Below are 60948 nucleotides of genomic sequence, written 5' to 3'. Positions count from 1 at the left end.
GAAATAAATATAAAATACACTCACCTTAAGGACATCACCAACAGCAAGGACTCCGTACTATGGCTGACGCAGGTTCTAGTGAATGTGCCCTGGGATGATATATATATATATCATCATTATGCTAATGCCAGCATACAGACAGAGAGTGAAGGTCATCAAACCTGTTATGAAAGAGGTAAGAGTGTGGCCACAGGAGGCCACCTCTGCTCTTCAAGACTGCTTTGGGTCAACTGATTGGGACATATTCAAGGAAGCAGCCACCTACAATAACATCATAGACATCGAGGAGTACACAGACACGGTGAGCTCATACATCACCAAATGCATTGATGATGTAACACAGGTGAAAAGTATCACAACTCGAGCCAACCGGAAGCCATGGCTAACAGGAGATGTCCACAGGCTGCTGAAGGCCAGAGACAAGGCCTTCAGAGCTGGGGATGAAATAGGCCTGAGAACAGCGAGAGCCAACCTGTCCCGTGGCATCAGGAAAGCGAAACAGGACTACACACACAAGATAACCTCCCACTTCAATGATAGCAAGGATGCAAGAAGCCTATGGCAAGGCATCCAGGCTATTACAGACTACAAGCCTGTAGCGCGTAGCTGTGAGAGCGACACCACTCTGCTCAACAACCTGAACAGCTTCTTTGCACGATTTGAAGCACAGAACAACACACGCCCACAGAAAACACCACCACCTCCACACGACCAGCCTCTGTGCCTGTCTGCTGCCAGCGTGAAGAGGACACTCATCACCATCAACGCCCGGAAAGCAGCGGGTCCAGATAACATCCCTGGTAGTGTGCTGAAAGACTGCGCAGAGGAGCTGAAGAATGTCTTCACAGACATCTTTAACACCTCCCTGAGGCAAGCCACTGTCCCATCATGCTTCAAGACTGCCACCATCATACCTGTGCCAAAGAAACCATCCCCAGCCTGTTTCAATGACTACCGCCCCGTGGCACTGACACCCATTATTATGAAGTGCTTTGAACGACTAGTCATGTCACACATCAAATCCACCCTACCTCCCACCCTGGACCCACACCAGTTCGCATACAGAGCGAAACGATCCACAGAGGATGCAATCTGCTCTGCCCTCCACCCAGCCCTAACTCATCTGGACAAGAAAGACTCATATGTGAGAATGCTGTTCATAGACTTTAGCTCAGCATTCAACACCATAATACCACAACAACTCATCTGTAAACTGGACAGACTGGGCCTCAGCACCTCCCTCTGCAACTGGCTGCTGGATTTCCTCAGCCAGAGGCCTCAAGCGGTGCGTGTGGGCAACAAGGTCTCAAACAGCATCACCCTGAGCACGGGGGCTCCACAAGGCTGTGTGCTCAGTCCTCTGCTCTTCACCCTGTTGACACATGACTGCACACCAACCTACAGCTCCAACCACCTTGTGAAGTTTGCGGACGACACAACGCTGGTGGGGCTCATCACCAAGGGCGATGAGACCCACTACAGGAAAGAGGTTGAGCTCCTGACCACGTGGTGCAGAGACAACAACCTCCTGCTAAATGTCAGTAAGACCAAGGAGATTATTGTCAACTTCCAGAGAGGCCACACCTGTCACCCCCCATTGACCATCGACGGCGCTGCGGTGGAGAGGGTGAGCAGCACCAAGTTCCTGGGGGTGCACATCAGTGAGGACCTCTCTTGGACCACCAGCACAGCATCACTGGCCAAGAAAGCACAACAGCGCCTCTACTTCCTGCGCAAACTCAAGCGGGCAAGTGCTCCACCACCCATCCTGACTACATTCTACAGAGGCACTATTGAAAGTATCCTCTCCAGCTGCATCACTGTGTGGGGCGGTAGCTGCACTGACTATAACAGAAAAGCTCTACAACGCATTGTGAGAACAGCTGAGAGGATAGTTGGTGTACCACTCCCCTCCCTGCAAGACATTTACACCACTCGCCTCACCCGCAAAGCCATCACAATTGTCAACGATGCAACCCACCCCGCGCACTGTCTGTTCAGCCTCCTGCCCTCTGGAAAGAGATACAGAAGTCTCCACTCCCGCACTACCAGGCTCACCAACAGCTTCATCCACCAGGCTGTGAGACTGCTGAACTCTCTTCCCTCCCGACTCCCAGCCAGCAGAATCACCAGATTGGCAGAAGTATAGGAAGACAGATTGGACTCTACTCCCCCTCACCCACGCACACTCTCCAGCAAGGAAACACTCTCTGAACCGGGAACTGAAAACATTCCTGACTTGCATTGCAATTGCACACACCTGCAGCTATATATATATTTTTGGTATTTCTTTTGGCACTGTTTATATTATTTATATTATTATATTACTATTTATTACTTTATTGTTAGGGCTGTTTTTGTTTTTTTTTTGTTGTGCATCTGCACCTTATTGTTGTCAATGTCTACGCATGGGACAGTGTGAAACGTAATTTCAATTCCTTTGTATGGCAAGTACATTTGAAGAAATTGACAAATAAAAGTATTCTATTCTATTCTATTCTATTCTATAAGTGTTTCGTGGCCACAAATAAGTATTTTGTGGGCACATTATACCTATTTCGTGGCCACAAATGAGTATTTCGTGGGCACGTTATACCTATTTCACTGGTTGGCAGAGAGTTGGTGTCGTAAACCACCGCCTCTGTTCAAAGATGGTCGCTCACAGTGGACATAGATGGCTTCTTTCACTCCTCTTTCAAACCATCTGTCCTCTCTGTCCAAAATGTGAACATTGGCATCCTCGAAAGAGTGTCCTTTATCATTAAGATGCAGATGGACAGCTGAGTCTTGTCCTGTGGAGGTGGCTCTTCTATGTTGTGCCATGCGCTTGTGAAGTGTCTGTTTGGTCTCTCCAATGTAGAGGTCTGGGCATTCCTCGCTGCACTGTACTGGCTGCACTGGCTTCTTTAAGAGGAGTGAAAGGAGCCATCTATGTCCACTGTGAGCGACCATCTTTGAACAGAGGCGGTGGTTTACGACACCAACTCTCTGCCATCTATAATCCAGTTTTGAGATCCCTTCCCAGACGCCTTAACGCCCACTCACATCCTGGGCCATCTGATCTCAGGAATTCGCATGATAAGGTGGGGCCAGGTTTCATAATGAACTCACCCGAAACTCTGGCTGATTGGGACCCACACCCAGTTTCACACCTTGGCTCAGGCGATTAGAGGATCATCAGGGGGTCCTTTTGTCCATCTGTGGGGGGATACTCCCACTAGGTTTATATCTGGGACTCTCCACCATTTGATCTTAGAACTGAAGAAGCTTCTCGGATGAGAGGTGAAACGTCTTCAAGTAACTTAAAGAAGTCCAGACGCTTTTCTTTCCAATCTCCTTTGACTACGATGACCTGGATGACTGAGAACCTTCACAGACAACCAGCCTATTGCATTTTTTTCAGTGTAGAACCACCGACCTTCTGGTTAGTGGCTGACCTGCTCTGCCACCTGAGCTACAGCCACCCCATTCACGCCAATGGACATTTCTTTTTCTTTCTTTTTTTTTTTTATAGAGATGGGGGATGACATAGCCTGGCAATACTTCCAGGAAGTTAGCAGCAGACTCTAGCCATGAAGGTATAGCAGCACAAAAGTATGAGATGCACTTTTAAATGGAAAGTTTTTAAAGAACTATATGTTATCAACACAGAGAAATCAGAATGAGATTCTGATTCTCTAAATAGATTATAGAGTTATTCACCCATCAGTAGAATTTTGACATGCTAAAAGAAAACAATCTTAACCAGGAACAACAATATAAATTACTTTATATTTCTTATTTCATGTGACATTATGAAATCAGAAGAAAATATATGTTTTACTGGACTGAGTGAAATATTATGAACATTATGAAGTTGTCTGCTCTGCGTAAACGTATTTATCCAGTGATATATATGACCTGCTGTGTTATAGGATGTAGGATTATAACGGCACAAAAATTAAAGATAAAGCTTCTACTTATGTAAAACATGGCTATAAATAAATATTCAAGCATAGCTGATAAGTTTCATTAACAGTTTTGAGTCTTTGTGCCATGCTGACAGTTAACATCTGTGTTACATCACAGCTCAGCTGATGGCAGAGGACTCAAAGTGAGACTAAAAACATAGGGTCAATTTAAAATTAGACACCATCTTTGAATATATAATCACCCAAGATTAAATGGGGAACTATACTAAATACTTTTTATGCTTTATTTAGCTGTGTTAACAAAACTAATCCTGTTTCTTTATTACACACACTGATAGGAACCAATGACAGACTTTATATAACATCAATTAATTGATTTAAGAAGGCTAATAAAAACATAAAAATCAGTTTAATGTCTCGATACATTTACCTGTCTAGTTTAAGATGACTTTTGGTCTGAATTATTGTCATATTATTGTTTGACAACTTAAGGAAGAAGAATTGACAACACTGTTCCTTGAATATTTTACTTATATTTACACAAAAGATTATGCTACATGCACTGAGGTAAAAACTATTGCAGATCAATACATTTATTAACTAGTAATGACTAAAAAACACAGCTCTGTCTCCCTATGCTCACATATTCCAGATGTCCTTGATGTCTACATAAACCACATGACTATCCCGCTTTCTGGTGTTTACTACTCTAAACACAGCGTTTTAATCTGCCATTGAATTCATGTTTGAATTTAATTATAACCCCACTGTACTGCTGAGTTCAGCCACTTTCAGTAATCTGAAAGACAGAGTGTTTTCCTTCGTAAGGACCACATTATATTATTATTGTATTACTCTCTTTTAGTTTTAACATAATTTTATCTGTAATTTTTTTTTAAAAATGTGGACCATTTATTTATTTGCAGATGGTGGCCTGTGTATTTCTTTCATAGCGGAGGATTTGTGGGCTGAGAGTGTTAATCTGAGGCCTGTGCATCCTATTAATAAACAACCACCGGATTTGTTTCCAGCTCAGACTGTTTCTGGCATAGAGACAGTCTGAGCCTGCACAAACCACCTGTTCAGACTCATCTGAACATTTTATAGCAGCTGGAGAGTTTTCATAGAGGGATAAGTCTAATTGTCCTATAAAGTTCAATTGTTTAAAGGATTTTGGAGACGTTCAACTTATAGATGCGTGCTTGTTTAAATGTCCACCAAATAACCTGCCGGATTCAGCTCGAGGAGCCCACAAACAATGGAACTGGTTCACTATTACTCAAACTTTTAATTGTTGTTGTTTCAACACTATAAGGTTAATCTTGTGGTTTTACTTGGAGCATGATTATGGACACACTGTGACCAAGTTGGAGTCCACTTCCATGGCAAAATGGATCCAAAACAGATAAGGATCACAGAAAACAAATTTTTAAAAAACCCCAAAACTGACATCCTGTAGTTCATCTTCTCACCAGCAGAGGGTGATAAAACATCTGAAGACTTGGTGATATCAGAACTGTACATATTGATCTGATCAGTATGGAAGTTAATGCTTCTTTGACTGGATCAGTTTTTAAAGGAGCTATTTTTATAGTACAACAGAAACATGAGAGATGCTGAATGTCTTTAATGATTTATACACTGAGTAATGGTGGATGTCCACTTATTCAGTCATGGAGCATCCAAACAGCCTGTCTGTTCTCAGGCTTTGACAACAAATTAAAGCAAAAAACATTAAAATGTGCTCTTAATATGAAAATCTGCTTCTGTTGAGAGCTTCCTTTGTGTCCTGCTTCCATCACAGTTTCCAAAAATGAGTGGAACAGTAAAAGCAGTAAAAGGTTGGAAAAATCACATTAAGAGAAATCAAACATTTGGATTCATTTTAAAAAGCTCAGACTTGTTGAAAATACAGAGGAGCTGGTTGTGAACTGAGCTTCAAAGAAACACAACATACTGGTTGTGGTGGAGGTGTGGTTCCTGGCTCAGCTGCAGGGGAGGAGTGGTGCAGTGAGCTGAACAGGGCGGTGCCGCGGAGGCAGGTGAGAACACAGCGTGTGGCATTTGGACTGATGACGGTCTTTTCCCTTCTTAGTGAGGCAGGAGACGAGAGAAGAGAGATAAAAAAAAAAGCTGGCCAGAGTGTGTGGTAAATAAACTTGATATGTGTGAGCACAACCATTGTGTGTGGGGAGTCCATTCAACACTGTGATACTCACTGTGAAGCTTTAAGGGGAAAAAATACAGGGAAAAAAACACGTGGATCCTGGAATAATCGTAGCTTCCATCGTTAAAAGACTGAAGAAGAAGTTTGCAAGGAATCATTTAGAACAGTTTAAAACATCAACTGATTGAACCCATGAATCTGAAAATGTGTTCCTGAGTGAGAGAGACAGACATGTACAGACTGAACTATCTGTTCAACAGTCAGAGTGTTTCTCTAACAGGAGGACACTCTTTACATTCAACTCAGCACAAAGACACTGAGGAACCACGGTAGTAGGAAAATCCCAACAAATCATCCATGAGCCCTGCGCCAAACCCAGGATAAAGAGTTTCAGTGAATGTGGTGTTGAAGGTGTGGAGGTGGATCAGAGTGTCAGAGGAGACTCTGTAAAAGGACAGAGTGCCAGCAGGACAGTCCACATACACTGCTACTCTGTTAGAGGGGGAGGAAGAGGAGGAGGAGGAAGAGGAGGAGATGGCTGGTATTTGGCTTTTATTGTGCCAGAAAGAAAGAGGACCATCATCTGTGCACTTCAGACTCCAGGACTGATCATTCCATCCAAACACACAATCATTAACCTTTCCTTTCTTTCTGATTCCTCTGTAACTCACTGATATCCAAACCTTTCCACTCCACTCAACCTCCCAGTAACAGCGACCAGTCAGACCATCTCTACAAAGCAGCTGAGGACACCGGTCAATAAATCTGTCCATATGATTAGGATATGATTGAACCTTTTCCAACACATATGTCACCTTCCTGTTGTCGTCAGACAGTCTGAGGTTTTTATTTACTGTGTTTGTGTCAACTGTGAGTTGACAGGAATCTGATGGAGAGAACAAACACAATCCAGCTGCAGTTATTGATCCATCATCTGTTTATTGATTGACACTTTGATGATGACTCCTGACATCAGAGATGTGAATCAGTGATGTGACAGTTTGAAGATGGTTGAATGTGTGCTGCTTTGTTTTCATGAATGACATTAAAAGCACACTTACACTTCCTCAGACCTGGTGTCAACCATCGGACTCCAGCAGGCTCCACCCTGAAAGAAGGAGGGGAGTCAGACCAGCACAGTCTCTTTCAGCATGCACACATGGAGATTACATGTTATCATGTTATCGCTATGGCTGAAACTGCTGATCATTTGGACTGATCCTGGCTCTGTCAGTTTTTTGAATCAGTTGTTGGATTGGTTGTCACAGCAATACATTTATATACTGTAGTGAAATCATGGCTCCACCATTTTACTAATTGGTGTATTGATAATAAGAAGAGTGCTTCAAGTGAAGAGAATATCAATGATTCTCTTCATGAGCCCTTGTTTTATATTAGGAGGTTTTCTTTGGGAGAGAGAGTGGTTTCTTTCTGATATATATTCTATGAAATTATTGTAAAACAGCTGTCTGACATCATTTTAAAAAACTTCTAAATTCTACCGTAAACCCATCAATTTCTGCTGTTTTCACTTTAGACACAGAGAGCTGTGTCATTGTTCATCTCAGAGTCACACAAACAGTCAAGAAACAAAGTGTTTTCAGCTCTTCCTCCTCTATCAGGCATTCTTTACATACCTGAGAGTGCCCAGTCTCCATTGTGGATGCTTCAGTCCAGCTGAAAGCATCTTCATTCCTGAGTCTCCTGGATGATTGTAGCTCAGATCCAACTCCTTCAAATGAGAGGGGTTAGAGCTCAGAGCTGAAGCCAGAGAAGTACAGCCTTCCTCTGTGATCAAACAGCCTGACAGCCTGTGAACACACAAAACAGCAATCAATCTATGAACTGCTCCCTGAATGTTTTATTTTTAAATATTGAGATACAATGTCATCCATAAGCCACAAACCACAAGAGATGAAAACAGCAGCCTAAAATTGATTTATAAAGCAAAATCCTACAATATTAACCCTCCTGCCATCCTTTAAAAAACTCACACCCATCACCCTAGGGACCATTCTCAGCCACGCCATAAAAAGACCATATATCCATATTTTATTCCACTTTAAATTAGCCAACCTTGTAAAACTACTTCTCCCTGAAATATTCATGTAAAGTTTTAATTATATTTTCGTTGTTTTAACCCTTCAAATCCCAGTGTTATTACATGAGCGCCCTGTGTTATAAGCCCCAAAAACCAAAAAACGAAACTAAATATTTCCACAAAAAACCAGTTGAAGTAATATGTGATTGTCATTATAAGTAGGCCTTTAGATGGACCAAAGATTGGCACCAACATACATTTTGACCTGCCATTATTTTTTTTGCATTTTTTTTGCAATTTAAAAATTAAAACTTCAAGGCCCTGAGTCTTCATTGACATCCAAGAAAAGAAGAAAAAATAAAATCATATGATGATAATTTGGGGTTGAAAAATAGCGTTTATAATGGAAGTCAATGGGCAGAAAATGGTCCCCAGGGTGATGGGTGTGGGGATTTCTGCTGCTCAGCCATTTTAGGCTGATTTAAGGAATTCACACTGGAATATTAACATTGACAGGTAAAAACTATCCTGTGGCAAGTTTGGTTATATTCCACTGAACACAGTGGAAATGGCAGCCATTTAACACATAGCAGTGGCACAAAAAGGTCCCAAGAAGGCAGGAAGGTTAAGCATTGAATTTCAACATTTACTTAGTCCCCTGTGAGCAGCACTTGATGACAGTGAAGAACACCCTTTAGGACGTGACTTTCAACAGAACCAGACTGAGGGACGGGCAGCTATCTGCTTTGACCAGTTGTAGAGTAATTAGAAAGGAGAAAAGAAAGAAAAAAGTCTTGAGAGATCAAAAATAACAAACAGGACAAAACACAAGCTACAGGAGAGGACAAAGTTATTTCTAGTTTAGTATCAACAATTTCAAGATTCACAGTGTTACTGTAATGTTGATTTAATGTCATCCAAAGGAAGTATCTGGTGAGACGCCATGTTTCTAAGATTTTCATCGCTGAGGACAATAATCTCTGTTATATATGCTATATTTAGAACCAGCACATTAGAGGTCATCAAGGTGTTTATGTCCTTAAGACATCCCTGCAGTTTAATTAACTGGTGTGTGGCATTTGGCTCAGTGGATATAAAAAGTTGGGTATCATCCCCAAAGCAATGAAAATGTATGCTATAAATTAAAACGAACTGGCTCCAGTATGCAACCCTGTGGAACGACATACTTTCACAGGGTTCAAACCATTTCTGTTAATACCAATGATGTATTCTATGTGTCTGTAGTAAAATGTAATGATCAAGGGCACTTAATGCTGCACTTTGGTATAGCAAGACAAACACAGTAAAGGGGCGATCGTGGCTCAAGAGTTGGGAGTTCGCCTTGTAATCGGAAGGTTGCCGGTTTGAGCCCCGGCTTGGACAGTCTCTGTCGTTGTGTCCTTGGGCAAGACACTTCACCCATTGCCTACTGGTGGTGGTCAGAGGGCCCGGTGGCGCCAGTGTCCGGCAGCCTCGCCTCTGTCAGTGCGCCCCAGGGTGGCTGTGGCTACAATGTAGCTTGCCATCACCAGTGTGTGAATGTGTGCGTGAATGGGTGGATGACTGGATATGTAAAGCGCTTTGGGGTCCTTAGGGACTAGTAAAGCGCTATATAAATACAGGCCATTTACCATTTACCATTATTATCTGAGGCCATAAGAAGATGTCATGTGCTGTGGGAGTGTCTGGTCAGGTGTCGTCCAGGTTCCTGTTGTCCGTCCCCTGGGGTGGAGTTGGCAAGCTCATCACCTGCTTCCAATTTCCAGGGCTCCACCTAGAGGGTTTTTAAGCTAGCACTGCCTGCCACTCCTCGCCAGTTCGTCCTGGTAAACTTGGCCTCCTCTGTGCTTGGACTCTGTGTGCCTGGATCATGGGTTAATGTGTTCTCCGTCTCCTGTGTTCTCCAGATTCATCACCCGTCGTACTCATCAGCAGCGCTGGTTCTGTTTCGATCCCGTTCTCCAGTCTGCCTAGAACCCTAGGACCACACACTCACCTTCTCCTCAGCCTGCCCTCCAGCCCGTACTTTAACTTCCCTGGACACCTTGGAACCTGGACCAGCTTCCCCACACTCTCAACCATCCCTGGGACGCTCCCACGGCAACCCCTTCCCCGCCTAATAGCCGGTGTTTTCAAGTAAGCACAAGACTCTCCACTAGTACCACTCACTTCTGCCCTTTAATTGAATCCCATTCAGTAAAACCCTTCTCCTGTGTTTGCAGAAGTTCCCGCCCGTGTTCTCCTTGTGTTCAACATCCGTTTCTCCGCCCTCGGGCCTCCCTCAGTTCCTGCGAATGATTTCTGTTAGACCCAGTCTTGTTTAAGTTCCTTTTCCTTTCAATAAATTGTACATAGTTCGAGCAATTGAGTCTGCTCTTGAGTCCACTGCATCCTTATTTGTGACAGAACGAACTGGCCAATAATGGACTCAGCGGACCCAATTCGCGCCGTCATAAATAACAGGGCGCGGTGTTAGGACGGCATGAACAGACATTGACGTCCCTAGTGGACCAGTGTAACACTATTAGTGAAAAGCAAGAGGAAATACTCACCAGGCTTTCAGAAATCAGTCAGCCGAATCCGCCCGTTCCCCCCCAGTCAGCCGGGACTGTCGCCTGCACCCACTATGATAGAATCAGTTTATCGGGGCATTTCCTCCCCTCCACCTGAGCCTTTCCACGGAGAGTTGGGTCAGTGTGGGGGCTTCCTTTTTCAGTGTTTGTTGTTCTTCAGTCGCATGCCACACGCTTTCCCAAATGATGCTGCCAAGATTTCCCATTTTGTAGGGTTGCTAAGGGGTAAGGCGCCCGCGTGGGCTGAGGCGTTTTTGTCTTCTCACCCGATTGCCTCATGCTCCTATGAGGAATTCCTCGAGGAATTTAAGGCTACATTCGCTCACCCGATTTCTGAGGGTACTGCAGCTAAGAGGCTGTTGGGACTCTGTCAGGGGAAACGCAGTGTTGCGGAATATTCGATTGAGTTCCGCACCGCCGCTGTAGAAACAGAGTTGGCCAGACGCCGCGCTGCAGGGTATTTTTCTAGTGTCCCTTAGCGAACAGATGAAAGATCAGCTAGCTGTACACGACGAGCCGGCCACGTTCAAAGCACTCGCCTCTCTCGCTCTCAGGATTGATAATCGACTGAGGGAAAGAGACGCTGAGAGACGTTCCAAGCCCTCTCCGTCTCTGTTTCGGCCCGCGACCATTTCCACGTTACCCCCGCCACTTCTGGTAACAACATCCGCCCGTCCTCGCGCTCCTTCCCCAGAGCCTATGCAGATCGGCCGCTCACGGCTCACTCCTGAGGAGCAGGAACGGCGTTTCCGAGCCGCAGAGTGTTTTCTACTGCGGAGGAAGCGGCCATCGCATCGCATCTGCCTGGTCCGGCCAAAAGGCGTGGCCCGCCGGTAAGTCCGGGGTTAAGGGTGGGCAGTGTTTTCAAAGGAGATAATGTCACGGCTGGGGGCAGTCGTGTGGTGTATTTAAAAAAGGATCCAAAATGCAGGTACTGGCTGGGGTGCGAGTGAGTGTTTATTTACAGCGGTGAGAAGGTGACAAAACAGGAAGAGCAGAGCGGGGAGTAAAGAAACCTAAACTGGGAAAACTAACGAACAAAACTTAAACCAGACACTCACGGGAGGAGGAGCAAAATGCACAAAGAGAGATGGCAGAGAGACGCAGAACGAGTACCGGGTAACATAGAATAATGCAGACTGACATGGAATTAAACAGACGACGCAACAGAGAGCACAGGAAAACACAGGGCTTAAATACACGGGGAGTAATCAGGGAATGGGCCACAGAAGGGAGACACAGCTGGGCACAATTAGGCTAACGAGACAGGGGAGAGGTAAAACTGAACACACTGACATGAGACATGAACTTTCAGAATAAAACAGGAAACTAACAGACACAGAGAACCAGACAGGACACTGAACTTGACAGGCAGACTCATGAGCAGACACAATAACACCATGGACAGACAGAGAGAACACAGGCAGGCATGAAACAAAAACACTAACACATAGCAAACCTAAACAAAAGACAAAACAGAATAACCGAGAACAAAGAATAATATAAAGAAACACAAAACACCGAGTCCTCAGACTCAGGACCATGACAGATAAACCCCGTTTTTTGCTGTCAGTTTCTTTGATAGCTAGTACTAAGGCTCATTCTTTTCATGCTCTCGTGGACTCTGGGTCAGAGCAAAATTTAATAGACACTGAGGTGGCTAAATCTTTGAACTTGCCCATCACTCTGCTCGAGCCTCCAATTCCAGCCTCTGCTGGCAGGCAATCATCAGGAAAATATAACCCTCTTTACCACTTCTTCCCTTGACGTGCCAGTAATCCTCGGTTTTCCGTGGATGCAGAAGCATAATCCACACATCGACTGGACAGGGAAAAGAGTACCAAGTTGGAGTTTGTTTTGACTTGCCAACTTGCCCTCGGAGGCTTCTAATTCTCCTCCATTGGTTGTTTCCACTCCTGACCTTACCGCTGTCCCTCCTGAATATCATGATCTACAAGAGGTGTTTAGTAAAGACAGAGCTCAGTCGCTGCACCCTCATCGACCTTATGATTGCGCCATTGACCTCCTTCCTGGTGCTCCTTTGCCCTCCAACCGCCTTTATAACCTGTCCTGTCCTGAGAGGGGGGCTATGGAGAAGTACATCCGGGAATCGCTAGCAGCCGGTCTCATTCGTCCTTCCTCCTCGCCAGTGGCCGCGGGTTTCTTTTTCGTTTCTAAGAAAGATAAGTCGCTCCAGCCGTGCATAGATTACAGAGGACTTAATGCGATCACAATAAAGAACAAATACCCCCTGCCTTTGATTAATTCAGCTTTCGAACCCCTTCATGGTGCTACTATCTTCTCCAAACTGGACTTGAGAAATGCATAACACCTCATCCGCATAAGGGAGGGAGACGAATGGAAGACTGCTTTCAACACTCCCCTGGGGCATTTTGAATATCTGGTAATGCCATTTGGCCTCTCTAAAGCCCCTGCAGTCTTTCAAGCACTTGTGAATGACGTGCTCAGAGATTTCCTGAATGTTTTTGTTTTTGTTTACCTGGATGACATTTTGATTTTTTTCAAAGTCTCTCGAAGAACATCAGGTCCATGTCCGAAGCGTACTGCAGCGACTATTGGAGAACCGTCTCTATGTAAAGGCCAAGAAATGCGAATTCCACACCTCGTCTGTCTCATTTCTGGGCTACCTACTGGCGGGAGGGCAGGTGAAGACGGACCCTGTAAAGATCAAGGCAGTGGTGGAGTGGCCCATCCTTGATTCACGCAGACAGCTACAACAGTTCCTTAGTTTCGCAAATTTTTACAGGCGCTTTGTCAGAAACTACAGCCAGGTAGCTGCACCTCTCACTCGCCTCACTTCCTCAAAGATTCCCTTCATTTGGTCCCCCGAGACTCACTCAGCCTTCACCACGCTCAAACAGCTCTTCAAATCAGCTCCCATTCTAATCCATCCTGACACAAGTAAGTAGTTCATAGTGGAGGTTGACGCTTCAAATGTGGGGTGGGGGCTGTGCTGTCACAAAGGTCTGGTCCACATGGTAAGCTCCAGCCCTGTGCCTATTTTTCTCGATGCCTTTCTCCTGCCGAACAGAATTATGACGTGGGGGATAGAGAGCTTCTAGCCATTAAATTATCTTTAGAGGAGTGGTGCCACTGGCTGGAGGGAACTAAACATCCGTTTATAATTTGGACAGATCACAAGAATCTAACTTATCTCAAATACGCAAAAAGACTGAACTCTCGCCAGGCTCGGTGGTCTCTCGTCTTTACCCGATTTAACTTTGACATTTCCTATCGCCCAGGTTCCAGGAATCTCAAACCTGATGCTCTGTCCCGCCAGTACTCCTCGGACTCAGAACCCCGGGGCCCTGAGCTCATTTTCCCTTCCACCTGCAGAATTGGCTCCCTCGCCTGGGATGTGGAGGAGGCCATACGCCAGGGTCTACGAGGTGAACCCGATCCAGGAATTGGCCCACCCGGTCGGCGTTTTGTTCCTCCTGCCGCCCGGTCAGCTGTGATCCACTGGATCCACACAGCAAGGTTCACTTGCCACCCGGGAGTGAGTAGAACTACAGCACTATTGAAGAGGTATTTCTGGTGGCATTCCATGGACAAGGATGTAAAGGATTATGTGGCAGCCTGTTCCGTTTGTGCCCGTAGTAAGACCTCCAATCGGCACCCGTCTAGCTTACTCGAACCACTGAGTACCCCACATAGTCCCTGGTCTTATATTGCATTGGATTTTGTTGCCGGCCTCCCAGCTTCCTCAGGGAAGACGGTGATCCTGTCCATAGTCGATCGGTTCTCCAAAGCGGCCCATTTCATAGCCCTAGAAAAGTTATCAACAGCTACTGAGACCACCCAGATTCTTACAGACCATGTGTTCCGACTTCATGGCATACCCTCGGAAATTGTTTCTGACAGGGGGCCCCAGTTTATCTCCCAAGTGTGGAGAACCTTTTGTTCGGCCCTAGGTGCCAAGGTTACCTTGGGTGGAATACGCCCATAATTCTCTCACATCCTCGGCGACAGGTTTGTCACCCTTTGAAGCCTCACTAGGTTATCAGCCACCGTTGTTCCCAGAGAATGAGACAGAACTGGCCGTTCCTTCTGTCCAGCACCACCTTCGACGCTGCCGGCCGGTGTGGCAGAAGGTTCGACAGGCTGACTGTCGACTGTCAACGGGACTATGCGGATCGCCACCGCTCTGTTGCCCCAGCTTATCAACCTGGACAAAGGGTTTGGCTCTGTGCTAAGGACATTCCCTTAAGGTCGCTTTCTCGGAAATTGGCACCCCGTTACATTGGCCCCTACGAGATTGCTGCTGTCATCAGTCCCTCGGCAGTCCGACTCAGGCTTCCGGCTTCCTGGCGCATCCACCCGATGTTTCATGTCTCTCAGGTCAAACCGGTCCGTAGCAGTCCTCTGTGCCCACCGTCCGTTCCCCCGCCCCCCGCCCAGCTCATTGACGGTCACCCGGCCTACTCGGTCAGGAGGATCGTTGACGTGCGCCGCCGCGGTCGTGGTGCCCAATACCTGGTGGACTGGGAGGGTTACGGCCCTGAAGAGCATTCTTGGGTTCCCCGGTCACTCATCCTGGACCCGTCCCTGATTTCTGACTTTCACACCTCCCTTCGCAGGGCCCAGTCTGGATGGTCGCCGGGAGGCAACCCTTGAGGAGGGGATACTGTCATATGCAGTGGGAGTGTCTGGTCAGGTGTGGTCCAGGTTCCTGTTGTCCGTCCCCTGGGGTGGAGTTGGCCAGCTCATCACCTGCTTCCAATTTCTGGGGCTCCATCTAGAGGGTTTTTAAGCCAGCACTGCCTGCCACTCCTCGCCAGTTCGTCCTGCTACCACCCGTGGTAAACTTGGCCTCCTCTGTGCTCGGACTCTGTGTGCCTGGATCGTGGGTTAATGTGTTCTCCGTCTCCTGTGTTCTCCAGATTCATCACCCGTCGTACTCATCAGCAGCGCTGGTTCTGTTTCGATCCCGTTCTCCAGTCTGCCTAGAACCCTAGGACCACACACTCACCCTTCTCCTCAGCCTGCCCTCCAGCCCGTACTTTAACTTCCCTGGACACCTTGGAACCTGGACCAGCTTCCCCACACTCTCAACCATCCCTGGGACGCTCCCACGGCAACCCCTTCCCCGCCTAATAGCCGGTGTTTTCAAGTAAGCACAAGACTCTCCACTAGTACCACTCACTTCTGCCCTTTAATTGAATCCCATTCAGTAAAACCCTTCTCCTGTGTTTGCAGAAGTTCCCGCCCGTGTTCTCCTTGTGTTCAACATCCGTTTCTCCGCCCTCGGGCCTCCCTCAGTTCCTGCGAATGATTTCTGTTAGACCCAGTCTTGTTTAAGTTCCTTTTCCTTTCAATAAATTGTACATAGTTCGAGCAATTGAGTCTGCTCTTGAGTCCACTGCATCCTTGTTTGTGACAGAAGATCAATAGTAACCTTCAATAGTGTTGTTTCTGTGCTATTATGAACTATAAATCCACACCCATCTTACAGCATCTCTTATAGTCATAGAAAACAAGTTGTGGTTTGTTGCAAATATTGCAAATTATCTAACTTAATTATAACAAAATAATTGTTTACAACTGGGAATAGGTGTCATTTGAATTTTTATAATATTGAAATTCTAAGAAATGGATTCTGTAAGGTGAAATTGATTAATATTTTTCCAGCTATACCAAAGTCATTAATTCTCTATTACACACACAATCAAGAAGTTGCACAAAGGTTGTTCATATTCTTAAATGGCCCTATTTGTTGTTATTTAATCCAATAATTTTACAAGTATAATTGTATTGTTTAGTGGCGTGTAGAATGTGGAAAAGGCAGACACTAAACCAGACATTCACAGTAGTGAAGTGCCAGTGAGTAGTGAGGCCATTTTCTAGGGCTCTGGTGGTGTTTGTTACGAAATAAATATATTCTTAGTGCTTATTTTCTGATTGTATTGTTTTATGTATTTTAATAATAGAGGCCTTTATAGACCAAGGCCAGATGTGAGAAAGAACTAGGTCAGAGGGTGACAGGTCACCTAGCAACAGAGGCTTTTGTAAGGGGAAGTTAAGAAACAGGAAGTTTAGTGCAGAGCTGCAGAGGCATATTAATAAAGTACAGGAAACCAGACAGAAAAAGCGGAACGAAGTAACACACACACACACACATTAGTCAGACCAGAAGGAGTTGTTTTGATCGAAACTGTGTGTCTGTGTGTGACGTATAGCAGAACTATATGTGTATTTTAGCTTGCAATGTTTTCAGAACCGTGGGTGCGTGCCGGGACAGGAAAAGAAAAAAAAAACTCAAGTTTCCTGTCTGACTGCATGAGTGAAGCTAGGTATAGGACAATTAAATAAAGTCTATGACTAAGTGCAGTAGTGCAGATCTGGAGAAGAAATTTAGTTATTTATTTATAATTTAGTAATGATACATTGTTATAAAGTGTTTAGAAAGTGCTTAATGGGCAATAGTACTGTTGTGCTCTTAACAAGATTTTCTGTGTATTTAGCAGGAGAAACTATGTCAGTTGACCTCAGACTTGTCCAGGACACTGAAGCACCTGAGGGCAACCACCAATAAAATATAATGTGGGGAAAATGAACAGAGGAAGTGATTTTTAAGTCTGATTTCAGACCATGTAAGTATTAGTTAAGGAGTAGGGTAAAACTTTTATGGCCCGGAAAGTTCTAGTTCCCACAACTTATTGTTAGATTAGTAAACAAAATTTTTCTGTGATTAAGATTTTTGGGGTTTTTGTTTTAGTGATGGGTTAATTCTGTCAGTTAGGTTAGGGTTGTTTTCTTAGTTCAATAGAGGGAGTTTTAAACATGGACATGTCTAGGAGGGGCCCATTATTTTTGTCACAGTGCACTTAGAGAAAACCTGTCAGGTGTCACCCTTATGGTGATGTTTTGTGCTTTGAGTTAATAATCAGCTCTCTTTTTCTAATTCTTTGTTGTAAGCAGGCCTGGTGGATCGAATTAACAGCGCTGTAAAACATTTCTGTGAGAGCAAATATAAGGTGAGCTTTTCCAGATTACAATGGGCTGAGGAAAAGGCTACCTGTGGGAACCGTGTGAGTTCCTGTCTAAAAGGATTGCAGCGAGTCAATCCAGTCCAAAATCATAAACAATGGTTTTTTCTTTTAAAAATGATGACATGACTTTGCGGGTGATGGAGACTGGAATGGGTTGCGCGTAAGTCTCCACTATCCGCAATATCTCGTGTGAATGCGTGTGCATGAATGTGTGTGACTGGACTGTGACTGGACTGATGATGTGGACTAAAGTGTTGACTGACTTGACAATGAGACAAAGACTGGACCAAGGTTAGGATGAATAAATGTTGACAAACAATTCACCATGCCGGTAAGAGAAAGGTGGATGCTTTGCTTTGCTTTGTTTTGCTTTTGGCAGAAGCAGGAGAATAGAGACTGGAGGTTCACATGAGAGTGTGGAGCTGCAGACTTAACCTTTCGGCTGCTAATTTTGGGTTGGTGATGTTTGCTTTAAGAAAATTTTGTTTTATTGGCTGGGTTTAGATAAGGGTAACACATTATATTGTTGGGAAAATGCCAAATGCTAAAGGGAAGAACATTTTTGATATCATTGATGTTACCATTAACCATAACAGGCCACTGTAGAAATCAATTAAATTTTATAGAGGAAAATAGTCAGGACCAAAGCAATATTTAGGAATTATATAGGGGAATGGTAGACTTGTCACATTCAAAGTACAGTGATAGAATAACAAACACTGGTCCAAGTAGAAGGGCGTGTGATACGAGGTGGTACTGGAGGAAAATGAGCAAAGTAAAGAAAGCAAACCTATTTTGGTTAGCTTTGATAAAGTCAAGTTAAGAAGCACCATGACACTCAGAAGATCAACGTGAAAGTAAAACATACACAAATTTTGTATGAAGCGCATGACTGATAACTGTTCTGTTTTAAGTTCCATCCATCCATCTTCAACCGCTTATCCGAGGCCGGGTCGCGGGGGCAGCAGCCTAAGCAAAGAGGCCCAGACCTCCCTCTCCCCAGCCACCTCCTCCAGCTTATCCGGGGGAATACCAAGGCGTTCCCAGGCCAGCCGAGAGATATAATCTCTCCAGCGTGTCCTGGGTCTTCCCCGGGGCCTCCTCCCGGTGGGACATGCCTGGAACACCTCACCCAGGAGGCGCCCAGGGGGCATCCTTGTCAGATGCCCGAACCACCTCAGCTGACTCCTTTCGATGTGGAGCAGCAGCGGCTCTACTCTGAGCCCCTCCCGGATGGCCGAACTTCTCACCCTATCTCTAAGGGAGAGGCCAGCCACCCTTTGGAGGAAGCTCATTTCCGCCGCTTGTATCCGCGATCTCGTTCTTTCGGTCACTACCCACAGCTCGTGGCCATAGGTGAGGGTAGGGACGTAGATCGACCGGTAAATTGAGAGCTTCGCTTTTACACTCAGCTCCCTCTTCACCACGACGGACCGGTGCAGCGTCCGCATTACAGCAGCTGCAGCCCCAATCCGTCTGTCAATCTCCGGCTCCCTTCTCCCATCACTTGGGCGATCGTGGCTCAAGAGTTGGGAGTTCGCCTTGTAATCGGAAGGTTGCCGGTTCGAGCCCCGGCTTGAACAGTCTCGGTCGTTGTGTCCTTGGGCAAGACACTTCACCCGTTGCCTACTGGTGGTGGTCAGAGGGCCCGGTGGCGCCAGTGTCCGGCAGCCTCGCCTCTGTCAGTGCGCCCCAGGGTGGCTGTGACTACAATGTAGCTTGCCATCACCAGTGTGTGAATGTGTGTGTGAATGGGTGGATGACTGGATATGTAAAGCGCTTTGGGGTCCTTAGGGACTAGTAAAGCGCTATATAAATACAGGCCAGTTACCATTTACCATCACTCGCGAACAAGACCCCGAGATACTTGAACTCCTCCACTTGGGGCAGGAACTCATCCCCGACCCGGAGAGGGCACTCCACCCTTTTCCGGCTGAGAACCATGGCCTCAGATTTGGAGGTGCTGATCCTCATTCCCGCTGCTTCACACTCGGCTGCGAACCGCTCCAGTGCGAGCTGGAGGCCCTCACCTGATGAAGCCAACAGAACCACATCATCCGCAAAAATCAGAGATGAGATTCTGAGGCCACCAAAGCGAAAGCCCTCCGCCACTTGGCTGCGCCTAGAAATCCTGTCCATAAAAATTATGAACAGAACCGGAGACAAAGGGCAGCCCTGGCGGAGCCCATCACCCACCGGGAATGAGTCCGACTTATTGCCGGCAATGCGAACCAAGCTCCTGCAACGGTTGTATAGGGATCGAATGGCCCGTAGCAATGGGCCAGACACCCCATACTCCCGCAGCACCTCCCACAGGACACCCCGAGGGACACGGTCGAATGCCTTCTCCAAGTCCACAAAACACATGTAGACTGGTTGGGCAAACTCCCATGCGCCCTCAAGTACCCTCGAGAGGATAAAGAGCTGGTCCAGTGTTCCGCGACCAGGACGAAAACCGCATTGTTCCTCCTGTATCCGAGGTTCGACTAGCGGACGAACTCTCCTTTCCAGCACCCTGGCATAGACTTTCCCAGGGAGGCTGAGGAGTGTGATCCCCCTGTAGTTGGAACACACCCTCCGGTCCCCCTTCTTAAAGATGGGGACCACCACCCCGGTCTGCCAGTCCACAGGTACTGCCCCCGATCTCCACGCAACATTGCAAAGGCGTGTCAACCAGGACAGCCCTACAACGTCCAGAGCCTTCAGGAACTCGGGGCGGACCTCGTCAACACCAGGGGCTCTGCCACCAAGGAGTTGTTTAACTGCCTCAGTGACCTCGCCCCCGGAAATTGGCGGGTCATTCCCCTCATCCCCAGACTCTGCTTCCTCCTCGGAAGACGTGTCAGTGGGATTAAGGAGGTCCTCGAAGTATTCCTTCCACCGCCTGACAATTTTCTCAGTCGACGTCAACAGCGCTCCACCAGCACTATACACAGTGCAGGTAGAGCACCGCTTTCCCCTCCTGAGACGCCTGACGGTTTGCCAGAACCTCTTCGAGGCAGTCCGAAAGTCTTTTTCCATGGCCTCTCCGAACTCCTCCCACACCCGAGTTTTTGCTTCAGCCACTGCCCGAGCCGCATTCCGCTTGGCCTGTCGATACCTGTCAGCTGCCTCCGGAGTCCCACAGGCTAACCAAGCCAGATAGGACTCCTTCTTCAGCCTGGTGGCTCCCTTCACCTCTGGTGTCTGTTTTAAGTGTTTTTTTTGTTTTTGTTTTTTTTTGTTAAAAAACAAAACTGTTTTAAGTTTTGTTTTTTATAGCACAGATTGGATCATAATGAGGGAAGGACAGCGGGAAAAACTGAGTTTCAAATGTGAACTTAATGTTAACACACAGGTTTTGTTTCTAGGTAGTTCGGAGGATGCAGGCTCTGGATGGAACCAGGAGTTCAAAAGATTTAACTGATTTTATTCCTTAAACACAGGTTTGCAGGCCCGGAGCAAATATAGTCGAAAGGGTGTTTGATAATTTAGGTACGGTAAAACCTATGCATAAGTAATTGCCTTTATGCTTAAGCTTAACTGATTGAAAATGTCTGATAGAATAAGCAGTTATAATCATTTTCTTACACATACTGCAAAATGTGCTCATAAAGACCTAAGCACTCAGTCTTTTGAGGGTCATAAGCTTCATCTGGCGGGACTGTCCAGGTGATACATGGTGAGAGGTGACAGAAGTAAAACTAAAAGGTTAATGCATAACATGCTTACAAACACAGACATCACGTAGATTTATTTCTAGGGTAGAGCTTTGTGCTTGCATAGCAACAGTTGATGCAGGAGGTGTTAAAGATAAGCATGAAATGAATAAGTCAACAGGAAACATCTGGAGGGTGAGACGGGTGAAATAATAGCTTGCAATGTTTTCAGAACTGTGGGTGTGTGCTCGTGTCTGCAGTTCTCCGTTTCTGGAAATGTACAATAAAGATTATTTTTTGAGCTTTGACCACACTGAGTCCAGTCTTTCTCTGTCGCCAAAAGAATTCAGAAAAGAACCGGATTTGATATGTTCATCTTGATCTTCCTTGCACAAAGAAAAGTTCCTAGTCCTGGTGGAATTAGGCTTCTCTTTGGTTAATCAAAAAAAAAGAAAAAGCCGTCACTTGATTGGAAATGTCTGAGTGAGAGAAATGATAGGGAATAGAAGGAAAAGACCATATTTCACCCATATTGTCTCCCTGTGAAATCCATAAGTGATTTTAAAATCCTTCTCTTTACACATAACACTGCCCACTTCTCCCTTTGACAGCAGACTTATTTTCTAGAGTTTCTGAAAGTAGAAGAGGAGGCAGACCCTCTCTCAGTTTTGCTGTAATAGGGTTAGGATCCTAGGAGTTTTTCATGATGTACTAATCCTCTTCTTTACTCAATCCATTTTACGCTCTGTGAACAGCTCTATAGCATTTAATTATTAGTAAGCATTTAAAATATGATTTTCTCTTGCCAAGTGTGTCTTTGTCTGCACTCTCTCTGCTCTCTTTTTCTTTCCCCCTTTCATATGTGAAATGATCATCAGTTGAAAAGTCTGAATCCTGACCTGAGAGTTTCCATAGTACAATCTGGACTCTCCAGTCCAGCAGATAGAAGCTTCAGTCCTGAATCCTGCAGGTCATTGTTACTTAGGTCCAGTTGTCTCAGTCTAGAGAACTGGGAACTGCGTAATAAGGACAGCACTTCACAGGTTCTCTCAGACAGATTACATACATTCAGTCTGAAAAATTATGAAGAAGAACATAATAGCACTGGTGTTAAAGCGTATTCAAGGTACGACAAGAAAACAATAGATTTGGCAATATTTCAGGACCAACTGGAATCTTCATTGCCTTATGTTAAAATAAACAAAAATGTGGCAGTTTTCTGTGATTTTAAAATAATACTAAAACTGCAAAGTCATGAGAGAAGATAATAATATTGGCAATTTTGGTCTGTTGATGAAAAACAAAATGTCTCTTGATGTGACCTGAGAGTTTCCAGCATACAGTGTGGACTCTTTAGTCCAGTGGACAGAAGCTTCACTCCGGAATCCTGCAGGTCATTGTTACTCAAGTCCAACTCTCTCAGGCTAGAGGACTGTGAGTTGAAAACTGAGGAGAGAGCTTCACAGCTTTTCTCTGTGAGGTTACAGCCTCTCAATCTGAAAAAATATACAAAAGAAGGCTTTAATTAAAGTGTGTCTATGGTGGCCAAAATAGTTATTAGATTTAGCAATATTTATTCTGTTTTGTTTTGTCAGTGGGGTTAGGTTAATTGGTAATTCTACATTGTGAATGTGAGTGTGAATGGGTGTTTGTCTATATGTGTTTGCCCTGTGACAGACTGGTGACCAATATAGGGTGTATTCTGCCTCTTGCCCTATGGTAGCTGGGATAGGCTCCAGCACCCCCTGACAAGTATAATCAGAAGAGAATGAATGGATGGATGGATGGATGGATGGATGGATATTTTGTTTTAGGACTAAGTGAAATCCTTATTGTCTCTTGGCCTTATGTCAAATAAGTTAGAAATTTTAATTGTGAAATTTATCCTGACCTAGACTGAAATGCTAAAAATATAAAGATGCAAAAATATGTAAGTTAAACTTAATTACTAGGGGTGCAACGATACACAAAATTCACGGTTCGGTTCGGTTCGATACTTTGGTGTCACGGTTCGATATTTTTTCGATACAAAAAAAATGTTCATGCCTTTTTAATTTGTCATTTATTAAAATTATAAATATATATTTTAACTCAAAAGTACAATTTTTAAATTTAACCCTAACCCTTGTGCGTGTTTTTTATTTTGACAGTGAATGCGCACCTGCGGACCACTTATGTGCACCCCTGGTTATTTAGCTCGTCATATTGCAGCCACAGAAATTCTTTTGTCCATGAAACCATAAAGCTGCACTTTCTTTTTGCCTTATAGTCTGATTTGTCATAACTTCTCCGTTTTGTGGAAAGCTTTTCTTTGGCTGTCACTTCTTCACCCTGACCTGTCTTATTTGGCTCAGCAGAACTAAAATATATATCCTGCTGCTTTTACACACGCACTCACATAAGCTCAGCGATTCTCTGCGCGATCAACCTCTCACATGTTTAAGCTTGCTGCGGGAGATTTCACTTGTCATGTTTGCATAGTAAGCTAACGATTGATAAGACGATGTCAGAGGAATTGGTGCACAAATTATCATCACTCACAGATCAGTGCTGTCGCTCTCTATACACAGTTCGCACGATTGCAAAGTGAAAGCAAATTCAAACGCGATTTCAATATGTCACATATTGACAGTGGCTCACCGATGCCAATGACATAATTACCCAGCTACATTTCTGAAAGAATGCAAAAGCATTGACATATATTTTTCCTTCCTACAATAGCCGGACGGGCAGGGCAGAGATAGATTTTGGTAGCCCGACTGGAAAAATCGCTAGCCCCAGGACGTCGGGCTAGCGATTTTGCGAGCCCTGTATCTGATTGAGGAATCACTCATCTTTGGAAAAGAGAGTTTATTACAGAGAAATGTCTCTTTCCAAAATAAAAGCTATACTATCCGCTTCTTCTGGGCTATATTCTCAGCAGCACATTAAACATATAAGGAGAATCATGTGCTAACAGCTGTCTAAATGACTCGGCTAAAGTTAGTAGCATGCTTGCTTGTTTTTGTCTGCTTCCACTTGTCTTTGCACTAGGATGATGTCGGCGTAAATGTGCAGTCATATTCGTTGTGTTCCCACTAGTGCTTTCAGGTTAATCTCGTTGAAATGACCTTAACGCCACAACACGGCAAATCTCCGCTACTGCCAATCGCCCCGTGCATGGGGCTAGACGGCCAACACGTTAACGAGCTAACTGCGCTAACACACTAGTTCCCACCCATGTAATTGAGCATTGCATGGCACATCTAACATACTGTTTTACTTTAGTCCATGACTCGCTTACCTTCAGGGTCATACGTCACATGAAAACCAAAATAATTCCAAACGCCAGATCTGAATGAGGGTGGGGGAGGTCCATGTTGCAAGGAGAGCTTAACTTCTGTCTCGCTAGCTTGCCCTGCGCTCTTCCTTCTGACGATGCTGTCTGTGTTGAGCGCTCAGTGGATCTGCGCTCGACAGTGCAGCCTAGGCGGAGTAGTCGAACGCAGATTCACTGAGCGCTCAACACAGACAGCATCGTCAGAAGGAAAGTTGATAAAATAAATTACAAATTTTGTATTGTTCGATGCATATGCGTACCGAACCGAAAGCACTGTATCGAACGGTTCAATATCGATACGAATATCATTGCACCCCTATTAATTACCTATGTTTAATAATGTATTTTTTTTCCCGTAAAAACAAATCACCTGAGCTAACCTGATAGTTTCTAGTCTACAGTGTGGACTCTCCATTCCAACAGACAGAAGCTCTACACCAGAATCCCTTAGGTTATTGTTACTCATGTCCAACTCTGTCAAACTAGAGGACTGGGATCTGAGAACTGAGGACAGAGCTTCACAGCCTTTCTCTGACAGGTTACAGGCACTCAGTCTAAAAAAAGAAGAGAAAGAAAATGTGATTAGATAAATTCAAATGATGAATACAGATGAGCCAAACAGCACAATTCGCCAGTTAATTAAATGCTATCCTGGGACAAATCTTAAATAATTTGAATTTGTTTAGGGAAAACTAAATTCTTTCTTTGTATCTAAATGGAAACCACTGAGTGAAAGATACATTTATTGATATTAGTTCAGCACCAAATGGCAAAGGCATACAGCCCTGTCATGGGTGTTTAAAGGACTGAAGCCATGTTTTTTTTTTTTTGTTTTTTTTTTGGGGGGGGGGGGATTTATTTAGTAGGTGCTTGTTGTTCACATTCTAATTGTTTTTGAGAGACTAAAGAGGGATAGAATTTCTCATCTGAGAACCACAATGATTAAGTTTCTCAACACATAGTCATATTAGTATACATCTGTTTGACAAAGTAAAGATACAAAGATCACCAGGCAATGTAACCACACAAGCAATGTAAACACTGTGATTCAGTTTTCAGCTTGTTTGTTTTTGTCTTCATTTTCCTGCTATTTAAGGAAATGAATATAAAAAAAGTTGAGATTACATCTTTTTGTTGGATTTTTTAATGTTGCTGATATCACAGTTAGGCATGCGTAGACGCAACCTCAAAGTGTGTGGACAAACCAGTGGCTACAACTTGAGGAAGAACATTTTGGAGAATTGAGCAGAGACCCCTATGTTAGTAGGATCTTCATGTGCTCACGTTTAGTGTGTTGGAAGTAGGTTGTTGTCTCCAAATTTGTTGAGCTCCTTAAATGTTTTTCTTTTTTCTTCAAAGGTTATCCAGGATTTAGTATATGTTTGTCAGAGTAAAAATTTTAGTGTCCACAATATTAAAAAGCTTATCAGCTGTACTAAAATTAATAAAAGTAATTTGGTAATATGGTACGATATGGACTTGTGATGAAAGAAATCACTGAATCAACCATATTTTGTAACGAAATGGATGAGCACAAATATACTTACAGAGCTTTGTTGGATGCTTTGACCACTGGAAGCAGCTTCAGAAGAGCCTCCTCTGAAGCAGAGTATTTCTTCATGTCAAACATGTCCAGATCTTTTTCTGATGACAGTAAGATGAAGGCCAGAGCTGACCACTGTGCAGGAGACAGTTTGTCTGTGGAGAGATGCCCTGATTTCAAGGACTGTTGGATCTCCTCCACTAGAGAACAATCCTTCAGTTCATTCAGACAGTGGAAAAGATTGATGCTTTTCTCTGCAGACAGATTCTTTCTAATTTTCTTCTTGATGTACTGGACTGTTACCTGATTGTTTGACCACTTACTTCCTGCTTCTGTCAACAGACCTCGTAGAAGATTCTGATTGGTCTGCAGTGAAAGACCCAGGAGGAAGCGGAGGAACAAGTCCAGGTGTCCATTTGGACTCTGTAAGGCCTTCTCCACAGCACTCTGGTGGATATACTGGAGTTTTGGTTTGTTAAATAATTTAGACAGCATGGTTGTTGTTGGTTGTTCCTCTTCCAGCAGATTGACTCCAGAGTTGATGAAGGTCAGATGGACATGAAGAGCAGCCAGAAACTCCTGAACACTCAGATGGATGAAGCAGTACACCTTGTACTGGTACAGTCCTCTCTCCTCTTTAAAGATCTGTGTGAACACTCCTGAGTACACTGAGGCTGCTCTGATATTGATGCCACACTCTGTCAGGTCTGATTCATAGAAGATCAGGTTTCCTTTCTGCAGCTGATGAAAAGCCAGTTTTCCCAGTGACTCAATCATCGTCCTGCTCTCTGGACTCCAGTGTGGATCTGTCTCAGTTCCTCCATCATACTTGACCTTCTTCACTTTGGCCTGAACCACCAGGAAGTGGATGTACATCTCAGTCAGGGTTGTGGGTAGCTCTCCTCCCTCTCTGGTTTTCAGCACATCCTCCAGAACTGTAGCAGTGATCCAGCAGAAGACTGGGATGTGGCACATGATGTGTAGGCTTCGTGATGTCTTGATGTGGGAAATGATCCTCCTGGCTTGCCCCTCATCACTGAATCTCTTCCTGAAGTACTCCTCCTTCTGTGGATCAGTAAACCCTCTGACATCTGTCACCAAATCAACACAATGTGGAGGGATCTGATTGGCTGCTGCAGGTCGTGTGGTTATCCAGAGGCGAGCAGAGGGAAGCAGATTCCCACTGATGAGGTTTATCAGCAGCACATCCACTGAGGAGGACTTTCTAGGGTCACTCAGAAGTTTAATTTTGTTGAAGTCCAGAGGAGGTCGACACTCATCCAGACCATCAAAGATGAACACAACCTGGAAGTCTTCAAAGCTGCAGATTCCTGCTTCTTTGGTTTCAGTAAAGAAGTGATGAACAAGTTCCACCAAGCTGAACTTTTCCTCTTTCAGCACATTCAGCTCTCTGAAAGTGAATGGAAATATGAACTGGATATCCTGGTTTGCTTTGCCTTCAGCCCAGTCCAGAGTGAACTTCTGTGTTAAGACTGTTTTTCCAATGCCAGCCACTCCTTTTGTCAGCACTGTTCTTACTGTTTGATTACTTGCAGTTGAGGCTTTAAAGATGTCTTCTTGTCTGATTATTGTTTCTGGTCTGTCTGATTTCCTGGATACTGTTTCAATCTGTCTAACCTCATGCTCATCACTGAGCTCTGGAGTCCCTCCCTCTGTGATGAAAAGCTCTGTGTAGATCTGATTCAGAAGGGTTGGGTTTCCTGCTTTAGCAATCCCCTCAAACACACACTGGAACTTCTTCTTCAGGTTCGATTTAAGTTCACATTCACAAAGTGGAGAAAGCGCTTCTGAAAAAACACAAGTAATAAATTAAAGTAACGAGTTGTGCATAACTATCCAAAAATTCCAATTGCCTGAAGACTAAGTATAAATGTTCTATTTATCCAGAGGTTGAAATTTTAAGAGAAATCCCCTTACGGTTCCATAGACGCTCAGCCAGATCCTCCTGCTTCATTCTCTTCAGGAACTGCACTGCAATCTTCAGAATAGCCCCTCTCCCACTCCTCATCTGCTCTTCTTCATCTTTACTGTCCATGGTCCCACCTCCCTGCTGTTTTTCTGAACATTCTGGGTTGTCTGGACTCAAAAGTCTCTGGATTTTCTTCAGCTCCATCTTCACAAAAGTGATGATGTTGTCCTCCAGCCGCTGTAACAGAATACTATACAAATGACCCAATCAGACCCAATCATGGAGCCAAAAAGCAGAGCTATGTTGAACATTTAAGATAATCCAGAAATCTACAAAGAGCAATGATATCTGTTACCAGCATAGCTGTAAAAGTAGTTGTTATATATGTACAGACCATAAATATATTTTCCAGACATGTTTGATGCTGCTGGGCAGACTGACCACTGGGAACCTCTGAGCTCTCCCAGTCCACTCTGTGGAGAAATCATGAAAAATTAGTTCAGGCACTGAATAAAGGTCCAGGAAATTATACTTTGACAAAGACAGTTATCGAGAGGACTCCTGTAATTGTAAAAGTTTACTACTCTTGCTGATCCGACTAAGAAGCAACAGCTCAGTTTAATGTTTTTCTTTGAGTTTAAGTTCTTGCCGTGTTCTGATAAGCTTTCATGCTCAGCAAACTTCAAGTTTGAAACGTTAAACTGTATATCAGATTCTGGAAATATCAGTCAATCTTGGTTTTAATCTTGTTCAATCTTGTTTAAATCCTTACTCCAAGAAGTCCAAGAAGTTGAGTCTTTTCCTTGAATTTAAAGAACCATTTACTGTGCCATCCATTTTCATGGACACAAAAATGAATTCTTTTCCACTGGATTTTTTATATGTGGCTTTCTCTGGATAAACAAAGGGCAGAGGACTGGACTGCACGCTGTCATAGAGATCAAGATCCCCAGCTTAACTTTATCCAAAAAAGGAATAAAATGACTTAACATGCAGTCTTTTTATGGGTAAGTGCTAATAGTTAGTGATACTTAATTCTAGTCAGAATATAATCGAATAAAGGTCTAATCAATATGATGAATAAGAAAAAAAATAGCCCAACCATTGAAATGATTCCAATACCTGACTTTTAACTGAGATTTTGTGTGGAGTGGTATGTTTAGTACTAATTCCCCTCCCATGCTGACGGTGGATCAAGGAGACCAGTGCATATGCTGCAGGCCCGGATGTATTGTCTACATTGGCTGTCCCTTACCCTTTACCCACCCCTGTTGCTTGTCATGTGTTTCTTTGGTGTATTAAGAGTTTTTTCATGTGCTATGTGCAGAAGTGTTTTTTTTCTGTTCTCAAACTGATCTCCCTATTGGAGCTCAGTTTGGAGGGAGTTATTTTTTTCTCCTTATCTGTCCTCATGTGGTGTATTTTCCATTGTTATACCTCTCTGACCTGTCTTGCCCATGTGATGTTTTTGTGTAATGTATGTATGGTCGGAGGGTAAGATGGCGCCGCCATTGCGTGCAGTAGGTGAGCAGCCTTAACATGAAATTAACCCTTGTGGGACTAATAAAGGTATATCTTATCTCATCTCTTATCTTAATGCTGATATTGGTCTCAGAGAGTCTCTTTGTGTAAGGGGTGATAGGAATGAGAGGAAGGAATAAGTGAGACACTAAGAAGGCTGAAGAATCTCAGAGAATCTCTTATTTTACAATGTATGATTTAAAAAACAAGTCATTGAGAGAAAAAAGTATTCCTATATAACTGAAATAAAAAGGGATAATGTTGAAATCATAAAGAGTCGTGATATGCATGAGTGACTGAGCTAATGAGAAATTATGCTGAAGTACCCTCAGCATGTTGGGGCTTTCTCTGTATTCCTGTAGGGTTTTTTACCTCACAATATGAAGCAGCAGAGTAAATAAAAATGAATTTAAATTATTATTATTATAATAACTAGTGAAAACAGTCAACAGTACATTAGTGAGATTGAAAAAGACTTCTGTAGAGACTATGGCATTGTTAATGTCAAATGAAGTCTACACAACCCCCAAGGAAATGTTCTTGCAAAGCATGCTGTTCAGATTGACAAACTCCCTCTGATAAAAAGAGGATCCACTGCTAGAACTGATATGCTACAGAGCAACAGCTATAATACCTGCTGGTAATAACCCGGCTGGACTATTCATGGGACTTAAAATCTATCTACTCTCCCATCACACAAAGGGAACCTGATTCCAAAACGGCCAGATTAAACTCTAATCAGATGCAGAAATTATGATACAAAACTGGAAGCATTTTATTTCAACAGGAGACATGGAGTGAAACACCTGCCTCCACTTCACTTCTCAGCAAGAAATGAGACATAACAACAGAGTTCTTGTCAGAAACACTTCAGGATAGGTGATGGACATAACAAAACACTTCAAAGAAATAGAATAATCTGTAAACCTGGTGTGAGATCTTTATGTTACAGTCATTACTATAAGAAGTTACTGTTTTTTAAAACAGAAAAGTTTAACTAATTAAGGTTACACATTAATATCAGAATGCTACTGTTTAGTAAATGATAACTCAGGTTTGTATAAGTAACTCAGAGTGAAGTCAGTTTAAAGGGAGTTGTCAAGGTGGCACATAAAAGAGTTAGAGTTAATCATGCATGTGACTAATATGTGCATGGAGCTAATAAAGTGAGATAGTGAGTACAAAAAACTATATTATTCTCTTTTCCTTTTTTCTGTTTTTTGTAACAACTTCACAGGTCCTTTTTGCTTGTATGTTTGAAGTCTGGATGTACATCCTTATCTAGAACTATTGTACAAATACTAGAGATGGCACGATACCACTTTTTTATGTCCGATACCGATACCGATATCATAAATTTGGATATCTGCCGATACCGATATGAATCCGATATAGTGTGTTTTAATCAACAAAACTGTTTTTTTTAAAATATCTTGCCGCATTTTGTATAAGTTCATGCTCAAGTTTAAAACAACAACTACACTAAAGCTATTCTGTTATACCTGTATGCAAAAAAAAATATTTCATAGTTCAGCAATACTGATCAATCTAATAAACTTAAACCTACACCATCCTCCCTATTCTGGTATTTTAAAGAGTACTTAGCATAAATATTAAGCAACCTAACTAATAGGGTTCCAACTCCCAGCAACAACAAAAATAAATAAATAAAAAATAGGGAACCACCCCTCACGCTCCACCTCATGATGCTTAATCGACGTAATCAACCTTAATTTGATGCAGTGTGAAAAAAAATGCACAGAAATCAATTATTTTTCAAGAAATATTAAATAGATTCAACATCTTTCTTCAACAAAATTGCAGACTGCACAGATGGTACCTTCCCAAAGGAAAAAGTACTATAGCTTACTAGGGTATATATATATTAGACTTAATAGTTACTATATACAGTAATGGACTTCTATTCATTTTGCATCAAATTAAAACTTTGGGTGTCAGATAATTATTTATTAAAAGCTAGACATTTTAAATGAGAATAAGAAAGAAAAGTATGTATTTGTGCCCCCTTTTCCCTGTTAATGCCCTATCGGCCCCCCTGGCTAAACTTTGCTAGATCCGCCCCTGCACAGTTACCAGCGTCAGCTACGTAGAAAAAGATCCTGGTGTAGAAAGTAAATAAATTCTAACAACAGCTTATCAAGCTTAAACGAGCTGCTGTTGTTCAGCCGCTGGTTTCCTATTTCTGGTGCAAAGTGGGCCAAAAGCAAACAAGAGACACGGACTCGCGACAGAAAAGCCGATCAGCTGATCGTTAAGCAGTTTCATGATTGAAGCAGCAGCAAGAGGAGGCAGTCGCTCCATATATCGCTTGTTAAGCTTAACGCAGGAATGCTTTACAAACATTCAGAGATGGACTTACACACTTGCTTTACTTCTCTCGGGGATAACTTTGTCGGAGATGAAATGCCGGGTTGCTAGCGAAGCTCCAAATGCTATCCAGACCACCGACAGGTCCCGCATGCCACAGCCGCTCTATCACGTGATGCATACTGCTCCGACGTGCTAACGTTCTGAGGTGAGTTACGGTGTGTTGCAAGTTTTGTGAGGTGCTTTCGTGATATTTAATGGATCGGATTACATTTTTTATTTTTCTCCGATATCCGATCCAGTAATTTAGGTCAGTATCGGACCGATACCGATACGTAATATCGGATCGGTCCATCTCTAACAAATACAGTAGTTCTTTTTCAGATACAGTAGCAATTTGTATGAAAACTAGATTTCAGTGAATACTACTTGATAATTTGGGGTAAAATCAATAAGGATATCTTACATTATACAGTATACAACACAACATAAATGATAGAAGAAAAATTTTTGATAAACATTATTCTATGTTTGCTGAAGTGGAATTTCAGTTATCAAATGCTTTTAAGAGACAATTTATATAGTATTAGAGAGAATGATGTGTTTGGACTGCAATTTGTATACGATAACATTAACAGGAGTTTACGTGTACATGTTGGACATGGTTATTAAAATAAAAGAATTCCTTGCTCACTGACTTCCATTGAGATGTAGTTTAGAGACCAGAACACAACATCACACAGTTTATTCAAATCAGAAAACCAAACTGGAGTTAATTAAAGAGTTCATGTAGCTAACAGATCACCTTTCTGCAGCAGATGGTTGATGTCCTTTAAAGTGAATGAGGCGCTCTTCAGACCAGTCACTCTTTAAAGACACACAGCTGGGTTCAGCTCCAGGTTCAGCAGGTCTCTCATTGATCCTGTTAAACAGAGAAGAAAAATGTACTTTTCTTTTGCTGCTATATAAGCTGATGAAGACTTAGAACACCTTCATCATCCAAAAGAAAAAAATGATTTGCAGGCTGAGCATGAGGAGAAGGGAACTCCAAACTAGTGTTGGCAGTGTAACAATAGGACAACAGGTGACAGACAAATAGTCATTTACATCAGCGGTCCCCAACCTTTTTTGTGCCACGGACCAGTTTATGCCCGACAATTTTTTCACGGACCGGGTTTTAAGGTGTCGTGGATAAATACAACAAAATAAAACTAGTACCGGTACCGAAAAAAAGAAGATTTATTCATAACACACGTGAAAAGACCCAGGAAAACAGAGTTAACGATAAAAACAATAACAAAATAACGCTGAAAACCGATAAAAACCTTGAAAACCATACACTTCACACCTGAGCCTCAACTCTCGTGGCCCGGTACCAAACGACTCACAAACCGGTACCGGTCCGAGGCCCGGGGGTTGGGGACCGCTGATTTACAGTATGCAGAACAATTGATAGTCTTACTATGAGCAGTTTGAGTTACAATAAGTACAATAAGTAATTGCAACAATATGGGGACTAAATTAGCATGTCCATACATATTTTTGTTTATTAGAGCCCTAACTTCAGTTCAGGAAATGAGAGTTGATGTGAGGAGGAAGAGGATGGCAATTTATCCAAATGAAAGTTGCACCGTCTTTGTCTTTCACATTTCTGCTTCTTTGGTGAATGGGATACCTCCTCAGATGATAAAATATAGGCGTGATCCATCATATCTTGGGTCTGAAGATGCAGACACAAGTTAAAATTTGTCTCCATGGCATACGAATGCCTTTAAATTCTCTTAAATTCTCTGTCTATTAAATAACAACAAAAAATGACTGTCTGGACCTTTAAATGTACATGTTGAACATGTTTTATGGAATTAAGGAATTAATCACTCATTAACTTTCATTGAAATGCAATTTAGAGACCAAAACAACATCGAGACGTTCATTTAAATCAGGAAACCAAACTGACAGGTATCAAAGAGTTCATGTTAGTGACACCTCTCTTCAGCAGATGGTTGGTGTTCTCTAAAGTGAATGAGGCGCTCTTCAGACCAGTCACTCTTTAAAGACACACAGCTGGTTTCAGCTCCAGATTCAGGTCTCTCATAGATCCTGTTAAACAGAAAAGAAAATAATCTTTTTTAAATTTTCTGTTACAGAAACTGATGAAGACTTAGAATACCTTCATGATCTGAAAAACTAATTTGTATGTTGAGCATGAGCAGAAGGAAACTCCAAACTAGCGTTGGCAGTGTAACAGTGTCACCCACAGTAAACACCACCATTTGCACAATTGCAGAACTACTGATGGTCTTGCTATAAGCAGCACAATTTCAAAGTTATAGTTTTTATAATTAATGGCAACTGATTTCTGTTTTTTTACATCTCAAAATCATACGCATGCATGATCCTAAGTATGGTGGCAGCTGTTGGGCAAACAACTCTGGCTGCCATTCATCTGTATGTAGGCTGTCAGGCTGCTGTTAATCTCATCCACATATATTTACTCAGATACGACTCAGTGAGTCAGTGAAGGTCACTTCTGTCGAGTGACAGTGATGCTGGAGTGAATTAAGGATATTCTTAAGATTCCTATTAGTAAATGCTGCTGTTTTTGCTGCTGTTAGCCAGCATTAGTGGAACTTTCTTTAAAGTGGATATTACTGTTGCTGTTAAATGTAGCACCATGGTCTTGGAGGAACACCGTCTTGTTTCACTGTATACGGTGCCACTCTTTAAGGTTCAAATGACAATAAAGCCACTTGACTTAACTTGAGTTGACAAATATTGTTGAATTTAGGCTCTTATTGAATAAACTGTCAAATGATGTGAGAATGTAAACTGCTTAGCAGAGGAAAAGTGGGACCTTTAGGACACTGAAGCCTAACATTAGCTGGCATAACATTAGATTATAGCTAACTTTTTTTGTTTGTTTCCCAGCCTGTTGTCTGCTATACAGAAATGGAAGGGTTGCATGAGTAATATGGTGACATTACGTTATTTTAACAATATCAGAAAAAAATGATCATGTTAGTGCTGTTTCTTGTGTGTTAGAGCCTGACATATGTTCAGGAATTTTATTTAGATGTCACTAACATCTTACTAAAATGTTTTACTTTTCCTTTTCACCTTAGTTCTCATCTCCTGAACTGACATCAGGGCTCTAACACGCCTTCATGTTTTCATTGCTAATTCTAATTACTTCTAAGTTTATGAGAATACATTACTTTTTTCAGAAGAACTAATAACACACAAATCAATATACATTTTTAAGTACAATATTCTGTTTTTATATTAAGGGGAAAAGACTAACTAGACATTTGAAGCACATGTTATACGTGTACATATTGGACACGTTTTATAGAATAAAGGAATTCCTCGTTCAGTGACTTCCTTTGAGCTATCAAAGAGTTCATGTTACTAACAGCTCACCTCTCTGCAGCAGACCGCTGGTTTCCTTTAAAATGAATGAGGCGCTCTTCAGACTGGTCACTCCTTAAGGACACACAACTGGGTTCAGGTCCAGGTTGGTTCCTGTGAATAATGATGGATCAATGATGTGAGTGCTGAGCTGTGACATGGAGAAGAGTCATAGACAATTAGAGATGTCATCTCACCTCTGAGCTTCGGTCTGGCTCTCATGTTCCCCACACAGAGTGGTTTTAGAGAGAGGGACACCCTCCTCTCTGTCCTCACACTGATCCATGCTGCTGACTTCACATCCACGTCACCCAAGGTTGCAAAAGTACAGACTTTCTTTACTAAAAGTAGAAGTACAGATACCTGGGTTAAAAAAATACTCCTGTAAATGTTGAAGCACTGAGGCAGCTCCATCAAGGACAATTCTATTAAAAGATTTTTGTACAAAGGTAACTGAACCTTATGCTGTGTCAATATGATAATAAGTTCATATTTGTACAAAAGAACCCATATATTAATCCAAATAAATCCAAATTACAAATCCAAGTGTAATGAATATACTTAGCTTGAATCTGTTATTCAGGACACCTGCAGTGAAAAAGGTTTAAAAACAAACAAACAAACAAACAAAAAGAAACATTTTTTGTTGCCTACACTCTAGAGGTGACTGACTCCACACCAAAACAGTACAGTTTCTTCTAATGTGAGCTTCAGTAAGTTTTCTCAGTGCATATGATGTGATCAGCTAACCTGCTGCTTTTTGTAGATTTACGTAACTGAATTCACTCCACACTACAATATGTATGCTATCTTTATGCAATTAAGTGAATAAATCTAAGCATCATCAGCTTAAATACAAATTCATCTCTGCTACACTTGATGTAACCTAATTTTGACAATGAGGACCAAAGGCCACTATGCACCAGTCCAACACAGTGCTTTACTAAAAAAAAACTCACCACATTAATGTGAGCTAACCTGTTTGCCCTGCACAAAACTAGGACTTTCATGCAACATCTGAATAACACAAGTTTGTATAGCTTTGTTTGTTTTGTAGGACATTTTCCGAAATGAAAATACATAATTCATCAAAACACATCATATACAAATCCATTATGTAATTAAAACGATGACATTACATGTAAGCATTAAATCTGCAGTTTATCAAGCAGCCCTTACCTTTAAATATAACCTTCTTTCTTCCTCTTCTGTCCTGTATTTTCTTACATCTTTCTCCATCTCTGAGTGAAGTTATCTTGCACTCTTTTCTCTTCCTGTGAAATACAGCAGCTAGACCTTTAACTAGCAACACACTGTGCAACAAACTGCACACAAACAGTTTTTGTGTTTGCTGATGTTTGTTCATCTGATAGAAAATTTGAATTTGAAATGAGCTGCCACTAAAGAAATTACTGTTCTTCCATCCAGTAACATTCAGGATTAATGTGAACATCTAACCAGAGATGCTACTGAACATTGGTTACGTCAGTTAGCTTCCAATTAGCATCTAGATTTATTGTTTTTCCATCAAGTATCAGTTAGAAGCTCCAGCAGCTAATGGTCCTATCATGAAAAACAAAGAAATCTATCAAACCCTTACAGCAGATATTTTCACAATGATACTTTAAAACAGAAATGATCATTAATTACCTGAATATTTAGGATTTGTTTAGAGCTACTCAATTATTCAGTTTATAATCAGCAGCTCTGCAATCAGTCATTTATATTTCCTTCATATGTTTAGCAGCCAGTAAGAGAAAGAATGGCACTCTGGTTCCAGGTTTCAAACACTACACATTAGGAAGAACTTCATTTGGAGAAAACCAAATGATAACACAAATAGATTTAATGATCCATGAAGGAAATATGAATTTAATTGCCTGACTACAATCAAACACGTTACAACTAACATTTATTTTATTTTGTTTTGAAAGGACTGAAGGTAAAACAGCAGCACACTGCTGTGTGTGACTTTAATGGAGAGTCAACAGTTTTCTTCCAGGAAATAAACACACACAGTTTGTTTTGTGATGAAATGAATCAAACATCAGCTGTTCATCAAACTGTTTGATTCCAGTCAATCAATAATTTATAATCATGTGGATTAGTCTTCAAATAAAAGAGTGATCCAAAGTCTGCCCTGAAATAACAGCTAAACAAACATTAAAGAGCAGAAACAAACAGTAAAGTTCCTAAAGACAAACTGTTAAAGGAGGAAACAAAGAAAACTTACAGTTTCTTCAAATAGAGACACGAACAAGAAGCTTCTGGACACTAAACACGAAGAGATAGGTGAGATGCTTCCTGGAAGGAGTTGTGACTCCACCTGAAGCTCAGGTTTGCATGTGTGTGCATGTATTGATTTTTAAATCTCTGCTCCTGTCTGAACTTGAGATTTTGTCATTTGCTGTCAGTTGCGCAATATCATAAATGTTTGTCAGGAATGTCCTCACAAGCCCAGACTTGTTACAATAATGAACACAATACATGGAGTTAGGAAAAATACAGCACAGATAGAAATAATACAATATAGTTGGGAGGAAACCAGAGTTAGCAATGTTGCCAAGAATATTTCTCTAGAGTTTGATCAAAGTGCTGATGAATTGGACTGATCCTGGATCTTTCAGTACATCACTGTAATGAATGAAATATGACTGATTCAAACTGTGATCAAACCTTCATTATCTTTATATTCCTCTTTGGTTTAGCTGGAAAGGACACCTTCCTGCCTTTGCTGCCAGTTGTTTTTCTCCTCTTGGTGTCAACTTGGTTACTGTACTCGACCTTTGACCTCTGAGTGAGTGCAGCATTGTTTTCGTGTGTTTTAATTCCACATGACACCTGTTCATGGTCTGATTTGACAGCATATTTCTCCACATGCACACAGAGACATTTCTGTCTCTGTCACACAAACAGTGGACCATATATTTGTTTTTGAATATTTCATGTTGAAACTATTAAGGGACCAGTGTACTTCCTCTGCAAAAACGCTTAGTGCACTGAATTGTTCTGCTGTCAGTGTTACACCCTGAAAAGGGGCTGAAAAGGGGATAAGTCAATGACGACGCTCAGACACGATGCTTCTTTCAGCAGCTTCATTGCGAATGATTCAGAAATATAAACATACATACAAAAGTATTAAACATCCTAACAACGATGTACAGTCTCTGTTAGTTGTAAGACAATATATCTCAAGACTGTTTTTTTTCCTTTTCTATAAGTTACAGATTAAATTGAATGTAAGAATTTACAAAAACAGCTGATGAATCAATAAACAAACTTAGATTATTAAACTGAAATGTACAGAAAATAAACAAAATATTCATATAAAAATACTAATAGGCATTTGTCCCTTCACACAAAATAAACATGTTCTTCGTCCAGATCAAATGCAAAATGCACACAATGTATGTTTCATACACAGTCTGGCACGATAATGCTTCATGCTAGCCACCAACAGAGCGCTTAGCTTAGCTTGCTGCTTATAGCTTATCCTAACATCACAGTTAACACAGGTCATCTAAGTATTCCTAGTATCCTCTTGGTACATTTGGAAACACGGTCAGTACAACTCAACATACATATTTGTAAAGTCCAACAGCAGAATTGCACAATTATTACCTGAAAAGGGGATAAGTCAATGACGACGCTCAGACACGATGCTTCTTTTTCAGCAGCTTCATTGCGAATGAGGCATCGTGGCCAGAGCTCCCCCTTCCGGCAACGGCAGGCATAACTAATCAATCATGATCACTAAATCACATGGATTATTCCCCAGGCTCGACAAGTGGATCACAGATTGAATGTTACACAAGTTGTAGTCACATTAAGGATTGTTATCCGGTTGAACATAGTCATGAACTCTTTTAACTATTTTAGCCTGTGTTACATTACGTCTCTTAATGGGACTTCTTTTACCCTTGTTTATAGATTTACATATTTGAAATAAATTGAATAATATATTGGGTAACTTTTAACCACAACTTTTTACTCCATTATGAACTTCAACAAATAATCTATCACACACTCCCCCACAAAATTAGATGTCGTCCCGACATCACAACTCTTATGAACTAAAACTTAACAAAATGTCACAAAATCCAGTTGTTTTTAATCTTAGCTTCCTCTTTTGTACTGAGTCTTAGTCTGTTCTTTGTTCAGTATCCTTGCATGAATAGTGGCTAACAAATTTGGAATGAATTAGGCCACATGGTTATTGGTTGAATGTCTCTGTGTTGTATGGGTTGATACTGGTAGGGCATTTCGTTTGTACACACTGTACTGTAGCATGTTGGAGTACCCAGCTGATCATAGGTGAAAACCTTAGGGGCTCGTCTCTCCCTCCTTGGCAAACTATAGGTCCCTTCTCTGTTGCTTTCAGGCAAGCATGGGCGTGGAGATGCTACAGTGTCATCCATTACCTCTCCAACTACTTGTCCATCTTCCTCTTGATGGTCTTCTTCCTGTGGCCTGTTTTCGTCCTGTGTCTCAGGCTCCTCTGTGTACGGCATGAGCCTTTCTTCACCCAGTGGTCCATTACCACCGGCCTCTGGTTTCTCCTGGTCATCACCATGCTCTGTGACCCTCTCTGTACTGGGCACTTGAGTCTGTGTTACGGGCCCATAATAGTACCCCCATTCCTCCTCGTCATCTTCTACTTCCTGGTTCACCTGTTCTGCGTCTTTTTCCCTCACTCTTCTTTTCTTTTGCTTCGGTGATACTTCTGGTGGCCTTTCCAGGGGTAAGTAATCACATGGCAGCAGCAAGTTGCAGTGCATGATTCTTGACCTTCCCCTCCCTTGCTCTGGTTTCACCTCATACACGGGGAGGCCTTCTGCAACTTGACAGATGACAACATGGATGTTCTGTTCCCAGTGATTACGAAGCTTCCCCGTTCCTCCTCTAGGGGTTAGATTTCGGACAAGAACACGATCGCCAGGGTATAACACAGAGCTTCTCACTTTCCCATCATATTGTTTTTTACTCCTGTCTGCTGACTTCTTTGCATTCTCCCATGCTATTTCATAGGCCTCTTGCATTTCTTGTGTCCATTTCTCCATGTAGGTTCGGTGGTCTATTTTCCCTGTCTCAGAGGTGAGACCAAACAGCAGATCAATAGGTAACCTTGGGGACCTTCCAAAGAGAAGGTAGAAAGGAGAAAACCCAGTTACCTCACTTCTTGTGCAGTTATAGGCGTAGATAAGCTTGTTCAAGGACTCTTTCCAACTTGTCTTCTGCCTATCAGTAAGTGTCCTCAACATTTGTAGTAACGTCCGGTTGAACCGCTCAACTTGTCCATTCCCTTGTGGGTGGTATGGTTTAGTTCGGGATCCCAATATGCCACAGTTCTTTTTCAGCTGGGAAAAGAGCTGGTTCTCAAATTCGCCACCTTGGTCATGGTGTATCCGTGCTGGCAGTCCAAACTTCAAGGCATAGGCATTAAAGATGCGATCAGCAACCGTTTTGCCAGACTTGGAGGTGGTGGCATAAGCCTGTGCAAAACGAGTAAAGTGGTCAACAATCACCAAAATATACTCGTAACCACCCTTACACTTGTCCAAGTGGAGAAAATCTATTGACACCAGTTCAAACGGCTGCGTGGTAACAATACTGGTGAGCGGTGCCCTCGCTTCTTTACATGGTATCTTTTGTTTCAGGCAAGTGCAGGTCTTTGTCACATAATGTTCAATGTCTCGTTGGCCAAAAGAATCTATCTCTGGATCAATGATGTTGTTCGATCAGTGCCCTGATGACCCATCTCATCATGCAATTCTCTCAGTACAGTTTCTTTGTACTTTTCAGGCAACACAAGCTGTCTCTTGGTTGTGGTTTTTCTGCAAAGAATACCATCTTCATCAATATGAAGTCTTTCCCATTCACGCAGGAGACACTTGCTTTGGGCACTTAGTGTATTAAGTTCATGCCTTGTTGGCTTTTCATTCCTCATTTTGCACTGCATTATTGGACCAATATTTCCATCATCTTGCTGTGCTTGTTTGATCTCTGTAACTGAAAATTGGTTGTGTGGTTCTTCATTCACTGATGTACACTGGAGACGGGTGAGTATGGGGCAGACCATTGGTGAGTTGAAATCTGGAGTCTCCACAACTTGGGTTATTGCTGCCACACAATCTGAACCCATTTCCTCTGTACACTGTTCCATCATTTCCTCTATCTCAACAGGCATTCTTGAAAGACTGTCAGCATCCACATTCTCTCTACCTGGGCGATATCGGATGGTGAAATGGAAGTCTGTAAGCTCTGCCACCCATCTACATCCAGTTGCATTTAGCTTGGCACTTGAAAGGACGTAGGTGAGGGGATTATTGTCAGTGAACACAGTGAAAGTAGGCGCATAATAAAGATAATCTCTGAATTTCTCTGTGACGGCCCACTTCAGTGCGAGAAACTCCAGTTTTCCTGAGTGAAGATGATAGTTTCGTTCAGCTGCAGTCAGTGTCCGGGAGCCATAAGCAATCACACGGAGTTTATTATCTTGTTGTTGGTATAGAACTGCTCCGAGGCCTTGAGCTGAGGCATCGGTATGGAGGATGAATGGTTTAGAAAAATCTGGGAACCCGAGGACTGGTGGCTCAACTAGGCAGTCTATTAGTCGTTCCAATATGCGCTGATGTTCTTCAGTCCACACAATTGACTCTTTCTTGTGACTTGTTTTGTGTTTGTCTGGTTTTGGGATACATTGTTATCTTCCGTTGTGCCCTTCAACAAGCTATACAGTGGGCCTGCAATACGGGAGAAGTCCCGTATGTACTGCTTATAGTAACTTAACAAGCCCAAGACAGTTCGCAGCTCTCCCACATTGCTTGGTCTCCTGTCCTTCAAGGCTGTCACTGCATTGGTGTCAGCTGGATCAATTTTGCTACCCTCGGCTGAAACAATTCTCCCTAGATAGCGAACCTCGTGTTTGAATAATTCATATTTACTGGGTTTAAGCTTGATCCCATACTTCCTCAGTAGTTGAAGCACTTTTCTGACATGATTGACATGATCATCAAGTGAATGACTGTACACTAGAGTGTCATCAAGGTAGGGTACACAGATGTTGTCTCGCACCTCTTCCAGACACTCTTCCATGCAGCGTTGGAAGGCTGCAGGTGCATTCATCAGCCCGAATGGAATCCTTATCCATTCGTACAGGCCCCATGGTGTCACAAAAGCAGTTAAAGGTCGGCTGCCTTCATCCATAAAGCCCTGATGGTAGGCCTTGCCTTGGTCTAACAATGAAAACCATGAGTTGCCACCAAGACTGTCGAGAATGTCCTGCACTCGAGGGATTGGTTGTCTGTCTGGATGAGTCTTTTTGTTTAGTTCTCTGTAATCTATACAAAGACGTAAGCTGCCGTCCTTCTTTCTCACGCAGACAATTGGTGAGGCATAAGATGAGTTGGATTTCTTGACCCATCCTTGTGCAATAAGGTTGTGCAGATACTCTTTCATCTCTTTGTATAGCGGCTTTAGTACCAACAGGTAAGTGCGTGCTACAGGATCCATATCCTTCAATGATATCTTCAGTTTCAACTTGTCGATACATCCAATATCATCATCTGACTTGGAAAAGGAAGAGCATTCCTCACGGAGCATCTTTTGCACCATCCCCCTTTCAGATTCACTCAGGTGCGTAAGGTCAATTGGTGGGTCCCATGAGGTGTCAGGAATGTGCTCACTCTCTGCATCCACTTGATTCACCAATAATGGGGAGCACTGGTCAGATTTCTCTAAAACCGTCGCTGGGTACACAGCTTGAATTTGCTCTAAGGTGCCCACAACAGTTTTTCCTGACAGCTCAATGTCGTGATCAGTGGGATTTTGCACATCAAGAACAATATAGGGGGGGGACCTCCCTTCTGAGTTCTACTAGTGTCTCACAAAACTCCAGACCTTCATCCCACTGAGGGTTTATGTTGGGAGAAAACCCTGCAAAATAAACCCAGGAGGAATAAAGACACAATGAGACAAAGTTACTTTTTTATGCTTAACGTGTACACGGGTGAGCTGCTGAAAACAACCCACAACATGCACAGTGGCTTGGCATTCTTTATAGGCACAGATCACTGAGTCAGTGAGAACAGGATAACAAAATAATAAACAGATAAAATAAACAACTCCATATATGGTGCTGGTCTCGTCAGCAGAGAGCTGGGAGAGATAAAACAATCTAAAACAATATGTCCCAGAAACAATATGTCTTTGCTGGGAAAGTCTAAAAAGACACTTCTAAACTAATCTAACCACAGACAAAGGGCATCTTTGTACATTTAAAAGAAGGTAAAGAAACATAGAATCATTTTTCCTCTAACATATTCCCTCCTGTTTTAACTTATTTTAAAAAAAATCACTTTTCCTCTAACAGTTTATGTCAGGCTCAAAGAGAAGTGTAGTGTCTTTCTTCAGCGGGCGGGTCTGCACCTTACAGTCAATCTGAACAGAAGTGTGTTTGGGTACAATGACTTTCTCTTTTGTTGTTCTCACAACAAAATCATGTGATTGTTTAGCAGTCACTAAATCAATAAAGGTTGTGACATTTTCTCTTTTAAGGCAAGGGAAAGCCCCTCTTAATGCCTCGTGCAGCTGCTCAGTTCTTTCAGCATCCATTTGCTCTATAGTACTAGTTTTCAGTATTTGCTCAATGACAGTAAAGCCTAGAATGGGCTGCGAAAGACTTCCGCCTTTCATCACTAACATGGGGACTACAAGTTCTTTAGGGTTTGCTCCCTCAGCAGCTAGACCAAAAGTGACTTCAATGAAACCCTTGTAAGGGATGTTTTGAGCTGAGATTTTTAAATCGTCAGGTGCATCAAGTAACTCAGAAACATCTCTTAATTTCTCATGTGGTAAATACTTCTTTTTCCACTCTTCATCAACAATACACACTTGGGAGCCTGTATCCCATAAGGCTTGAGTTTGGTGGCCTTGTATATAACAGTCAACTATACACTGTTTCCCAACAAGAGCAACAAGATGGGACTGGCTGTCCACCCTTTTGGGGTGAATAACACTTGCCTTTCGGTGCATGTGCTGATTTACTTGAGGCTGAGAGTGTTTGTTGCATTGTTTTCTGTGTCTGGGCCAGTGCTCAGCGTGGCACATCTTAGAACAATAAGTGCTTTTCTTACAAGCTGCACACCTGAGTCTTTTGAGTTTTCCTAGAACACCACAGTAAGAGCAAAGCTGTTGGGACGTTACACTATTATTGGTTACTCCCTGTCCCGTGGGGGCAACCACTGTCCGTTTAAAGGTTGATCTTTGTCTGGTCTAGTTAGTTTCGCCCTGCAACCTGCAAGAAAGTGCTCACTGCTACCACATCGATAGCAATGGTTGCAGTACTCAGTCCCACTTTGCTGGCAGCCAAAGCATTTCCTTAGGCGTGCTCGGTTTACAGCAGGATATTGACGTTGTGGTGCAAAACTCTGTTGATACTGAGCTGTATCACCTCTCTGTCCAGGTCCCACAGGAGGCCAGTAGTTTTGTGGCAGATGCTCAAGATGAGAAAAGGGAACACATTCTGGTGCTGCAAGTGAGGCAGAATACTGTGTTTGTGCCAGACTAGGCTGTTGAATTATTTCTTTGATTTGTGCGACTTCAGCACCAAGATTTTTCAATAATGCCATGTCAGAACAGATTTCTTTAAGTTCATTTAGTAGGTCAGGCTGAGCTTTGCTGATGGATTCAGGTTTTAGGTTTTTCCCTTTTTTATCTGCAGGGGTGTCAGACTGAAGTGAATGCACAGTGGTTGGCCGCTGCTGGGAGAGTAACTTCTTTTTATTTTGTCTCTGCTTCATTTGCACAGGCAACATTGAGTTTCTCAAGGAGGAGCTCATCACTGGTTGTGGTTTCCTGTAGATAGGGCTGGAGGTCACTCTTAATGTTATCATTTTGCAGGCCTGTCAGAACTGTATGAAGGAACATGCTCTGTACAAGCACAGGGTCATATCTTAAGCCAGATTCAGCTTCTTGCGATGCAAACAGAATTTTCTGTCTTAAGTCTAGGGCACGGATTAAGAAAGTTTGTGGGGTTTCTTTAATGCTTTGGACCTCTGACGTGAGTTGTTTGTAAAGTTCTGTTGCACCTCGTTCTTGGTAGTGGGACCTTAGAATCCTCCTCAGGGTAGGCAATGTAAGGTTGGTTTTGCCCTCTAGGTAGCTACGCAATTGTAAGCCTGGTGCTATTGCCCTGATTACTGCATCAACTATTTCTATTTCAGGGACTCCTTTGCTGATGCCTTGTTCAATCTGATGACCTAGGCTGGAGAAAGTTAGTTTATCCTTTTGGCCGGGCTCACCAATCTGACCTGATATTTTGAATTCTCTGCCCCACGGTTGTGTCAGAAAAGGTGGAGGGGTTTGTTTAGCACTATTGTCCCCCACACTCATCGACAGTTTGGCTGTACTAGGTTGCTTCGCCTTGTTCTGTTGTGATAATGCAAGAGCCAACTGAAGCGTCTCTATTTCATTTATCAGTTGTTCTTCTTCTGAGGCCTCACCAACCTGTTCCTGCACCTCATCTGTCTGGTTAGTATCTGAGGTTTTGTGTCCCGATGTACCGTTCTGAGCAGCCTGTTGCAACTCAAAAATTTTGTCTTTCAAAAACAGTAGCTCAGACATTCCCTCATCTTCAAGCTCACCCAGCTCCTCTCTTTCTAAGTGCTGTATTATATAGGAAATGAGAGAGGAACGACTTTTACCCGATACCCTTTCAAGTTTTGAACCAGCAATATTTAGGAAATCACAAACTTTGATCAAAATGTCTCTTGTCACTGTATACAATGTACCAGCAACTTCTAACTTCAGGTCCTCTAGCTCTGAAGACTCCATTTCAGTCTGTGGCTTGTGGAAAAGATTAGTGTGATGTAAGACCTCTTTGCAGAAGAGTCAGTGCAGCTTCCCTGGCACCAGTAGTTAACCTCAGGTTGCATGCAGGTCCCTCTGCGTAACTGTCGAAACCAACACACTATATCTCCCACCGTGGTATTTGATGTGGGGGGGTTGAATGATGACTGGGGCGTCTATCTGGGACAGCGGGCCCTCATCACATTCATCCCAGCGGTGCCTCCAAAATGTTACACCCTGAAAAGGGGCTGAAAAGGGGATAAGTCAATGACGACGCTCAGACACGATGCTTCTCTTTCAGCAGCTTCATTGCGAATGATTCAGAAATATAAACATACATACAAAAGTATTAAACATCCTAAAAACGATGTACAGTCTCTGTTAGTTGTAAGACAATATATCTCAAGACTGTTTTTTTTCCTTTTCTATAAGTTACAGATTAAATTGAATGTAAGAATTTACAAAAACAGCTGATGAATCAATAAACAAACTTAGATTATTAAACTGAAATGTACAGAAAATAAACAAAATATTCATATAAAAATACTAATAGGCATTTGTCCCTTCACACAAAATAAACATGTTCTTCGTCCAGATCAAATGCAAAATGCACACAATGTATGTTTCATACACAGTCTGGCACGATAATGCTTCATGCTAGCCACCAACAGAGCGCTTAGCTTAGCTTGCTGCTTATAGCTTATCCTAACATCACAGTTAACACAGGTCATCTAAGTATTCCTAGTATCCTCTTGGTACATTTTGGAAACACGGTCAGTACAACTCAACATACATATTTGTAAAGTCCAACAGCAGAATTGCACAATTATTACCTGAAAAGGGGATAAGTCAATGACGACGCTCAGACACGATGCTTCTCTTTCAGCAGCTTCATTGCGAATGAGGCATCGTGGCCAGAGCTCCCCCTTCCGGCAACGGCAGGCATAACTAATCAATCATGATCACTAAATCACATGGATTATTCCCCAGGCTCGACAAGTGGATCACAGATTGAATGTTACACAAGTTGTAGTCACATTAAGGATTATTATCCGGTTGAACATAGTCTTGTTGTTACACTATCTCTTACCGTACACTACTAAATCCCCATTTGCACTATTTGCCTATTTTGCACCACTATGCCTTCTTACTTGAATATTGTATATTGTATATTGCATAGCTTTTTTTTGTTATACGTAAAATTGTATTGTATTTATTTAAATTTTTACTTTTTAATTATTTTATTTGCATTTTTCTAATCACTAGGGTTTGAGAGTAACGCAATTTCTATTCTGTGTATGTCCTGCACATGTGGCAGAATTGACAAATAAAGTTGACTTGACTTGACTTGACTTGACTTGAACTCTTTTAACTATTTTAGCCTGTGTTACATTACGTCTCTTAATGGGACTTCTTTTACTCTTGTTTATAGATTTACATATTTGAAATAAATTGAATAATATATTGGGTAACTTTTAACCACAACTTTTTACTCCATTATGAACTTCAACAAATAATCAATCTATCACATCAGCTGACATCACTGAGAGCCACCTGTCAGTCTCCTTCTGTCCTCTGAAAGTCTGAAAATTCATTTGTCATTAAAATTACTTCCAGTTAATGTCACATTACTGACAACTCAATGAAGACAAATTGGGAAGTAGAAAATGATTCATGTTGCAATATTTATTCTATTCCATCAAATTAGAACAATAAATATTAAAGTGTGACTGCTGTTGGTTAGGATACAATGTTAAAAATAATCAAATGAAACACAGCAGCTTCTCTGACTGTGGTAATACGAACTTAAATATGTGAAAAAGGCAGGTAACACTGATCCTTGAATATTTTATTTATATATACAAAGATTTAACTACGTACATTTCACTATGGCATAAAAACAATTGTAGATCAATACATTTATTTATAAATTACATTTATCAGGTCCAACTCTCTCAGATGGGAGGGGTTGGAGCTCAGAGCTGAAACCAGGTAAGTACAGCCTTCCTCTGTGATCAGACAGCCTGACAGACTGCAGACACACAAAGCAATAATCCATATGTTAAAAATAATTGTCTGTTTTTCAGATACAATTACATCTATTTACATCCATTCAATTTAATTGAAGTTTATTTATAAGTAACATTTCCCAGCAGACAACAACAGTCATCTCAAGTTTTTTTTTTTCGAGTGTAAGCTACCACCCAACAATATTAGAGAGAAAGCTCATGCTATTAGACAATCCACTGTGAACAGTGGTGATGGTGGGAAGAAGGAACTCCCTTTTACCAAAAGGGTAAAAGCAGCTCCAGGACTACCTACATCTACCATGACTGCAGGGTAGGGGGGCACAGAGAAGAGTTGAATACAGTGACAAAAGAACAAATCACAAACTAAGGAGAAAGTTAAGGACATGCAATAGTGAAACACAGTGACCCAGCTTTAACTATAAGCTTTATTAAAAAACACATTTTGAAGCTTGTCTTAAAGGTAGTCATCTTTTTTTTCCATTTTGAGAAGTCGACATTAAATAAATACATTAGAAAATTTTTAAATTCTGGATATCTCATTCCAAATGAAAAAAGTCACACAACATCAGTATAACCTCCAGAAGAAAATATTTAGATCAAGACATTTCTATGACAGCTTACCTTTAATTTTAGATTTAAATGTGGAGATCAGTTGTTCTTAACAATGCTTTGTGATAAGTAGGGATGGGTACCGGTGTCCGGTGCCATGATTTAATTTTGTACTTTTTCCAATTTTATAGTACATGCAAACAAAAATATGAAAAAAAGAACAAAAGAAAAAAACTAAAAAAAAATAAAGGACACCTAATCTGTGGAAGAGGGGAAAAGGAAAAAAAACAAACAAAAAAACGAGGAGAGGTCCCTGCCTTATGGGGCTGAGTTACAGTGGGGCAAAAAAGTATTTAGTCAGCCACCGATTGTGCAAGTTCCCCCACTTAAAATGATGACAGAGGTCAGTAATTTGCACCAGAGGTACACTTCAACTGTGAGAGACAGAATTTGAAAAAAAAATCCATGAATTCACATGGTAGGATTTGTAAAGAATTTATTCGTAAATTAGGGTGGAAAATAAGTATTTGGTCACCTCAAACATGGAAAATCTCTGGCTCTCACAGACCTGTAACGTCTTCTGTAAGAAGCTTTTCTGTCCCCCACTCGTTACCTGTATGAATGGCACCTGTTTGAACTCATCATCTGTATAAAAGACACCTGTCCACAGCCTCAAACAGTCAGACTCCAAACTCCGCCATGGCCAAGACCAAAGATCTTTCGAAGGACACCAGGAAAAGTATTGTAGACCTGCACCAGACTGGGAAGAGTGAATCTACAATAGGCAAGCAGCTTGGTGTGAAAAAATCAACTGTTGGAGCAATCATCAGAAAATGGAAGACATACAAGACCACTGATAATCTCCCTTGATCTGGGGCTCCACGCAAGATCTCATCCCGTGGGGTCAAAATGATCATGAGAACGGTGAGCAAAGATCCCAGAACCACACGGGGGGACCTGGTGAATGACCTGCAGAGAGCTGGGACCAAAGTAACAAAGGTCACCATCAGTAACACACTACAACGGCAGGGAATCAAATCCCGCAGTGCCAGACATGTTCCGCTGCTGAAGCCAGTGCATGTCCAGGCCCGTCTGAAGTTTGCCAGAGAGCACATGGATGATACAGCAGAGGATTGGGAGAATGTCATGTGGTCAGATGAAACCAAAGTAGAACTTTTTGGTATAAACTCAACTCGTCGTGTTTGGAGGAAGAAGAATACTGAGTTGCATCCCAAGAACACCATACCTACTGTAAAGCATGGGGGTGGAAACATCATGCTATGGGGCTGTTTTTCTGCCAAGGGGACAGGACGACTGATCCGTGTTAAGGACAGAATAAATGGGGCCATGTATCGTGAGATTTTGAGCCAAAACCTCCTTCCATCAGTGAGAACTTTGAAGATGAAACGAGGCTGGGTCTTCCAATATGACAATGATCCAAAACACACCGCCCGGGCAACAAAGGAGTGGCTCCGTAAGAAGCATTTGAAAGTCCTGGAGTGGCCTAGCCAGTCTCCAGACCTCAACCCCATAGAAAATCTGTGGCGGGAGTTGAAAGTCCGTGTTGCTCGGCGACAGCCCCAAAACATCACTGCTCTCGAGAAGATCTGCATGGAGGAATGGGCCAAAATACCAGCTACTGTGTGTGCAAACCTGGTAAAGACCTATAGTAAACGTTTGACCTCTGTTATTGCCAACAAAGGTTATGTTACAAAGTATTGAGTTGTATTTTTGTTATTGACCAAATACTTATTTTCCACCCTGATTTACGAATAAATTCTTTACAAATCCTACCATGTGAATTCATGGATTTTTTTTTCACATTCTGTCTCTCACAGTTGAAGTGTACCTCTGGTGCAAATTACTGACCTCTGTCATCATTTTAAGTGGGGGAACTTGCACAATCGGTGGCTGACTAAATACTTTTTTGCCCCACTGTAGTCTTATAGGCTATCCATTTTGTCCACTGTTTTCGGTGTTTGTCAGATTTCAGTCTCAAAGTGTAGGTCATTTTCTCCATTATATATATGTCCTCGATTATATCAGTCCATTCTTCCAATTTTAAAGGGTCACTTTTCAGCCAGTTTTTTGTTATTACCTTTTTGCTTGACAACAACATAATTTTAAACAAGTAATGGTCCTCCTTTCTTACATTTTCCCATATTCCAAAATACATTACTCGCCCCTCACACAGCACGTCATACCCCAGCACTTTTGTCATTGTTACCGCAATGCTTTCCCAGTAAGGTTTGATATTTTTACACTTCCAAAACACATGAGAATGATTGGCGTTCCAGTCTCCACATAATCTCCAGCATTGTTGGGGTGTTTTCAGCTGCTTGCTTTTGATATAAGGAGTAATAAAGAACCTAATCACATTTTTCCAGCCATATTTTCTCCATCGTCTAGAGCTGGAGGAATTATGCTGTGTGAGACATACGGATCGCCAGACATCTAAGCTCGCTAAGGCTGTTGGGATTTTCTCTTTATTAACTTCATTAATTATATGCAATGTGCGTCGTATATTATCTTGTGTCTGTCGCCCCTTAATGAACCCTGTCTGGTCTTCATCCACCAGATCTGGGAGAAACAGCTCTAAGCGTCTTGTGATTATGGATGTAAATAATTTATAATCCACATTTAAAATAGAGATTGGACGATAAGAGTCACAGTTTTCCTTGTTTTTACCTTCTTTTGGTAAGACTGATATAATGGCCTCTTTCCAAGAGGGTGGAGTTTTAGCGTGTTTTAATGTCCAGTTAAAGGAATCTATCAAAATAGGAGCTAAAACCTCTTTAAAAGTCTTATACCACTCATTGGGATACCCATCACTCCCTGGACTTTTATTAGATGTCAATCTCCTTATTGCCTTATCCAGTTCTTCCTTAGTGATTGGTTTAGTTAAAAATTCATTTTGAGTTGTCCCAATAGAAGGAAGGTCTAACTGATCCAAGTACTCTTCAATTTCTTGTCTGTTTTTCTGGTCGGGTTGATTATACAATGTTTTATAATATTTTTGAAAGGCATTTTTTTTATCTGTATTGGTTCATATAATAGTTCCTTGGTGTTTGGATCTCTAATCTTATTAACTGCATTACTTATTTGTATTGATTTTAACAGTTTAGCCAGTACTTTGGTTGCTTTGGAACCAGACTCATAAAATGTTTGTTTTGTGAAACTCAGTTTCTTTTCTATTTCCTCCATAGACAGATCGCTTAGTTGTTTTCTTACATCTTTAATGCTTTCAGCCAAGTCGGCACTCAAATCTGTATGCTGTTTTTTCTCTAAATCCCTTAATTGTTGTTCTAATTTGAATTGTGTGAGCTTTTTCATTTTTTTGATATGGGTAGTCCTTGATATCAGATACTCTCGGATTACTGCTTTAACAGTATCCCAAATTATTGTTGGATCCATCTGTTCATCTTTGTTGTCAGCAATACAGACTTGTAATTTTTTTTAATCTCTTGTACCACAGATTCATTGTTAAGAATACCAGTATTTAATTTCCACAATGATTTCTTATTCTGATTATATAAGTGAATAGTCAAGTGTATGGCGTTGTGATCTGACAGATCAGCTATACCGATATTACACTCTATGACTCTATGTTTATCGCTTCTATTTATCAAAAAGAAATCTATCCTTGAGTGTACCTTATGGGCTACTGAAAAATGTGTATAGTCCTTCTCCAGAGGGTGTAATTCTCTCCATACATCGCAAAGATCCACTTCCTTTATAAGTAAATTAAGAGCCTTGGATTTATTATTTTTGCGTCTTTTTAAGCTTGTAGTATCTTTAGTATGATTTAATACACAGTTCCAGTCACCCCCACATATCAAAGTCCCTTCACTAAAACTAATAATTTTTTCAGATAGTTTTTGATAGAATTTTGGGTTGCCCTCTGGAGGGGCATACACATTTATCAGAGATACCACATTATTATTAATCCTCCCTTTAACAGCAACATATCTACCATCCTTGTCACAGACTTCCTCTAGCATTTCAAAATTTACCATATTAGAAATTAAAGTGATAACTCCTCTTCGTCTGCTATTCTTACATGAGCTGTAAAAGGAATTTACATAGCCAAACTTTTTAAATTTTTCATGTTCTTCTTTTGACATATGAGTTTCTTGAATGAATATAATCTGCGCCTTGTGTCGTTTCAATTTAGATAACAACCTACTCCTTTTAACTGGATTCCCCAGACCGTTGATATTGATTGAGATAATGTTTATTTTACCTACACCACTCATGACTTGTACAATGTGCAGTAACCATCCCCTCAAATTTGAAAAAAGAAGAAAAAAACAATATTACTAAACATAAAACAAAAAATAATCAAAAACTTGCGACTCCCAATTAGTAGGAAAAAATAATCTCCCACCATGACCCCGTTGGTAGGTCTAGGGTAAAAACCTCCATAAAGGGAGGGCCCTATAAAAAGTTTGAAAACTGAAAATATTGTTCCCATCTTATAGTCCAATGTATTTACCTCCATCCAGTGTTGCCCCTCCCGTTCTTTGAATTGATGAGGCAACCCTGTGATATTCTGATCAGTGGCAGGGGAGAGATGTCCCCCGAACTAATCAACATTTCTCTGAAATTCCTCCAGCTTTTTTTTTAGCTCTCTGCCCCGGGGAAGTAATTTGCTCTCGATGGGAAATTGGGACCCGTTCCCACTCTCGACACCTTCTAATTAGCGCATCCTCCTCCTCAGATACCGCCGGGATCTGTACATCATATCCCCGCCTCTGCAACTCCAAAGCCGCATCTCGTGCATTGCTGTAGTTTCTGACTCCGTCCCGCCAATGGATCTGCATGCTCGTGTAGGGAGTTTGGAAGCGCACACCCGCGTCCTTTAATATCCGTTTAACTTCTCTGTATTGTTTGCACTTTTGGACAATATCTGATGCATAATCATGATCAAAATAAATCGTCTTGCTATTCACCTGGATTTGCTTCTTTTTCCAAGCTTCTCGGAGTATAAGTTCTTTCGTTGTGAATTCCTGGAAATTGATAAGAATCGGGCGTGGGAATTCTCCAGGGCGCGGTTTCTGTAGATACGATGGGCCCGCTCAATCTTGAGTTCCAGCCCATTTGGTATAGGTATTTTGTGCTGTAGCAACTCCGAAACAAAGTCTTGGACGGATCTCCCCTCGGTGCCTTCCTCCACTCCAAACATGCGTATGTTATTTCTGCGGGATCTTGACTCTAGATCCACCAGCATGTTCTGAACAAATTTCTGTTTTCAAACTTTGGAGGAGCGCTTCAGTTAACTCCAGTGTCATGTCTTCTATATTTCCCACTCGGTCCTCAGCTTCCCCCACTCTCTCCGACAGAGTTTTTATGTCCTCCTTTATCTTATCGAGTTTGTCGCCCAGTTCCTGCTGTAGCGTGTTGATGCCTTCTCTCAGCCTTTCGTTATCTTGTTTCATTTCTAATTTCAATGATTCGATAGCTTTTAATAGCTCGCCAGCTGAGTCGCTAATTATACTGTTGGGGCTCGTGCAATCTTGTCCTGTTGCATTGTTAGCATTTGTTTTTGCGGCTTTGTCATGTCCCCTTGGCATTTTGGCCTCCTTTTGCCTTATTCCTCACCAACTACGTTCGCCTTACTCAATTGAGTTGTCTGTTAACGAGTTTTCTGTGTTTTCTATTCCTGATTGTAGGGAGCAGCCACCAAACGCATCCACTCATTCTGCCATGACACCCGGAAGTCGTCCCCACCCACCACTTTAATCAGACACAGTCATTTTCTGCTGTCAGCGTGCAATTGGCATGCTGACAGCAGGAATGTCAACCAGATCTGTCGCCCGTGCATTGAATGTTCATTTCTCAACCATAAGCCGTCTCCACAGGCGTTTCAGAGAATATGGCAGCACATCCAACCGGCCTCACAACCGCAGACCTCGTGTAACCACACCAGCCCAGGACCTCCACATCCAGCAGGTTCACCTCCAAGATCGTCTGAGACCAGGCACCCAGACAGCTGCTGGAACAATTGGTTTGCACAACCAAACAATTTCTGCACAAACTGTCAGAAACCGTCTCAGGGACGCTCAACTGCATGCCCGTCGTCCTCATCGGGGTCTTGACCTGACTCCAGCTCGTCGCCGTAACAGACTTGTGTGGGCAAATGCTCACATTCGATGGCGTCTGGCACGTTGGAGAGGTGTGCGCTTCACGGATGAATCATGGTTCACATTGTTCAGGGCAGATGGCAGCTGAGAATGTCCCAGTTCTTGCATGGCCAGCATGCTCACCGGACATGTCACCCATTGAGCATGTTTGGGATGTGCTTGACCGGCGTATACGACAGCGTGTACCAGTTCCCACGAATATCCAACAACCTCGCACAGCCATTGAAGTGGAGTGGACCAACATTCCACAGGCCACAATTGACAATCTGATAGACTCCATGCGACGATGTGTTGCACTGCATGAGGCAAATGGTGGTCACACCAGATACTGACCGGTTCTGGGTCCCCAGACCCCCAATAGCACAAAAAACTGCACATTCCAGGGTGGCCTTTTGTTGTGGGCAGTCTGAGGTACACCTGTGCACTACTCATGATGTCAGATCAGCATCCTGATGTGGCACACCTGTGAGGTGGGATGGATTATCTCAATATAGCAGATGTGCCCACTACCACACATTTGGACTGATTTGTGACCACTGTTTGGGAGGGATGGTTATATTGTGTATCTGGAATGAATTTTAGGTCTCTACGTCCATCCCATGGGGAATGGGAGCAGTAACAAAGGTGTTGCGTTTATATTTTTGTTGAGTGTACAATAGTTGATTACACAACAGTGGGGAATAGTTTCCATCACAGTAGATGTCTTTCTGAAAGTGCCTTAACTAAGTTTAAGGATATAATCCCCTCCATTGTTTTTGTCTTCGGTGCCCTGTACCAACACACTGTCATAGCAGAGCAACTACCTGAACACTACTCCAACAGAGGTCGATTGTCTTGTTAATAATTTTACTCCTTCACCCCATACTCACATCAGAGCCTCAAATCAAAAGTATTTAACTTCCCTGTATAACTCTGAAATATGCACCTTAAAGTTAAGCTGGAGAGGAAATGGCACCTCACTCACAAAGAAGATCATCATTTAGCCTGGAAAAATAGTTTGCCGCTTTATAAAAATTAAAACAAAAACCTTCTCCATGAATCTAGAATATCTTGCTATTCATCACTGATTGAAGAAAATCAGAACAACCCTAGGTTTCTTTTCAGCATTGTTGCCAGGCTGACAAAAAGTCAGAGCTCTGTTGAGCCAACCATTCCTTTATTGTTAACTAGTAATGACTTCATGAACTTCTTTACGAATAAAATTTTAATCATTAGAGAAAAAATTACTCAAATTATGTCACAGATGTAACATTATCTACATCTACTTTCAGTACCATATTTACAAACTTTCTCTCCAATTGATCTTTCTGAGTTAACTTCAATAATTACCTTCTACCGAAATCTCCAATCTTCCTTTTATCTCACATAATCTTTCACACACAAAAGTTAATTATTGAGTCTCACAGGGTTCAGTGCTAGGACCAATTCTGTTTTTGTAGTTGAGATTTAATGTACTGAGTGAGTTGCAGGGAACTTTTTTTAAACTGTATTTTACTTATAATTTTTATTTCAATTTAATTTTTGTAATACTAAGGTGCCATGTGTTGCTGTTTTTTTCAGGGCATTAATCAGTGGGACACCACTAGTAAGCATGTTGCATGCGTGGGGGTTGGTGGGAGTTGCATGGACTCCACATTTGTACTCTCTATACTGAATCATAAGTTTTAATTTGGTGTATTTTGCTTCACTAACTATTAACTCTTAATTCCAAAATTCAAAAATGCTTTTTAATTCCTTTGAATGAGGAAACTAGTAATGTAAACTGCAATATTTATCAGTTATACCACCCCATTCATGTCTCTTTCACTTGTGCTAAATGGGGATAAAGAGAAACCTGCTGCTGTGTATATCTACTTTTTTTGCTACTGCATTTTGTCATTTACATTTGTGTAAATGTTTGAGTCAGGTTATAGATGTTGTTTTATTTGTACAATGAGGTCACCATCTAAGGCTGCATATTAAATAGTATTTTTAGCCACATTGGGAAATCTTATTTTTCTTCCAGCTCAAAAGCCGCAACATAAATGTGGAGACTAACACCAGAATTTCATAGAGAAGAGGTTTTATTTTAAATTATATAATAAGCTAGCTAAAGTAGCTGATACCACTAAGGCAAATACTGGTGTGCCTTCCTGAAAGCCTGCCTTTATCCACACCTCACCAGGTATGGTCAGTTAGCAACAGCTGAACACTGTTGCACTGCCACTGCAAACAGGTTAGTGGCTGCAGAGGGGTGTAACATCCCCGCCCTCAAAAGGGTTCCTTTAGGACCCTTAAATGAATTAACAAGACCCTCTGGAATTGTTTTATTCCTGATCTTCCAAACCTGAAAGAACAGAAAAAACTAGGAGAAGCACAGTGTTCACATTCAACAAATAATATTCTAATAGACCAGTTAAAGTAAAAGGCAACCTTGCATACAAGTTTGAGCCAAAGCACATACTTGAGCATTTTACCATCAGATGTCTTACCACACAAAACTAAGTGCTCACATTACTTTCGTTGACATCTTCATTCTTAATTCCCCCTTGGGGATAAATAAAGTCTTTCTGATTCTGATTCTGATGAGGATCTCAAGTTGCCACACTGAACACACAAACAGTAACATGTGACCAACACAAGGTGCACAACAGCCACAAACTCAAAAGGATTACACAAACTGTTACAAACAAACTGAAAGGAGCAGTGGATATTCACAGTCAAGTGATCTGTTGTGTCCACCACACAAATGGCCGCATACAATTGGCCCTATACCACAACAAGTTACTTTAATCCACAAAATTAAGTAAAGCAAGCATACTAGTGACCAACCACAAATGGAGAGCTTGTCCACACAATGATCACATCAAGGACCGGCTCAGCAGCCCACAGTGTTATTGCCTTCACCTGGCCAACAACACTCACAAGTGATCCAACTAAAGTAGCCAGTCTCTACAACACTAAAGGTCACAGCATAAAATGATCACCTCCCCATTTGGCATCCATAAATACTGATATACTAGATGTACACACATGGTTTACAGACTCTACTCCCTTAGCTATAAAAAGACTATAACTAATGAATCTCCAAAACTTGATTCTGCTCATCTGGACGTAGCGTTTTGTGGGAGAAATGTTTCGTCACACATCCAAGTGACTTCGTCAGTCTCAGCTGACTACAGGTTTCCCCAATCGTATAAACAGTACATTTGCATTGTCAAAGGAGCTTGCAAAGAAAAGCGTCTGGACTTCTTTAAGTTGCTTGAAGACGTTTCACCTCTCATCCGAGAAGCTTCTTCAGTTCTAAGGTCAAATGGTGGAAAGTCCCAGATATAAACCTAGTGGGAGTGACCCCCCACAGAGGGACAAAAGGACCCCCTGATGATCCTCTAATCGCCTGAGCCAAGGTGGGAAACTGGGCGTGGGTCCCAATCAGCCAGAGTTTCGGGTGTGTTCATTGTGAAACCTGGCCCCACCTTATCATGCGAATTCCTGAGGTCAGATGGCCCAGGATGTGAGTGGGCGTTAAGGCGTCTGGGAAGGGATCTCAAAACTGGATTATAGATGGCAGAGAGTTGGTGTCGTAAACCCCCGCCTCTGTTCAAAGATGGTCGCTCACAGTGGACATAGAAGAAGCCATCTATGTCAAAGATGGTCGCTCACAGTGGACATAGAAGAAGCCATCTATGTCCACTGTGAGCGACCATCTTTTGACACATTTAATTAATTAATTATTGACATATATATATATATATATATATATATATATGCCATATATCTATATCTATATGCCATATATATATATATATATATATATATATATGCCATAGATATATATATATGCCATATATATATATATATATATATGCCATATATATATATATATATAGATATATATATATATGCCATATATATATATATATATATATATATATATATATATATATATATATATATATATATACCATATATATATGCCATATATATATATATATATATATATATACCATATATATATACCATATATATATATATATATATATATATATATATATATATATATATACCATATATATATATATATATATATATATATATATATATATATATACCATATATATATATATATATATATATATATATATATACCATATATATATATATATATATATATATATATGCCATATATATATATATATATGCCATATATATATGTATGCATGCATTTGTGGCCACTTCCAGGCAGCCTACAGTGTTTCATAATAACAAATAAACCCAAACAAAAATAATGCAGTTCACGTGACCCTTCCAAGCGAGCGTGAACCCACTATTTGAACCCCGGAACACCATACCATCAGCTTGCATAACCACTCGTATAATCGGCGATCACAGGGAGTCTACACGACTGGCTTTATTAAAGGTAAGTGGAAAAAATATGTTGGCCACCCTCTGTGCCACTCAAAGCATACCTCTCACCTCTGTTTAACTGCCCAGTCGACAAAAAGATGCGCAGCCATGGTAACCCAGCGCAACAAGTGTGAAATCTAATGGTGGTGTGCTTATTTACTTATCTCACATAAGTATTTATCTCTGGGTACCTTCAAATGTTTTTAACCCAATGGCAATCTGTACATTTTTTTGAATTAACATAAAAATATCAGGTCAGAGGGCCCGGTGGCGCCAGTGTCCGGCAGCCTCGCCTCTGTCAGTGCGCCCCAGGGCAGCTGTGGCTACAATGTAGCTTGCCATCACCAGTGTGTGAATGTGTGTGTGAATGGGTGGATGACTGGATATGTAAAGCGCTTTGGGGTCCTTAGGGACTAGTAAAGCGCTATATAAATACAGGCCATTTACCATTTATCATGGAAAGGACACACACACACACACACACACACACACACACACACACACACACACACACACACAACCTACCATTTGGTTTATTTAGTTGTCAGACGGCCTTATGATTTTAGGTTTGCACAGGGTAGAAGGCAAGCCAGTCTTCGGACAAGTCGCAAAATCATCAAAAACAAGGCGTTTTCTAATACCCTCGTATGCAGTGTTGAGCCTATCCCTCTTGATGGCGTCGTCAATCTGGCTAAACAGACGCAGCATAGCTCTCCAGTCGCACCACTGTATAAAAACATGTCCTTAAACCATGTAGTGCGCTCTTCTATGCTTAGAGGGTAAGGATTTAACCTCCAGTTTTCAACCCCTCTGGCAGCAATAAGACTTTCCCCGTCATCACATACATTGAGAAAAATAAAGTCATCGGGGCTGCGGTTGAAACGATCAGCCTCGACCCAGTAAAGCTCAGGGCCTGTCGGACTGTTCCACTGGGAAACATACAGCATCTCTGAGAAGCCCACATTGTCCAAGTCCGCACAAACAACAGTGCGAAAGAGTTTCCAGTTTTTAGTAGACATGGCTTGTGATTCCCCCCAAAGCATTCCCTCACCACAATCTACATGAAGCATAACTGCTCCACTGGTATATTTAACGGTATACACATACCATTTACTGCCTCGATATTCTAACTTAAATTCAGTCCCATCTACGACGTTTTCACAGCGTTGTTTTTTACAATGAGGGCCCCGGGTGCATATGCCTGTAGACGTACCTAGAGCGGCTGTGGCTTGGGCGACGTCCTGGCTACTCGTCATGGTTGATACCGATGTCATCCTGCACTCCTTAGGTAGAGGTGTCTGTCTGTGTTCCTTAGGTCGAGCTGTTGATGTTCCAAATGGTGAAAGACTGCAGGTATATTACTACTAATGTGAAAACACATCTTAGGTGATCTTGATTCAGAGTTCTCAGAGACTCACAGAGATGTCTCTCTCTGTTAGTCCTGCAGTGTTAATATGAACACCCCGGAGCTGAGAGTGTTTTCAGCGGCTCTCTGGTCGAGCGCAGGCCACATTCAGTGTGTCAGTGAACGCCTCCTCCACAAACTGACATGAAACGATTTTTATATCATAACAAATGCGTGAGGTAAAATAAGAATCCA

General features: G+C 42.0%; 1 protein-coding gene and 1 pseudogene across 2 annotated transcripts; both read right to left on the bottom strand.

The window, feature by feature from the left end:
* Window positions 1-5523: 5523 nt before the first annotated feature.
* On the bottom strand, window positions 5524-37738 carry LOC147301539 (NLR family CARD domain-containing protein 3-like). Of its 2 annotated transcripts, XM_086284645.1 has the most exons (15): window positions 37626-37738; window positions 36572-36666; window positions 35590-35733; window positions 35405-35506; window positions 33971-34084; window positions 32790-32906; window positions 28530-28608; window positions 28144-28372; window positions 26210-28013; window positions 25043-25216; window positions 22666-22839; window positions 22243-22416; window positions 7716-7889; window positions 7140-7186; window positions 5524-6964 (listed from the first exon to the last, which is right to left on the bottom strand). In XM_086284645.1, the coding sequence occupies exons 3-15, from the start codon at window positions 35676-35678 to the stop codon at window positions 6381-6383; spliced, it is 3861 nt and encodes a 1286-aa protein (XP_086140771.1). In that variant the 5' UTR covers window positions 35679-35733; window positions 36572-36666; window positions 37626-37738; the 3' UTR covers window positions 5524-6380. The 2 variants fall into 2 exon arrangements, with proteins under 2 accessions (XP_086140771.1, XP_086140772.1); XM_086284646.1 differs by lacking the exon at window positions 22243-22416.
* Window positions 37739-59885: 22147 nt separating this feature from the next.
* Window positions 59886-60604, bottom strand: LOC147301538 (uncharacterized; annotated as a pseudogene).
* Between the last annotated feature and the right edge of the window lie 344 nt (window positions 60605-60948).

The sequence above is a fragment of the Aulonocara sp. 'chitande type north' Nkhata Bay genome, linkage group LG23 (assembly GCF_057382095.1).
Source record: "Aulonocara sp. 'chitande type north' Nkhata Bay isolate Kocher_YH1m ecotype deep benthic linkage group LG23, A_spYH_male_GT1.1, whole genome shotgun sequence".
NCBI lineage: Eukaryota > Metazoa > Chordata > Actinopteri > Cichliformes > Cichlidae > Aulonocara > Aulonocara sp. 'chitande type north' Nkhata Bay.
The sequence above is the reverse complement of the archived record's forward strand: the minus strand, read 5'-3'. Positions and strand labels throughout refer to the sequence as shown.

Excerpts from the sequence above, each read along its gene's own strand:
- LOC147301539 (XM_086284645.1), bottom strand. The coding sequence starts at position 35,678 with ATGGATCAGTGTGAGGACAGAGAGGAGGGTGTCCCTCTCTCTAAAACC. Across the intron at positions 28,373-28,529 it reads GTCTGGAAAATATATTTATG|CGGCTGGAGGACAACATCAT; the intron begins GTCTGTACATAT and ends ATTCTGTTACAG. Across the intron at positions 22,840-25,042 it reads TGTAGACTAGAAACTATCAG|ATTGAGAGGCTGTAACCTCA; the intron begins GTTAGCTCAGGT and ends ATATTTTTTCAG.